The sequence below is a fragment of the Tenrec ecaudatus genome, chromosome 6, assembly GCF_050624435.1.
Source record: "Tenrec ecaudatus isolate mTenEca1 chromosome 6, mTenEca1.hap1, whole genome shotgun sequence".
Taxonomy (NCBI): domain Eukaryota; kingdom Metazoa; phylum Chordata; class Mammalia; order Afrosoricida; family Tenrecidae; genus Tenrec; species Tenrec ecaudatus.
In genome coordinates this window covers 73,820,498-73,872,167 of record NC_134535.1, presented here as the reverse complement: position 1 = coordinate 73,872,167, position 51,670 = coordinate 73,820,498, and the positions used below count along the sequence as shown (strand labels likewise).

At 47.3% G+C, this 51,670-nt stretch overlaps 1 protein-coding gene and 1 pseudogene across 4 annotated transcripts; one reads left to right on the top strand and one right to left on the bottom strand.

The window, feature by feature from the left end:
* Nucleotides 1-22,032: 22,032 nt before the first annotated feature.
* Nucleotides 22,033-23,234, bottom strand: LOC142450861 (microtubule-associated protein RP/EB family member 1 pseudogene; annotated as a pseudogene).
* A 798-nt stretch (nt 23,235-24,032) lies between these two features.
* On the top strand, nt 24,033-50,056 carry OS9 (OS9 endoplasmic reticulum lectin). Of its 4 annotated transcripts, none has more exons than XM_075551376.1 (15): nt 24,034-24,241; nt 24,672-24,848; nt 27,287-27,350; nt 27,484-27,560; nt 27,767-27,865; nt 44,332-44,542; nt 44,657-44,761; nt 44,972-45,072; nt 45,276-45,327; nt 45,986-46,074; nt 46,308-46,580; nt 47,475-47,664; nt 48,494-48,658; nt 48,813-48,925; nt 49,149-50,056. In XM_075551376.1, the coding sequence occupies exons 1-15, from the start codon at nt 24,080-24,082 to the stop codon at nt 49,272-49,274; spliced, it is 2,004 nt and encodes a 667-aa protein (XP_075407491.1). In that variant the 5' UTR covers nt 24,034-24,079; the 3' UTR covers nt 49,275-50,056. The 4 variants fall into 4 exon arrangements, with proteins under 4 accessions (XP_075407493.1, XP_075407491.1, XP_075407492.1 ...); XM_075551375.1 differs by having other exon boundaries at nt 24,035-24,241; nt 45,932-46,074; XM_075551378.1 differs by lacking the exon at nt 48,494-48,658 and having other exon boundaries at nt 24,033-24,241.
* Nucleotides 50,057-51,670: the final 1,614 nt, after the last annotated feature.

The window sequence follows — 51,670 nt, the reverse complement described above, 5'->3', positions numbered from 1 at the left end:
AGTAAATAAATAAAAATTGCGTGCACAAAACACCAACACATCTGGGGGGGGGGTGTTCATGTTTCCTTTCTCTTGTGCTAATTCAAGGAAGATAACTTCCCTTTAAAAAAAAAAGTAGTGTTCTTCCTATGAGATTCTCATATCCCACAGTTAACTTCCCCTTTTAGCTGTCTTCGACAAGAGCAGCCACACTCCACAAATAACCAATCCAAATCCAATCCTACTAATTTGTACCTCGCCATTTTCACAGAGCCCTTTAACCAAGAGAACCCATTTCCAGCAAAACTTCCTGGCTTCCCAGAGCACTAACAACCTTGCCGGTAAGCCTGCACAGTGCACTGGAAGCCACGTGGCTGTGTATTAATTTTAAATGATTTTTACATTGTAGACTAGATGGGGGTTTACATTTCAGACCATCAACAGCTAAATGGTATTTAACCCTTCAACCCTCTCATCAACACCCCGTCTCTGTACCCCATCCCATCCCACCCCCTCTCCTGATTTCTCTTCTCCCTCTGGCGGACCTCCATTCTCCTTTCACCCAACTCAACCGTTGTGGACCTTCTAGTCTTTCCCTTGCCATGCCCACCCCAACTTCCAAAGTCTGTTCCCTTTGGTAGACAAGTCATTGTCATGGTTTTTCTCCTTAGAACAGTGGCCTCAGTCAATATTTGCCCTTTTGTGATTGGCTGACTTCACTCAGCATCATGCTCTCCAGGTCCGTCGTGTCAGGAGGGGCTTCGTGGTTTCATCGTGGATTTACTGCTGCATAGGGGTCTGCTGTGTGTCTGTACCAGAGGTCCTTTCCCTCTTGCTGTTGTGAACTGGGAGTGCCTGAGCCTGTTTGTCATATGGCTCTTACTTTGGGGACTCTTCTTTCTTTATTGTATATGCTTAGCAGACGTGTTGCTCATGCCTATGGAATTCCCATTCCCAGTTGTTTCCTGTCAGTGTTCCCACCTTTCTGCACATGCTGAATAAAATTTTGTTTTCCTGATGATTATAACTTTGTGATCCTTTCCCCCGAGGGCAGGACTGAGAACCACAGACTGGAGTTCAAAGCCCCCGGTCGCTCTGTGGGAGAAAGGTGAGGCCTCTGCTCCTGTGGATATTCAGAGCCTTAGGAACCCTGGAGAAGGCCAGCTGGAATCACCATGCACGCAGCTCTGTCAGTTTGTCCTACTGTGGTGGCTTGCCTGTTGCTTGGATGCTGGAAGATGTGTCACCTGTCTTTCAAATGCCAGCAGGATCACCTATAGTGAACAGGTTTTAAAGGAGCTTCCTAAGAACAGACTACGAAGAAGGAACAGTCGATCCCCTTCAGAGGGATTAGCCATGGAAAACCTTATGAGTAGCAACTGAGCATTGTCAGATACAGTGCTGGAAGCTAAGCACTCAAAATACAACTGGGAGAGCCTAGTGGATGTAGAGCTGACTGAGTCCGAGATCGGCCACGTGAATCCAAGGCCTGCTGATGGCTTCTGACATTGGCAGGTGATACAACAGGAGGTTGAAGGACCAGACGCAGGATCAAAATTCAGCAGTAGAAGCGAACTTCTGCATTTTATCAGTCTATCCCAAGAGTAGGCCACACTCTGAATAAAACTCCCCTTAATTGTATCAGATTAGGGAAGTGAACAGATTAGGGAAGTGCTACTCCTGATTCCTCCCACAACTGCTGAGCTGCCGCATAGAAAAGCCCATCCTAGACTTGACCATGCTACGTTACAGCATATCATGGGAGAGTCCTGGTCCACCCAAGTTGGCATAAAATCCAACTATCACCCAGAGTCACTGTTGAAAATTTTAGTCCATGGCTGTTTTCTTCCGCAGGCAAAATAAACTGTCTTTCTTCTTTCTAACAAACCAACCAATAAAAACAAAAACACCTAACAACTACAATGTGGATTACAACAAACGATAGATAAAATGGCCCGGGCTGAGAATTCCGTAACAATTCATTGTGCTCGTGCAAGGATCAAGATGCAGCTGTTCAAACAAAACAAGGGGTTTCATTTGGTGTGTCGTAGTTCAAATTCAAGAAGAGGGCACATTGGCATTATGTCCTTTCAGCAGCGTCTCCTGAAAGTGAGGAAGACTTGAAGCACTTGCTGATGGAAATCAAAGACGGCAGCCTTCAGTGTGGATTGCAACTCATTGTAAAGATGACCCAGATCCTCACAACTGGACCAACATCATGATAACATCATGATACACAGAGAAAAGATTGAAGTTGTCAAGGATTTCATTTTACTTGGATTCATAATCAATGCTCATAGAAGCAGCAATCAAGAAATCAAATGACATATGATTGCATTGGACAAATCTACACAAGACCTCTTTTAAGTGTTGAAGAGCAAGGATGTTACTTTGAGGACTAAGGTGGGTCTGACCCAAGCCATGACATTTCAGTCACCCCTCATGCCTGGGAAAGCCAAACCAGGAAGACTGTAGAAGAATCAATGCACTTGAACTGTGATGCTGGCAAAGAATATTGAAAGTACCATGGGCTGCCAACAGAATAAACAAGTCTGTCTTAGAAGAAGTACAGCTAGAATGTTCCTTAGAAGGAAGGATGATGAAACTTTGCCTCAAGTACCTTGGAGAGACCAGTCTACAGAAAAGGCCATCATGCCACGTGCGTGTGTAAATATATTTATATATAAAGATAGGACAGGTTAAGTATTCATGTAGCAGATGGACATTGGGCCTCTACTCAATACTTTGTTCTAATAACCCGGCATTCTGTGATACTCAGCTTCCCAACATGATCATTGAAGACAAAATGGATGCATAAGCAAATGTGGTGAAGAAAGCTGATGGTGCCCGGCTATCAAAAGATAGTGCATCTGGGATCTTAAAGGCTTGAAAATAAACAAGCAGCCATCTAGCTAAGAAGCAGCAAAGTCCACATGGAAGAGGAAGCTCAGCCTGTGTGATCACGAGGTGTTGATAGGATCAGGTATCAGGCATCAAAGACCCAGAACAAAAAAACATATCAATATGATTGAGGGGGAGGGCAGAGTGGAGACCCAAAACCCATCTGTAAACAATTGGACATTCCCTTACAGAAGAGTCACAAGGAAGAATCAAGCCAGTCAAGGTATAGTATAGCACAGATGAAACATACAGCTTTCCTCTAGTTCTTTAATGCTTCCTCCCCACCCCTACCTTCCACTATCATGACCCCAATTCTGTCTAACAAATCTGCCTAGACCAGAGCATGTACACATGTATAGATAAGACCTCGGAACACGGGAATCCAGGACAGATAAACCCTCCAGGACCAATAATGAGAGTAGCGATACCAGGAGGGGAAGGAGAAGGTGAGGGGGAGAAGGGGGAACCAATCACAATGATCTACATATAACCCCCTCACAGGGGGACAAACAGAAAATTGAGTGAAGGGAGACATCGTCAGTGTAAGGCATGAAAAAAAAAAAGATAAATTATCAAGGGTTCGTGAAGGAGGGAGGGTGAAAAATGAGGAGCTGATACTGTTAGTGGGATAGGGAGGAGTCCCTCTCTGTGCCAAGGCACCCCTACAGGAGGTTGCTGCATAGAATCAGGCAAGCCCAGCCAGCCATAAAGGCTGGAGGGCTTGCTGACATTCAGGTCCCGTGCCAGGGGCGCCGTACACCTAGGTGGGTGGAACACTTGGATTGGTCTCATCTAGGCCAGGTGCGCTTAATTCAGCCAACGGAGTCAACCATTTCCGTTGACCACACCTCCCAATGGGGGACAGGGCCTGAAAAGCCAGGAACTTTGAGACCACCCTCTCTCCCAAATGGTGCAGCTCCTGGAGGCAGGGCTGCGACCTCTCCCTCTCCCTCTCCCTCCCCCTCCTCCCCCTCCCTCTCTCAGTTTACTGTAACGCCTGAAACTGCTTCTACCCTTTATAAAAAATCCCACTTGGATCACACACCAGGCATCAGTGTGAATTCTTTCTCTTGGGAAGTCAAGGGCGGAGGTCTTCCTTCCTTTCGTTTTTTTTTTTTAATGTTTTTTTACATTGATTTGGAGTGGCACTTATGCTCAGCTCACCGCCATTGAATGAATGCTGACCCATAGCAACCACCTTTGGGTTTCCGAGACTGTCACTGTCTCACACGGAGCTGCTGGTTGTTCTGAACTGCTGAGCATGTGATTTCATCCCAGTGCATAACCACTACACCACCAGATCTCCAGACCGAGGTATTTCTAACCCAAGAACCCTAATACCAAGGGCTCAAGTAGAAAGGAAATGTTTTAACAATGATGATGGCAACAAATGTATAAATGTGCTTGACACATGGATGGATGAATGGGTTGTGATAAGAGCTGTATGAGCCCCCAGTAAAATGATTTTGTTTTAAAGGACATCGTGTTTGGTAAAGTAGCCGGTGAGGGGCAGCCCTCAAGGAGGTGGGTTGCCACAATATCTACAAGGAACTCAAACCAAGAACAACTGTGAGCAGAGCCCAGGCCCGAGCACGTTTCACTCTGTCATCCGTAGCAGACAACCCACAGCACCTCAGAGCCAACACCAAAGCATGTTGAAATCAATAGTCAGTTGGGGGTTTGAGGAACTGATATTTTCCTCTAGGTTTGAAAATCCCAAATGGTCAGGAAGTCAGATTTCAGGAAACATCTTCCGGACTCCTTGCTCAGCATTTTACAATCAAGCCATTGTCTTTTTCTCTAAGACAGCGGTTAGAGATGGGATTGGGGGGCCTGCCTGACAGGGGCCCTCTTTGCGTTTGTTTCCAGGCCCCATTCTTCCTGGAGCCTGGAGCCATCACAGTAAACCCTGATTCCCACGCTGCACTGACACGAGGTGCCTTGATGTGGATCTTCCCCCACAGTCTTGGTGACGTCCACTCAGTGATGGGGTGGGAACAAGCAAGCAAAGCGTAGAGCACTCTAACTTGAGGATTAGTCAGTTTTGCCATTCCCCTGGCATAGAAGGGTCATTTCAGAAGCAGGAAAAGAGAACCTCCCCCGCCCCCCAACCATTAAAGAATGAAGCTCCACTTGGTGGAGGAAATGTGAAATCCCTGGGGGAAGTGGAGGTAGCAACAGAAGTAGCTGAGCCCACGCAGCCCTTGGACTGAGTCATTTACTACAGGCAGGAAGCTGGTTTGTTGAGGGGTTGGCCTTTGGGCGTTTATCAGTGCTAAGCAGTTTTGTAACACTTGCCTGCTGGGCAGAGACCCAGGGGCCTTGTGATTAAGAGCCGCAGAACAGAGAGAGCCATGCCTTCTAGCAAAGGGCCGTATTCTTTTTTTTTATAAATCATTTTATTAAAATGAGCAAAGCACCCCTATACATTCATTGCCCTCATCATTCTCAAAATTCATCTTCCACTTGGGTTCCTGGAATCAGCTCATTTTCCTTTTTTCCCTCCCCCTCCCTCCCCTGTCCCTCATGAACCCTTAATAATTTATAAATTATTATCTTATCTTATCTTACACTGCCCGGTGTCTCCCCTCACCCACTTTCCTGTTGCCCATCCCCCAGAGAGGAGGTTACATGTAGATCCCCAAGATTGGTTCCCCCTTTCTACACCCCTTCCCTCCTGGTGACAGCACTCTCACCGCTGGTCCTGAGGGGTTCGTCCGTCCTAGATTCCCTGTGTTTCCAGATCCCTACTGCATTGCTGTGCATCCTCTGGTCTAACCAGGTCCGCAAGGCAAAATTGGGATTATGATAATTGGAGGGGAGGAAGCGTTCAAGAACTAGAGGAAGGTTTTGAGTTTCATTGTTGCTACACTGAACCTTGAGTGATTCATCTCCTCCCCACTACCCCTCTGCAAGGGATGTCCAGCTGTCTACAGATGGGCATTGGGTCTCCATCATGCACTCCCCTCATTCACGATGATATAATTTTTCCCCCCTGCCTTTGTTATTTGAAACCTGGTCCCCTCGACCCTTCATGATCACACATGTTGGTGTGCTGCTTCCATGTGGGCTTTGTTGCTTCTGGGCTAGATGGCTGCTTGTTTACTTTCAAGCCTTCAAATCCCCAGACGCTATATCTCTCAATAGCTGGGCACCATCAGCCTTCTTCACCACACTTACTTATGCACACATTCATTCGTCTTCAATGTTTATGTGAGGAAGGTGATCACACAATGATGTTTTTTTTCTTTGGTGTCTGCTACCTGGTCCATTCAACACCTTGTATTCACTTAGGCTGTGTGCTTCTTCCCTGTGAACTTTGTTGCTTCCGAGATAGAAGGCCACTTGTTTGCCTTCAAGCCTTTAAGACCCCAGATGCTATATCTTTTTGATAGCTGGGCACTATCAGCTTTCTTCACCACGTTTGCTTATCCACACTTCTGTCTTCAGTGATCATGTCTGGAAGGTGGGTATCATGGAATGACTGTTTAGCTGAGCAAGGTGCTATTGTATTGAGGGAGTGTGTGTGAGGAGGCCCAATGTCCACCTGCTACCCTACTACTGAACCTATAAATATATGCACATAGGTCTATTTCCCCCATAATCATAAATATTTTTACATATGTACATGTTTGTATTTAGGCTTCTATGTTTGCCCTTTGCCTCCTACTCCTTTCCTCTATTTCTTTACGCTTTCCTCCTGTCCCACTACCATGTTCAGCCTTCATTCTGGTTTCAGTAATTCCTCTCAGTTACCTTGCCCTTGGTCACTCCCTACCAGTCCTCCCTTCCCCACCCAGTCACTGGTTTTGAACCACTCACTTTTCCCTTGTCCCTGTGTTGGCCGACACTTCCTCCCTTCCCCTACCTCCCATGCTCTCATGTCCCTCTGGGACCGTTGGTCCCATTATTTTCTTCTCACATTGTTTGTCCAGCTTATCTTATCTAGGTGGACCTGCAGATATAGTAATATGTGCATACAATTGTGGATGGCTTTGACAGCGCCCAAGTGGCACATAAGAACATGGCATTGACAGCAGCAACACCGACATGCTGTCAGATAAAAAAGCCACTGACATAGAAAATTTAAAAGAGAAGAAAAAGAAAAAACAAAACAAAATGACAGCCAAAAAAAAATTATGTTAGTAGTTCGAGGTCTGTTTGTTGGCCTTGAGAAGTGTTTTCCGGATGAGTCTGGTAGGGTGCCACGTCCTGGCCCCAAAGTCCATTCTTTATACTCCCTCGGGACCTCCTTGCTCTGCTTCCCCCAATGCTCCATTCCACGCCCCCAGTGTTTGCTTTAGTGTGGTGGGTCAGCTCAGTCGCACATCCCCCACTCTGTCTCAAGTGCTGTCCTGTGTGGGGCCATGGGTCGGTCCATCTCGCTGTGGGAGGGCTGTATTCTTAATGTTTTCTGATGTTAACTTTCCTAACAAATGCCCCATAATCTTGAGTATTGTCTGTGTGACCATTGCACTCGATTCACTGGTCAACACACATTTTGGTGCCTCAAATGTTAGACTTGTTTTGGGGTATATTTGACCTGCTGATGACAAAAAATAGTCCCCTATCCGCTCTAGTTTTTGAGTTACAGAACTTATGCCACTCTTCACTCTGCTCGCTCATAAAAAAAAACCACGGATATTGTAATATAATGTTAGCTAGTTTGAGATACATGAAGTGCAGGCTGGCTTTATTTAGTTTGTGTTGTACTAAATATTTAGGTCAAGTTATACTTCACATAGTTTCCTCTGATCTAAAGATATATTTGAATAGTGAAAATTACATGAAATTTCCCCACCCCCAAGTATCCCTTCACCTTTATTAGAAACTGAATAGCAAAGCAGTTTCAATCGATTGTTTGAAAAGGGGCTAGAAATAAGTTACTCTATCATTCTTCAAAAAATCAAACACCTCAGGGCATGGTGCCCCAATAGACTGGACTGGAAAACGCTCCTAAGGGCCAACAAACGATCCTTGAACTAACTACAAGCTCTTCTTTCATGATGCATTTTGTTTTGTTCTTTGTCAGTGGTTTGTTTTTGTTGTTTTGTTGTCTGGTTGTATACTGTTGCTTTGTTTTCCTCTGTCTTGTTTTCGTGCATGTTATTGTCTCCACAGGTCTGTCTGAATAGGACAGGCTGGATGAACTATCTGGAGGCAAAACAATGGGACCAACAGTTCCGAGGGGACTTGGGATAGGGGGAGGTGGGGGGGTAAGGAAGTGATGTTAACAAACACAGGGACAAGGGAACAACATGGGACCCAAGATGGTAGAGAGGGGGGAGTGGCAGGCCTGGTGGGGAATGATCAAGGGTAAGGTTGCATAGAGAAGAGGTGTAGCTGTAGCCCAGGTGGGGACAGAGCATGGTAGTAGGGCAGGAGGAAAGTCAAGGGAGATGGAGGAAAGAGCTAGGAGTCAAGGGGCATTGATGGAGGTCTAGACAAAGACATGTACATGCAAATATATATAGGATGATGGGGAAATAGATCTATGTGTCTATATTTATAGGTTTAGTATTAGGGTGGCGGAAGGACCTTGGGCCTCTACTCAAACACTCCCTCAATGCACGAATACTTTCTTTTATTAAATTGGAACTCTACGATGCTCACCCTCCCGACACAACTGCTACAGCCAAAGCGGGTGAACAAGTAAATGTGGTGAAGAAAGCTGATGGTGCCCGGCTATCAAAAGAGATAGTGACTGGGGTCTTAAAGGCTTGAAGATAAACAAGTGGCCATCTAGCTCAGAAGCAACAAAGCCCACATGGAAGAACACACCAGCCTGTGTGATCGCGTGGTCCCGAAGGGATCAGTTATCAGGCATCAAAGAACAAGAACACAAAATCATATCATTGGTCGCACACCTCCATGATACGATCGCCGAAGACAAACAGGTGCAAAAGCAAATGTGTCGAAGAAAGCTGATGGTGCCCAGTTATTGAAAGAGAAAGTGTCTGGGGTCTTAAAGGCTTGAAGGTAAACAAGCGGCCATCTAGCTCAGAAGCAATAAAGCCCACATGGAAGAAGCACACCAGCCTGTGCGATCACGAGGTGCTAAAGGGACCAGGTATAAGGCATAATGCAATATATATATATATATATATATATATATATATATATATATACACCATAGTGAATGAAGGGTGAAGTGCAGAGTGGAGACCCAAGGCCCATTTGTCGGCCACTGGAGATCCCTTCACAGAGAGGTTTAGGAGGGGTGATGGGTCAGTCAGGGTGCGATGTAGTACCGATGAAGAACACAGGTTTCCCCCATATCCTGGATGCTTCCTCCCCCCAACTACCATGATCCGAATTCTACCTTGCAGGACTGGATAGGGCAGAGGTTGTACACTGGTGCATATGTAAGCTGGAAGCACAGGGAATCCAGGGTGGACGATACCTTCAGGACCAGGGGTGTGAGGGGCGATTCTGGGAGAGTGGAGGGTGAGTGGGTTGGAAAGGGGGAACTGATTACAAGGATCCACATGTGACCTCCTCCCTGGGAGACGGACGGCAGAGAAGGGGGGAAGGGAGTCTCTGGATAGGGCAAGATATGACAAAATAACAATCTATAAATTATCAAGGGCTCATGAGGGAGGGGGGAGCAGGGAGGGAGGGGAAAAAAAAGAGGACCTGATGCAAAGGGCTTAAGTGGAGAGCAAATGCTTTGAAAATGATTAGGGCAAAAAAAAAAAAAAAAGAAAATGATTAGGGCAAAGAATGTATGGATGTTCTTTATACAATTGATGTATGTATATGTATGGATTGTGATAAGAGTTGTATGAGCCCCTAAAAAAATGTTTAAATAAATAAATAAATAGATAAAACACCAACCATGCATAAAAAAATTTTTTTAAGGAAAAAATTTACAACCTCAAAAACTAAGTTCCACTCTGGCCTGCAGGATCACTATGAGTCAGAATAGACTGTGGTGTTTTTGGTACAATAAGTAGAGTTGCAAATGCTCTGAAACCTAAAATGAATCTGTCAGTTTCAAACTCTGTTACTAAAATTAAAATGTTCCAGTTTTGGTATAAGATAGCACAGCTTCTCCGCCTGTGCACAGAAACTCTTATAAGTCAGAATTTTTCTTATGAAGAAACTTGGTGTCTGGACATGCCTTTACAAAAGAGTCTCAGGGAAGAGATGAGCCAGTCAGGGTGCAGGGTAGCAACGATGAAACATACAACTTTTCTCTAGCTCTTAAATGCTTCCTCCCCCTCCCACACTATCATGATCCCAATTCTACCTTACAAATCTGGCTAGACCAGAGGATGTACACTGGAACAGATAGGAACTGGAAACACAGGGAATCCAGGACAGATGATCCCTTCAGGACCAGTGGTGAGAGTGGTGATAATAGGAAGGTAGAGGGAGAGTCGGGTGGTAAGGAGGAACCGATTACAAGGATCTACATGTGACCTCCTCCCTGGGGGACGGACAACAGAAAAGTGAGTGAAGGGAGACATCGGACAGTGCAAGATATGACAAAATAATAATTTAGAAATTATTCATGAAGGAGGGGGTTGTGGGGAAAGAAGGGGGGAAATGAGGGGCTGATGCCAAGGTCTTAAGTGAAGAGCAAATGTTTTGAAAGTGATGAGGGCAACAAATGTACTTTACACAATTGATGAGTATGTGGATTTTGATAAGAATTGTACGAGCCCCAATGAAATGATTTTTTTTATCAGATTTCATTTTGCTTTAATTTGGAGAGTCCATAAATAATGTGCTGGATAAATACTTTAAAATGCACAAAACTGATGTATTTTGATCTTGTATAAGTCAGGTTTTTTTTTTTTTTTTTTTACATTTTATTAGGGGCTCATACAACTCTCATCACAATCCATACATATACATATACATACATCAATTGTATAAAGCACATCCGTACATTCTTTGCCCTAATCATTTTCTTTTTTTAAAAAATCTTTTTATTGGGGCTCATAAAGCTCTTATCACAATCTGTACATACATCAAATGAGCAAAGCACCCTTATACATTCGTTGCACTCGTCACTCTCATAATTCACCTTCCACTTGGGTTCGTGGAAAGAAATGATTTTTAAAAAAGAAAGAAGAAGGTGCTTGGTGTCAACCTCACCTCAAAGCATTTAACATGAGTCATCTCTCGACAGCTACCCATTAAAATGTGTTGACTTGTGGTCTGCATAATTTGAAAAGGAGAAGTCTAGGTCTTCAACATATTTGTGAAAGTGGCTCTGAAGGCGTCCATTGTCCACCCTCTACGTGGCCCTCACGCCTCCTCCTTTGGTGGACCTTCTCCATTTTCCCACTTAGGTTCCTCTCTTCTCCGTTTCTGACCATGTCCTGCCTCCTGTATCACGGCCATTTTGTCTGTCTGAAGCGAAGGGAGAATTTTCCTCTTTTAATTTAACAGGCAGACACCACCTGCAACATGTCATCAATTTCTGCATGTGCCCTTTAGTGACATTGATGACATTCTCAAGCTGTGCACCTCCTTGTCACTCTCTTTTTCCAAACTATCTAACCACCTTTAACATACATACAATGTATTCCAAGCAAAACCAACTGACCAACCGAGCACCCTTTCTCTCCTCTCCCTCCTGACTTATTCCTTCCTCCCTTCCTTTCTTTCCACTCTTGACGTCTATATATTTGCTTATTTCATATAAGTGATATGCAGAGTTTGTCCTTTTGTCTGACTTCCCTTGCGTGAAAGATTTTCCTTTAAATTCACTCCAAAATGAAAAGAAAAAAAAGATAAATTAATTCCATTGCCTTCGACAGGAAGGACCCTGTACCATGTGTCTACTTTGTATTCTTAAACATATAGTAAAACAAGACAAAACAAAAAGGAATTATAGTATACACACTTAATCATGTGAACATTTTCACATGACTCATATCTCTTGGAGGCCTTTAACCAGGACACCTGAAGGGGTGTCTCCCTTTTAAAATTTGACTGTGGGTAGCTAACCTCAATAGAAGTGGTTTTGAACCCCCAGCCATTCTGAGGGAGAAAGATTCGACTCTCTGCTCCCATAAGGATCCCTGGTGCTGTCATGGATTGTGTCTCGCGTTGCTAACTGGGAGGTAAATGGTTTGAAACCACCAGTCACTCTGTGGGAGAATGATGAAACTTTCTGCTTTCATACAAGTTTGTAGACTCGGAAGTAATAACAGTGGTATACAATTAATTAAGGATTCACAAGGGTGATAGGGTCGGGAGGGAGGGAATAAAGAGGAGCTGACATCAAAGGGATCAAGTAGAAAGAAAATGTTTTGTTTTTAAAATCATTTTATTGGGGACTCATACAGCTCTTACCACAATCCATACATACATCCATGTGCCAAGCACATTTGTACACTTGTTGCCATCATCATTCTCAAAACATTTACTATCTACTTGAGCCCTTGGTATCAGCTCTCATTTTCCCCCTCCCTCCCCTCTGCTCCCTCACTCATGAACCTTTGATAACTTATAAATTATTATTATTTTGTCATGTCTTACACTGTCTGACGCCTCCCTTCACCCACTTTTCTGTTGTCTGTCCCCCAGGGAGGGGGTAAGAAAATGATTTTTAAAAATATTTTGAAAATGATGATGGCAGCACCTGTACAAGTTTGCTTTGTATAATTGATTTATGGATTTTTATAATATCTGTAAGAGCCCCCAATGAAATGATTAATTAAAAAGATAAAGGAAAGAAAGAAAAGAAAAAAAAAGAGTTATGGACACAGAAAGTCACAGGGGCAGTTCTGCTCTGTCCTACGGGGTCACTACGAGTCAGCACCCACTCAGTGGCACTGATTTTAGAGTTTCATTTTTTCTTTTGAGATCTGCTCTTGAAGCGTCAGAGACCCTACATAAAAAAAAAAAAGGGTTGCTCCTGCCCCTCCCCCGAAAAGAATTTGTTCCAAAGGACAACATTGACTCTGCAGCTCCGGGAGATGGACATTTCTGATCAGAGCACATGGGAGCAGATGAAGGGGCAGGAGGAGAGAGTGGAGCACAGCCTGGCCCACCAGGCCGTGATGATGATGTTCCTGAGTAGAGCAGCCAGTCCACAGAGAGAACAACATGGCTGGCCCTACTATGAGAAATGATGCCAATCAGTGACTAAGGGCGATACAGGGGACTGCACCGGAGACACAGTGTGGGAATTGCACCTGACCTGATCCCACCACACCAAGGCAAATCACTGGGGGAGTGCAGCGGAACAGCAAGGGAATGGAGTGGCAAGGTCCCCAGGGAATGCTGAAAGTGGACTTTGGGGTCAGGGTGTGGTGCCCCAACAGACTGAACTGGAGGGCGCTCCTAAGGCCCAGCAAACGATCCCTGAACTAACTACAAGCTCTTCTTTCATGATGCGTTTTGTTTTGTTCTTTGTCAGTGGTTTCTTTTTGTTGTTTTGTTGTCTGGTTGTATACTGTTGCTTTGTTTTCCTCTGTCTTGTTTTCGTGCATGTTATTGTCTCCACAGGTCTGTCTGAATAGGACAGGCTGGATGAACTATCTGGAGGAAAAACAACGGGACCGACAGTTCCGGGGGGACTTGGGGTGGTGGGGGGTAGGGGGGGGTAAGGAAGTGGTGTTAACAAACACATTGACAAGGGAAAAACATGGGACCCCAAATAGTAGAGGGGAGGGGCAGGCCTGGTGGGGAATGATCAAGGGTAAGGTTGCATAGAGAAGAGGTATACTCTAGCCCAGGTGGCGACGAAGCATGGTAGTAGGACAGGAGGAAAGTCTAGGGAGATGGAGGAAAGAGCTAGGAGTCAAAGGGTATTTATGGAGGTCTAGACAAAGACATGTACATGCAAATATATATAGGAGGATGGGGAAATAGATCTATGTGTCTATATTTATAGGTTTAGTATTAGGGTGGCGGAAGGACCTTGGGCCTCTACTCAAACACTCCCTCAATGCACGAATACTTTCTTTTATTAAATTGGAACTCTACGATGCTCACCCTCCCGACACAACTGCTACAGCCAAAGCGGGTGAACAAGTAAATGTGGTGAAGAAAGCTGATGGTGCCCGGCTATCAAAAGAGATAGTGACTGGGGTCTTAAAGGCTTGAAGATAAACAAGTGGCCATCTAGCTCAGAAGCAACAAAGCCCACATGGAAGAACACACCAGCCTGTGTGATCGCGTGGTCCCGAAGGGATCAGTTACCAGGCATCAAAGAACAAAAAATCTTATCATTGACTGCACACCTCCATGATAGGATCGCTGAAGACAAATGGGTGCATAAGTAAATGTGGTGAAGAAAGCTGATGGTGCCCGGCTATCAAAAGAGAAAGTGTCTGGGGTCTTAAAGGCTTGAAGGTGAACAAGCGGCCATCTAGCTCAGAAGCAGAAAAGCCCACATGGAAGAAGCACACCGGCCAGTGTGATCACGAGGTGCCAAGGGACCAGGTATAAGGCATCATGCAAAAAAAAATAAAGATATATGCGTGTGTATGTATGTGTATATGTGTATATATATATATATATATATATAATATTAAATGAAGGGGGAAGTGCAGAGTGGAGACCCAAGGCCCAAGTGTCGGCCAATGGAGATCCCCTCATAGAGGGGTTTAGGAGAGGAGATGGGTTAATTAGGGTGCGAGGTAGTACCGATGAAGAACACAGCTTTCCCCCAGATCCTGGATGCTTCCTCCCCCCAACTACCATGATCCGAATTCTACCTTGCAGGGCTGGATAGGGCAGAGGCTGTACACTGGTACATATGAGGGCTGGAGGCACAGGGAATCCAGGATGGATGATACCTTCAGGACCAAGGGTGTGAGAGGCGATGCTGGGAGAGGGGAGGGTGAGTGGGTTGGAAAGGGGGAACTGATTACAAGGATCCACGTGTGACCTCTTCCCTGGGAGAGGGACGGCAGAGAAGGGGGGGAAGGGGGACTCCGGATAGGGCAAGATATGACAAAATAACGATGTATAGGTTACGAAGGGCACATGGGGGAGGGGGGAGAGGGGAGGGAGGGAAAAAAAAAAGAGGACCTGATGCGGGGGGCTTGGGTGGAGAGCAAATGCTTTGAGAATGATTGGGGCAGGGAGTGTATGGATGTGCTTTATACAATTGATGTATGTATATGTATGGATTGTGATAAGAGTTGTATGAGTCCCTAATAAAATGTAAAAAAAGAAAAGAGGAGAAAAAAATGATTAGGGCAAAGACTGTACAGATGTGCTTTATACAATTGATGTATGTATATGTATGAACTGTGATAAGAGTTGTATGAGCCCCTAATAAATTGTTAAAAAAATAAAATAAAATACAAGTAAAAAAAAAAAAGGGTTGCTCTGAGATGGAATCCACTTGATGGCAGTGGATTTTGTTGTTGTTGTTGTTGTCCATACACTATTTAAACAGTCCTGAGTGATTGACACCGTGCGTCCATCATTACTGCAAACAGTGCCACAATAAATATATGTGGTGAATGAATCTTTCTTACTTGAGTCACATGTCAGTTATTGTATTTGAGAGTACCCTTTATTTTAGGCTTTGGGATGACAGGAAAGAGCCAGTTCAAAAATGTTAATTGGGAAAGGTAGCCAAGAAAAATACAAAGCAATTATTGCTCGCCACGCACAGATTTATTAGCATCCAACAAGTTAAATAACCCACCACTCAATTAAGCAATGAGCACAGCAGAGAGGGGAAACCAATGGTGCTTTCGCCCCATAATTTGGTTTGCCTTTGTCTTTCTTTACCCACGCATGGCTCCCAGCTGGTGCCCCAACATTACCCTTGACCCAGCTGTGTTCTCTACCCAAAGCAGGGCAAGCAAGTCAAAGCAACTCCAAGGCAGTCTAGAGAGACTCAGGGAAACCAGGGATGTTGTGCCTTAATGTCTGGTTAATTTTCAAGATAAACATCATTTTCACGAGTAGTGATATTGTAATTGCTTTTAGTGTTATTGAGTTGCAATGTGTAGTACATCCATCTTTTGACTTCTGCTTTTCTACCCTGCTTGAAGTTTGTTAGGTCTCTTAGATCGGTTTTCCTCATCAGCTGCAAAATTCCCAACCATTATATTTGCGATATTTTCTCTCTTCTCCTTCCAGAACTCTCTTTTTCAAACTCCTCTCTTTGCTGGCCTGTGTTTCACTCTGAATCCTTCCTCTCGAACTTCATTAACCATATCTTCAATTAAATCTAAACCATTGTTAAAATTACTCATTTTTTTAATTTAAATGGAAAGTTTCAAACACAAAAGTAGAAAGCAAAGATTAATGAATCCCTCTGTATGTCTCATAAAGCTTCAAAAATAATAAAATATGGTTCATTCCATTTTATCGATGACCTTACCATTTCTTCCCAGATTCTCATAGACATACAATTTCATTGGGAAATACAAGAGTTTTTATCTCTAAGAGATAGGGACTATTTTAAATATAAACCTAACACTGCTCAACAAACACATTTCATTAAGATAATCTAATACCCACCTGGTACCCACTTCCCTAGCTAACTTATTAAATTATTATTTTGTAATGCTTTTTATTATGAATTGGGTGAAGTCTTATTGAGCAGATAAGTTTTTTTTGGTGGGGACCAGAGCTAAAAGGCTCTTTTATCCATTTGCCTGCGCATCATCAGCTTTTAAATTTTAACTCTTTATTGTGATTCGGATGATGATTTGCAAAACAGATCCCGAGTTTGTTTTTTTTTTAAACGTTTTATTAGGGGCTCATACAACTCTTATCACAGTCCATACATATACATACATCAATTGTATAAAGCACATCCATACATTCCTTGCCCTAATCATTTTCTTTTCTTTCTTTCTTTTTTTTTTCTTCCCTTTTCTTTTTTTACATTTTATTAGGGACTCATACAACTCTTATCACAATCCATACATATACATACATCAATTGTATAAAGCTCATCCATACATTCCCTGCCCCAATCATTCTCAAAGCATTTGCTCTCCACTTAAGCCCTTTGCATCAGGTCCTCTTTTTTTTCCCCTCCCTCCCCGCTCCCCCCTCCCTCCTGTGCCCTTTGTAATTTATACATCGTTATTTTGTCATATCTTGCTCTATCCCAGATCCCGAGTTTTACACGCAACAGTTTATACCCAGTTTGTTTTACTTCATTTGTGCTCCTCCCTTCAATGGACCATTGTGTCCCCCGTCCCTCTCAGGAGTTCCTGTTTCCATTCCTCTGCCTTCCCTAGTCCTCTGACCTTGGGCAAACGCTGCCCCTACCAGCTTACATGATTTGCGTGTTATTCTAAGCAGGGGTGAGTTCTTTCTAGACGTGAAGGGTGGCTATGGGCAGAGTCTTGGAGGGCCCCCAGTCTCAATCTGATGAAGACATCGGGTCTGTCTTGTGATTTTGAGTCCTGGGGCACATTTTCCTCCCACTCTACCCGGGCCTCCTACTGCGGTCCTTTTCGGAGTAGTTGGTAGTGGTCACCCGGTACCATCCTCTGGCCTCAGCATTCTGGAGACTGAGGTCTTTGTGGTCAGTTTCTCCGTTAAACTAATTGTTTCCGTGTGTCTTGATTTTCATCGCGCTTCTTGCCTCTGGACAGGCAGAGACCACTATTTGCCTCTCTGATGGCTGCTCACAAGTTTGAAGACACCAGTCACTATTTGCTAAAGGAGGGTGTGGAACATTATCTTTGTAACCTTTGTTGCCCCGTGTGACCTTGGAGTCCCATGAGTAGTAATCTATACTGCAGGCTATAATCCTTAATCTTCATCAGCAAGTGCTCCGGTTCCTCCTCACGTTCAGAGAGCAAGGTTGTGGCATTTGCATACACAGGTTGTTAATGAGCCTTCCTCTGATCCCGATGGTGCCCTCTTCATGTAATGCGGCTTGTCTGATAGTTGCTCAGCATACAGACTGAACAAGTCTGGTGAGTGAAGACACAGCCCTGGAGTGCGCCAATCAGGATAAGCATATCCTGTTCATATGTGTACAGATACCAACTGGTGACACCACTCTGGTTTCTCATATGACAAATTTCAAGTAGCAGGATTGCTGGGCTATATGATATTTGATTTGGATTTTTTACAGGACGTGTCATACCATTTCCCACAATGGCTGCACCATTTCACAGTATAACCAATAGCGGATAACCGGTCCAGTCTCTCCACTCTCTGCAGCAGTTGCTGTTTTCTGGTGTTTGAACTTTGCTCTTAGAACTGGAGTGAAATGATAGCTCACTGTTTGGACTTGCCTCATCCTCATGGTTAATGATCAAGAGCATTTCTTCAGATGCCAGATGACTGTCTGCATTCTCTTATTTGGTAATGTGTCTATTCATTTTCTGAATTGAATTATTTGTCTCCCAAAAGTACTTTCAAAGCTAGTTTGAGATCAGAAGCAACAAAGCCCATATGGAAGAACACACCAGCCTGTGTAATCACATGGTTCTGATGGAATCAGTTATCAGGCATCAAAGAACAAAAAAATCATATCATTGGGTGCACACCTCCATGATACGATCACTGAGGACAAATGGGTGCATAAGCAAATGTGGCAAAGAAAGCTGATGGTGCCCGGCTATCGAAAGAGATAGTGTCTGGGGTCTTAAAGGCTTGAAGGTAAACAAGTGGCCATCTAGCTCAGAAACAACAAAGCCCACATGGAAGAAGCACACCAGCCTGCGTGATCACGAGGTGTCAAAGGGATCAGGTATAAGGTATCATCAGAAAAAAAAATCTTACCATAGTGAATGAAGGGGGAAGTGCAGAGTAGAGACCCAAGGCCCATTTGTCGGCCACTGGAGATCCCTTGCAGAGGGGTCTAGGGGAGGAGATGAGTCAGTCAGGGTGCGATGTAGCACCAATGAAGAATACAGCTTTCCTCCAGTTCCTAAATGCTTCCTCCCCCCAACTACCATGATCCAAATTCTACCTTGCAAGTCTGGATAGAGCAGAGGATGTACACTGGTGCAGATAGGAGCTGGAGGCACAGGGAATCCACAGCGGATGATACCTTCAGGACCAGGAGTGTGAGTGGCGATACTGGGAGAGTAGAGGGTGAGTGGGTTGGAAAGAGGGAACCGATTACAAGGATCTACATGTGACCTCCTCCCTGGGGGACAGACAGCAGAAAAGTGGGTGAAGGGAGACGCAGGACAGGGCAAGATATGACAAAATAATAATTTATAAATTATCAAGGGCTCATGAGGGAGGGGGGAGCGGGGAGGGAGGGGAAAAAAAGAGGACCTGATGCAAAGGGCTTAAGTGGAGAACAAATGCTTTGAAAATGATTAGGGCAAAGAATGTACAGATGTGCGTTACACAATTGATGTATGTATATGGATTGTGGTAAGAGTTGTATGAGTCCCTAAAAATGTTTAAATAAAAATTTTTAAAGCTAGTTTGATTCTGGGAACAAGGTGTACACATTGCATTCGGTAGATATGGCTTACACCTCTTTTAATACAATCATTTCTTTTTTTTATATCTTGCTGTATTTGTTGAAGAGATTGGGGCATTCGTTCTGTTTTATTCCTTGTGATGTTAAGCATATTCTCTACTTCCCTGTAATTACATGTGAAGGAACAGTGCTTAGAGTCTGTGCAGTTGACACCTTCCTATCTTAATACTTCTTCTGGGGAAAGGCAGCCTCTCCTGTCTTGCTCAAAGGCAGTGTATGCAGTGTAAATATTTTTTGGGGGGGGCAGTGTAAATATTTTAAGGCCTTGAATATTTGAACTTGGTTTTTGTTCTGGCCTCGTAATTAAATTATAATTTGCCTGAACACGGACTTCCTCATTGGAAATCATTTATCTCAGAATTTTCAAGTTATTTCTTCATTGTCTTCTAGCCTCCAGAATTGATAGCTTCCCGAACTTCATGCTATTCAGATAACCTGATCCATGTATGGAACCTTTTCTTTCTCTCTGAAAGCTTTGAGAATTTTTCTGTGGTGCATAGGAACCCAAGTCATGATATTTTCAATAACAGGGCTTGCTACTCTCTAAGCAGTTACAGTCTCAGAAAACTCACCGGGGCAGTTCTACCCTGTCCTGTGGGGTCGCTGTGAGTCGGCCATCAACTCCACGACAGTGAACTTGTTTGTTTGGTTTGGGTTGGTTTACCGCTGTAGAGAAATCAACTTTCTCGTCTGCTCAGGCAGTTTTCCTTTCTCCATTTGCCATCTAGTGTACAGAATACTATTTTGGGGAAACGGAGGGCCTGGAAGAGAGTGTTGGTGACCTGCTCCTAGCACTGGTGACAACAGGCTTGGTGGGCCAGCCCTAGTGAGAGGCCCACTCCACCATTCCGAAATAAGGAAAATGCCAAATGGACATATTCCAGGAAGGACATTTCTCCACATCCACCCTCCACGAAATGATCATGTAAAGCTGGCTCTACAGATGCTCCATTACCCTGCTGGTATTGCTACTCCCATTTCTGTTCACGAGGGGTTTATCTGCCCTGGATTCTAAAAGCCATGAGCTCTTATCTGTACCCATGTACATGCTCCAGTCTAGCCAGAACTGATTGGCAGGACTGGGGTCATGATAGTCAGGGGGATGGGGTGTGTGAGGAAGCCTCAAGGAACCAGAGGAATATTGTGTACTTCACTGGTGCTACACTGCGCCCTGGTTGACTTACCCCTTCCTCCTGACCCTTCTGTGAGGGCATGTCCTCTTGTCTACAGATGGGTTTGGGGTATCTGCTCCAACCCCCCTCGTTCTCAACAAGTTTTTTTTTTGTTATTTTGGGTTTTCTGGTGCCTGTTACCTGATCCCGTTGACACCTCATGATCACACAGGCTAGTGGTGCTTCTTCCGTGTGGGCTTATTGTTTCTCTGCTAGATGGCTGCTTGTTTAACTTCAAGCCTTTAAGAACCCAGATGCTACATCTTTTGCTAGCTGGGCACCATCAGCTTTCTTCACCACATTTGCTTATGCACCCATTTTGTCTTCAGGGATTGTGTCAGGAGGGTGAGCATCACAGAGTGCCAGGTTTTTAGAACAAAGTGTTCTTGCATCGAGGGAGGGCTTGAGCAGAAGCCCAAAGTCTGTCCATTTCTTCAATGTATTGCCATATAAATATAGGTACATGGGTCAATACCTCTATTGTTATGGATTGATGTGTTTACATAGGTGCACACCTTGTTTATACCATTATCCATAGCTTTGCTTCCTAGCTATTTCGTTTCCTTTTACCTCCCTCCTGCCCCACCATCATGCTTGCCCTTCTTCTGCCAGTTAGTAATTCCTCTCAGCTAGATTGCTGTTGCTTCAGTACCACCAGAATCTATGTCCTCCTTGTTGTTGATTTTAATTCCCTAGTAGTTCCCCTGTCTATGGTGGTGTTTGCTCACCGCTCCTCCTCACAGGTCTCTCCAGAATGGTTAGTCCTGCTGCTTTCTCCTTGGGTTTGCTTCCAATGCCTATCGTTTACTGGTAGGCAAACCAACAATAACAGTGTCTCTTATTCTTAAGGAGCGGATTTGTCTCTTGCATGCCAGGTGCTCCCTTTGAAGTACTATTCCCCTGAAGGGCTACGGATATTCAGCATGAACACTCCCCCCACTGTATTGTGTATTAGCAAGAAGCTTGCTATAAAACCCTGTCGTTGAATAAACTCTAGACTCTTCTCCGGTTAAAGGAGAGGGGTCCCCTGCACTCTGCAGGCTATCTTCCTCACGTTTCACAACAGCGTACTTTGCTCGGTAGGACTGTCCGACTGTGGGGCTGGACCCAACGGTAAATGTTGCTTCCTTTTCTGGATGGCTGACACCAATTACCAGGTTGTTTGAAAAGTTGTGTCTGAAAAGAGGTGTGCCCTGTACAATACTGCCACCTGTCTGCCACCTGTGGTGGCTTGCTTGTCGCTCTGAGGCTGCAAGCTGTCTTCCGCATTTCAAATACCAGCAGGGTCAGTCATGGTGGGCTGGCTTCAGCAAAGCTTCTAGACTCAGACAAACTAGAAAAACAGGCCTGCAGATCTACTTCCAGGAAAGTAGCCAATAAAAACCCTTACAAATCACAACCAAATACTGTTCAATATCCCAGGAAGGGTTGCATGACAGAAATAATCAATGGCACTAAAAATACATGTAGACAGTATTGAGTTGGAGAATGCTTTGTTGGGTATATTTTTTGTCAAAGTTAAAAAAATTACACTAATAATGACCACAACGGAGTAAATGCTGAAATTGTTAAGGCATTACTAATTTATTAACTGTTCTCTGCCAAGATCTCACATTAGCTTACTTTGTAGTTCTCTACTGACACTGTCTCCAGCAAGCGCACAGTGAGCCCTGGGGAGAACCCCTTTGCTCTCTGGGTGAGCCAACTAGATGTTAATGTTGCTCTGCTACAAGGTAGAAAGCTCCTAACTCAAACGAATGGAAAAAGGGTTGAGACTTTTGCAAAGTGCATCTTAAGAAGAGATAATTTTTGCTTATGAAAAGAAACCAGTGAGTCCTCTAAGAATCATAAAAGGGAGTATTTTACAGTGAAGAATTCGGATGGTGCTCCGCTGGTCCAGGCTGTTAATACTCTTCTTGCTCCTCCTGCGCACCCCCTTCATCTGGTATCACAAAGCCTTCTTGTGTGGCATAGAGAACGTCCACAATCCTCTGCAGCACGGGGTCGTTGATCCCCTCGTTCTCCTGGCAGATCAGCTCGATGTTCCTCAGCTTCCCAAAGCAGAAATTTCTCTCCTTGGCCAGATCTTCGAAGGTAACCCTCAGCACGTTGACCTGCTGCATCAATTCGGCTGCTTCGTCATCCCGGTTGCCCACCCCCGGGTCCTTCCTCGCCACGCCCGGGCCGGCTTTAGCAGGTGCAGCGGTTCTCGGGGTTGCAGGGGGCCTCTGTGGGGCTGCACTACTGGTGCCCAGAGGTTTCTTCGGTTTATTCCGAGCCGGAGCAACAAGCGAAGGGCCCCCCGCCGTTTCCTGACCTTGTCCGGCAGCTACAGAGTCACAGTCTTTGCCATTGTAGTTGGCATCAAAAAACTTCTTGAACCACTGAACAAATTCGAAATTGTCCTGAAACTTCCCTTTTACTAATTTGTCCACGGGAATGATTTTGTCAACACCCATCCTCTTAAAACCTGCCTGTAGTATTTTGAAGTTCTGAATGTATTCGTGTTCCAGCTTGGCTTGGAATTTCACTTTCTTCAAGGCAATGGAGCCCGGGAACAGCATGTCCATAAATTGGCAATAAGCAGCCCCTGAACACAACTGTTCGATCTTTGTCAGATTCGACGGCAGGGACTCATTGATCCAAGCCAGCATGTCATGTCGACTCAGGTTATCGCTGGTGACTGACGTCAGGTAGACGTTCACTGCCATCTTCGGCTCTCAACTGAACCTCGTCCAGTGCCCGTACCCGGCTCCGGTTTGGTCTTCGTCTTGTTCAAACCGCCCTGCCCCACCCGCCGCCCGCCCGCCCGCCTGGCCCGCGCGGTGACTTCACACGCACCCCCTGTTACGCATCGACGCAAAAGCCATCGCTCAACAATGGGCCGTGGTGATGACTGTATTGCGGGATGACTCCATCCTCTGACTAAGCTGTCGGTGTGCGGGGGAAGAGCCGAGAGAACTTGGATATGCGTATAGCTGTATACTATATGCTTATATTGTATGGGTTGGAAGATGAGCCCCTCGATTGGGAAGCACTACGCTCATGAATAGACACAACCATGAACGCAAACGTTGATTTTCACGAAGATGCCGCAGGACTAGACACCGTTTTGTTCCGTTGCGCGTACATAGGTCGCCAGAGTCCGTACGGGTTGGACGGCAGGTAACAACCATTTCTCTACAGTAATTGTCCTGCAGCAGGTATTGAGCAACTGAAGGTACGTCGCGCCGACCCCCCCTTGAGCTGAAATCCTCGGTGCGGTGGAATAGGACGCCGGCGCCCAGAAGTCAGCAGTGAAAGTTGCCAGCTGGGGACGAGCCCAGGGAGCCGCTGAACGCGGCCTCCGGGGACCGCCCCGCCCCGCGGGCCGGGGGGGGCGGGTCCAACCCTGGCCGAGACCTCCCCGGCCGGCGGGCCAATCACGTGCAGCGAGCCATTGGCTCCCGGTCACGCGCGTTCCGCCCCCCCGTGGGTTTTAGAGCCACGTTTACAAATGAGAATAAGGTACGTAAGAGGGACAGGACGTTCAGCCAATGAGCAGCTGCATCGCTAATGAGCGAGGTGAAGCCGCTGCCAGGTTTAAGGCGGAAAGAGTTGCTCTAGGTAAGCCGGGGAGCGAAAGATGGCGGCCGAAACGCTGCTGTCCAGTCTAGTCCGGCTGCTGCTTCTGGGGCTCCTGTTACCTGCACATGTCACCGACGCTGTGGGGAGCTTGAACCTGGAGGAACTGAGTGAGATGCGTTACGGGATCGAGATCCTGCCTTTGCCGGTCCTGGGAGGGCAGGTGAGGCGGCGGAGGGAAGGGTGAGGGTCCGGGACCGAAGGCGAAAGGGGAAAAGGTAGAGAAGCAGGCAGCTGCAGGGCCGGGGGTAAAAGCCTCAGGGGGATCGAGAAGACCAGATCGGGGGTTGACGGTGACTTCGCAATCACAGTCCGAGCCCCAGTCTCTTGGGGCCGGGGGCTGGGAGGATGGCGCTTCCCGCCGTCCGCTTCCCAGCCCCAGTTCCTGTTCAATACCGAGACTCCGCCCCGTGGAGAAGTGGGCGTGTTCTGCCCCCACCCCGCACCCGGCGGACACAGCTGGGGCCCTTGTGGGTGCTGCCGTCCCCAGCTGTGCTCTTCCCCAGGGTCTGAAGAGGGATCTCGTTGTTCTCCCTGATCCCAGCCTCTTCTTGCCTCCCTGCTCCCCGACGCCCCCCCTTTTTCTCCCCCAGAGCCAGGCTTCCGACGTGGTGATTGTCTCCTCCAAGTACAAACAGCGCTATGAGTGTCGCCTGCCAGCCGGAGCCATTCACTTCCAGCGTGAAAGGGAGGAGGAGACACCTGCTTACCAAGGGCCTGGGATCCCTGAGTTGTTGAGCCCGATGAAAAATGCCCCTTGCCTGCTAAAGGTAAACGGGGCTGGAATGGAGGAGACAGGACTTGCAAAGTAGCGGAGCCCCTGAGACCCAGAGTGCTGGTGAACAAGCAGGATCTAGAGGACCTGTAGGAGTGAAGCAGGCCACGGAGGAGCCGCAGTGTGAGACAGACAGGAAAGGTGCAGAGAATCCAGCAGCCGCCCATGTGACTCTGCCCTGTGTAGAGCAGGGTTAACTTTAAAATATATAATTTCAATTGTTTTATTAGAGGATCATACAAGTCTTATCACAATCCATACATACAGCAATTGTGTATAGCACATCTGTACATTCATTACCCTCATAATTCTCAAAACATTTGCTCTCCACTTAAGCCCCTGGTATCAGCTCCTTATTTTTTCCCCTCCCTCCCCATACACCTTCCCTCATGAACCCTAGATAATTTATAAATTATTATTTTGTCATATCTTGCCCTGTCCAGTGTCTCCCTTTACCCACTTTTCTGTTGTCCGTCCCCAAGGAAGGAGGTCACATATAGATCCTTGTAATCGGTTCCCTCTTTCCAACCCACCCTACCTCTACCCTCCTAGTATCGCACTCACACCACTGGTCCTGAAGGGATCATCTATCCTGGAAACCTGTGTTTCCAGTTCCTGTCTGTACCAGTGTACATACTCTGGTCTAGCCAGACTTGCAAGGGAGAATTTGGATCATGATAGTGGGGGGGGGGAAGCATTTAGGAACTAGAGGAAAGTTGTATGTTTCATCATTGCTACATCACACCCTGACTGGCTCATCTCCTCCCCGAGACCCTTCTGTAAGGGGATGTCCAGTGGCCAACAAATGGGCTTTGGGTCTTCACTCTGCACCCACCCCTCCTCATTCACTATGGTAAAATTTTTTGTTCTGATGATGCCTGATACCTGATCCCTTCCACACCTCGTGATCGCACAGGCTGGTGTGCTTCTTCCATGAGGGCTTTGTTGCTTCTGAGCTAGATGGCCGCTTATTTATCTTCAAGCCTTTAAGACTCCAGACACTATATCTTTTGATAGCCGGGCATCATCTGTTTTCTTTGCCACATTTGCTTATGCACCCATTTGTCTTCAGCGATTGTATTGTGGAGGTGAGCACACAATGATATGATTTTTCTTTCTTTGATGCCTAATAATTGATCCCTTCAGCACCTCATGATCACACAGGCTGGGGTGCTTTTTCCATGTGGGCTTTGTTGTTTCTGAGCTAGATGGCCGCTTGTTTACCTTCAAGTCTTTAAGACCCCAGACGCTATATCTTTTGATAGCTGGCCACCATCAGCTTTCTTCACCACATTTGCTTATTCACCCGCTTTGTCTTCAGCCATTGTGTTGGGAAGGTGAGCATCATAGAAGGCCAATTTAATAGAAGAAAGTATTCTTGCATTGAGGGAGTACTTAAGTGGAGGCCCAATGCCACCTTAATACTAAACCTATAAATATATGCACATAAATCAATTTCCCCATCCTCATACATAATTATATTTGCATATGTACATGTCTTTATCTAGACCTCTATAAATGCCCTTTGCGTCCCAGTTCTTTCCTCTATTTCCCTTGACCTTCCTCCTGTCCCACTATTATGCTCAGTCCCCACCAGGGTTTCAGCAATTCCTCTTGGTTACATTACCCTTGATCATGCTCTACCAGGACTCCCACACCCTCCTCACTACCAATTTGGATCACTTGTTGTTCCCTTGTCCCTGGGTTTGTTAACACCACTTCATTTCCCCCGCCTCCCCCTGTCCATGTCCCCCTGGAACTGTCAGTCCCGTTGTTTTCTCCTCCAGATTGTTCATCCAGCCTATCTTTTTTAGACAGACCGAGCAGGGTTAACTTTATCCCTCGGAGTAAGGGATAAGCAGAGACGGAGGTGCGGGAGGAAATGTGCGATAGAAAGGACACTTCCTTCTAAAAGCCTCTGGGTGAACTCTGGCAAAATCACTGCCTGCCCCTGGCACTTGCTGTCCCATGAATCTATTTTATTTTCATCCTAGCACTTTCCCTCCACCCTTTTGTTTCTGAAATCATCCTGTTACCTGGATCGCCCGTTTTGCTCTTTATTTTTGGTCTGATCACCTGCACTAGAATATACGTGCGTTTCATGAATTCCAGGGAATTCATCTTGGTCACAGCTGTAGTTACCCCCCCATGTCTTGATCAGTACTCGGAATGTTGTAGATGCCTACTTTACTGTGCGAGGTTGGGGTCTCCCGTGTTTTCCTGGTCTGAGTGCTTCAAGGAGGAGCAGAAAGATCACAGAGGTGTCACCCCAAGTTATAGAAGGAAACAATACTCTCTCTGGATTGAGCCAGGAGAACCGAGCGGCCATGGGAAAGAGATGAGAGGTGTGTCTCAGGAGAGATGCTGGTCCCTGGGAGACACATCCCTTTTCCATCCCTCATTGCCCTTTCTTTGTTTTGTTTCAATGGCAAGACCAAGGACTGGTGGACATATGAATTCTGCTATGGGCGCCACATCCAGCAGTACCACATGGAAGGTGACTCCCCCCTAATTCTCCCTAAGCCCTCAGCTAAGGTCAGGCATGGGAAGTGACCTGACTCCCCGGCCTACTTCCCTCCCGGTTCTCTCAGGAGAAAGGAATGGTGCTCAACTTGTGCTTCCTCTTGCAGATTCCGAGATCAAAGGTGAAGTCCTCTACCTTGGTTACTACCAATCGGCCTTCGACTGGGATGATGAAACAGCCAAGGTTGTAGCTGTGGGGGGTGGGAGGGGAGGGGTCTTGGGTGCAGCCTAACTGTCCTGGGTTAGGGTTATAATTGGCTGGCATGGTTTCTGGGTGAAGGCAAAGGACGCTGAGCTTGGATTCCCAAAGTCTCTTAAGGCCCCGGTGGGGACTCCGTGCCATCCTTCCTCCTTGCTCTCATCTCCCTTTCTCCTGTGCTGCCCTCACAGGCCTCTAAGCAACACCGCCTGAAGCGCTACCACAGCCAGACCTATGGGAACGGCTCCAGGTGTGACCTCAACGGCAGGCCCCGGGAGGCTGAGGTTCGGGTGAGTTTGGAGGGCAGAAGGTTGGCATTCCCTCAGGGACTATTCAAAGTCTAATGGAAGAGAGCAGGGTCTCTCCCAGAGAGACATTTCCAGCTGTCCACTGGCTGTCGCTGCGGGGATGCCCAAAGGAGCTTCAAGTCAGCATTTTTCTCTGGCCCGGCCTTCCCTCGGCATCCCTAACACCACACACTCTTTCCTCCACGCTTCTTCTGTGGGCCCTCTTTGACACCCCTGTGTGTCACCTGTGGGCCCTCTTTGACGCTCCTTTCTCCTTCATGTTGCCCTCCCTGGCTTCACTTGGTGACTCTTCTGTGAGCTCTTCCTGGGTATAAATCCTGGCCGTGGCTCTGGGCACACTGGAGAGCAAGCGGAGGCCCCTGCTCTCATGCTATCTAGAGGGGAAGTCAGGTGTTAGCTTTTGCTAAGCTCAGAACTGAGTATGGTTTTAAAGTGTAAATAATATGAAAGAGTCTAGGTTCCTGAGAGTAAGTAACGAAGCCCTTGCATGTCACCTCCTCCTTTCTTCTCCCCTCCCCGGCCCCGTGGTTGGTCCTCTCATTTCCCACTTGCATCATTGCCAACATCCTCCTAACAAATGGCCCGATCCCCCATCCCTGAGTTGGGTGGGAGGCAGGTGTCTGTTGATTCGAGTTGTTCAGATGGCCCTAACGTGTGTTCACAACCCACCCACACCTTTAGAGAACCATGTGCCACCTGCCTGAGGTATTTTGCTGGCAATTGGTTGTTACATACCCAGGTTGCTATGGAAGAAAACCCTTGAGTTTTTTGTGTTTGCCAGTCTCTGTGGTGGAAACGAGGAGCCCTAGGGCAGAGGGGTTCTGTGTTGGGCTTCTAACTGTAGAGCCCGCAGTTCGAAACCACCAGCTGCCCTGTGGAAGAAAGATGGGCTTTTTTCTGCAGTAAGCAGTTACAGTCTCAGAAACTCACAGGGGCAGTTCTACCCTGTCCTACAGGATCTCTATAAGTTGGAATTGACTTGATGGCAGGGAGGTGGGCTTTTTTGGTTTCCTGGCAGAAATACCCCCACCCCCCATGGCCAGTTTCAAGTGATAAGTGTGACGTCAACCGGCTAGCACAACTTCTGAAAATGTTCACGTCAAGCTCCAGAGAGGTGGTGTGAGCTGGCTCCTGAAGCACTTGTCAGTCCCGTTGTTTTCTCCTCCAGATTGTTCATCCAGCCTATCTTTTTTAGAGAGACCGAGCAGGGTTAACTTTATCCCTTGGAGTAAGGGATAAGCAGAGATGGAGGTGCGGGAGGAAATGTGAGATAAAAAGGACACTTCCTTCTAAAAGCCTCTTGGTCAACTCTGCCTGGTCCTGGAGCACCTCCAGCCCTTGCGCCTTCTTCCCAAGTGCCCCAGCACACACCAGGGTGACGCCGGGGAAGCGGTGAAAAGAGGGTGTTCTGCATATGTGAAAGCCCGCCTGGCATGGCGGCGATTTTGACTCATAGCAAATGTTCATGGAAAGATTCCATTGTCTTTCCATTCCGTTTCTCTATGGACTTTCGGAAGCCCGTTCATGTAGGTTTCCCCCACTATCCAAACGTAGCAGCGCCTTGCGGTGGCACCTTCTGGAAGCTGAATGACTCAAGAAAAGAAGCAAGGGCTCTTCCTTTGTATGGGATTCTTTTTTTCAGTACTCTCAGAACACTCCCCCCCTTCTAAATTTCCATATCAGAACTCCTAAAAGCTAAAAGCACAGAAGCAGTGTTCGCAGACACGGCTCAGAGCTATGGCAACTGGATGCTGCTCAGAACGAGCGCTGCCTCCTTACTGGCGGGTGCGAAACAAATGTTGAATGTGAGTTTTGCTTTGTGCCTTCTTTTTTTTTTTTTTTAGTAAAGGCAACAGTCCTCTTCAGATTTCTCTTGATTTGTGAAAATGGCTACTAATGTAAGTTTTTGGTGGAATAAGGGAAACTTTCCGAAAGCGGGGGAAGAGTGTTGTTAGGGTAGAGCCAGTAGGATTTGTTGAAAGATTGGCTGTGGCGTGCGTGGGTCATAAGTCAGCTATGGTGATGGACAAAAACCATAGACATGGTAGAGTTAACGGTTTTTCACTTGAGCCCCTGGAAGGATGGAATTGGCATTTTCCAAAGTGGGGAGTGGGTTTGCTTTTGTTGGGTGTCTGTGAGTGGGCTTCCACCCGCTATACAACAGAATGAAACACCGCCCTGCCCTGGGCCCTCCTCACAACCAGTGTCCTGCTTTGGCCCATTTTCACAGCCATTGTGTCGATTCATCTTGTTGAGCATCTTCCTCCTTTTCCCTCACCCTCGACTCGAGGTCCTTCTCCAGGGACTTGCCTCTCCTGGTCGCGTGCCCAAAGTTCCTGAGCCCAGGCCTCCCCGCCCTCTGTTCCTAAGAGCATCCCGACTGTACTGGCGCTGAGATGATCTGTTTGCTACTCTGCTTCTTTACCAACACCATCATTTATTTAAATGTGAAGACTGTTTTATGGGGATATAATCCACCTAGCCTACAATTCAATAGCTCAGTCATCCATCTCAAGAAGACTTGCGCAGTCAGTGTTAGAACATTTGCCTCTTTCTTGTACTCTCTGTAATTAACACCCCCCCCCCCCACCCGCCGCCCTCCTGGACAACCTCCCCTGTCACACCGCACCATAACGTAGATGCTTCCCTTCTTCGGGCGTCCGTACATTGTCCAACTGTCCCATCGACGTGAGGCGGTTGAAATGCCATCAAGGGCTCAGGCGCCACCATGTCCCGGCCGCATGTTCTTTGCTCCCTTTGTAAAGAGCTCTCAGGCGGCAGACTTGCTCAGTGCACTATATCATTTCGTTTCTCGACCGCCGTTCCTGTGAGCATTGTTTGTGGATACAAGTAGACGGCAAGCCTGGCCTTTAAACTTTCCTCCACTCATCATGATGTTGTGTCCTCGTTCAGACAGGAGGGTTTTATTTTTCTTCGCATGGAGTTGTGATCCACCCTGGACGCTGTCGTCTTTGATTTCATCAGCAAATGCTTCACGTTCTCTTCGCTTAAGCAAGCACATTCTTCCTTGCATGGGACATTATGGTATTTGGGGACAGTTTGTTTCCACAGCCGGTTGGGTCACCTTTCTGTGGAAAGGGCATGCCTATGGGGCTCTCGCAGGCAGTTGGCCAGGTAGCTCGCCGCCCAGTGTTCCAGGGCTGCATTAGTTTGTTGGCACATTTCAGATGGGTGCAGCTGATTCCTGGAGCCGTGTTTGCCTAATGCCTATAGAGTCTTGGACTTCTTCCTTCAGCGCCACTGGTTCATGATGACTGTCAACCAATGTTTTTGGACAATGACTCTGTGTGTTCCTTCCAGAGTCTATTGACACTTCTTTTGAAATTCGCATCAGTCAGTATTTTGTCCATAGACTCTTTCAGTGTTAACAACTTTAGGCGTGAATTTTTCTTTGGTTCTTTCAGTAACATGCTGTGTGTTCTTCACTCTTGGATTTCCAATTCCAGGTTTGTGCCTATTTCATTATAACACTTTGTCTTCTTCAGCGATGTGGTCGACTGGGTTGGCTAGAGAAAGAAATCCAGTGACACTTATATATGTGTAAGAAAGAGCTTTCTACCAAGAAGCAATTATATATCAAGAAAGCCTCCCAGCCTAGTCTAACTCAAGTCCATAAGTCCCATTCTAGTCTCTAAGTCCCTCTTCAGACTCACGCAGCCACATGCAGTGATGCAGAAGGCAGGAAGATCCCAGGCTGATGGGTGCGGCTTTGTGTGGATCCCAGGTCAGTGCATGGCAGTGTCCCTTGAGGCAAGGCATGGAGGGAACATGACAGTGTGTCCCTTTGGTATGCACGTCTTTGTCTCGCTTCCTATCCTTAGAGAAGTGTGTCAGAACACAGCAGGGCAGGGCTCCAGCTACTCTTGCGGCCAGTGGCAGACTTGAGAGGGTGGGTGAGGCAGGGGAGAGTGGGAGGGAAGGTGAAGCCAAGGTCGGCAGGTGTTGAGTTTGGGGATGGGGTGGGTAGAAGTCCACAAGAAGGGAAAGAGAAATTTGGGATGGAGGGTGGGGTAGGACACTGGGTGGGGGTGTGATGAGTGCTTTGAACTGTTGACTAAAGTGCTTGTCTGAAATGTAAACCCTCACCTGATTCTCAGTGAGAGACTCGTGGGAAAGGAGAGTGTGCGTGGTGAGGCTAGGCAGTTGGTAGGAGACGAGTCTTGGGCTCTGTAGCTGTGTGGAGGGGCTTGGACATCCTCAGAGACAGGGGGAAGCCACTGAAGTAGTTTAACCAGAATGATGATATCATTTAATTTTTAAAATTTGTTATTTAATATAATAATTTTATCAGCATATACTTCACTTGTCATCCAATTTATTTGTTTACTCATATTAAGAATTGTGGACTCATCACTAGAATCAATTTCAGAAGTTTCTTCTCATACTCGTCAGCCCCCCATTTCCCCCATCTCCCCTGCTATGCCCCTGTCCAGTATTTTCCTCTATAGATGTAGCTGTCCTGCATTTCGTATACAGAAAGTCATACAAACAAAAACAATTATACAAAATCATACCGAGCAAGCAAAAACACAAAAAAGCCCAGCATCAATGAGTAGACATAACGTAGAAAACCCCCAATTAAAGAGAAAGCAGAAATATTGAAAACCAAAACGACTTTGAAATAGGTCAAAAGGGAGATAAAATGATGGGATGTGAATATGTTCACGGCTCTGCCTCTGCCGTAATGGACTTTACAATGCTCTCTATTCCATAGCAAGGGCACTCCCACCCCTTGACTGGGCACAGGGGAGTCGCCGGAAACTTACTCCATGTGGCCCTGCAAATGGATTTTGGACTTCCACGGTCACCCACAGCCTTTGGAATGCCACGTTCACAATGTAAACTCTGAAACCATTCCCTCCTTTAGAGATGGATTATATTATTCACAATCCTTGGATCATACAGGTTGATCTGCTTCTTCCATGAGGATAGTTGATGCCTCCCTTGGATGGCTGTTTTTCTGAAGACAAGGCTTTAAGATCCCAGACACTATTCTTTCTGATAGCCGGACACCATCTGGTTTCTTTACCAAACTTTGCTCAAGCACCCACGTCCTCAGCGATCTCTTCGTGAGGGTGAGCATCGAGCAGGGCCGTGTTGCAGGAACTAATAGTTCTTAGAGTGGGGTTAGAATTAAGTGTGAGCCCAAATCCACTCATATATCTAGATTTATCTATGTCTCTGATTTATTTCAGAGGCATCATTATTCCCATTTTATGGTAGAGAACATTATAAATAATTCCCCTGGGGTATAAGGTAATTAATTTTTCTTTTCTTTTTTAAATAGCCACTCAGACCATTATTTAGATTTGAGGGATAAGGAATCTGGAGGAATTTTTATTTTTGGTTTTGGTTTTCAAAGACACAGACTGTATATATTTACACAGCCCATCTTAAGAAGTGAAATCAACAACAGTATCCTGTTAAACCCTCGATATATGTGGTTCTCTTTCTCCCCCCCAGGCCCTATCCTCCCCCTCTCTCCTCAGTATCCTATCCCTCCCCTCTACCTGTCCTCCCCCCCCACCCACCCCCACCCCCGTCCCCAGCCTCCTTGTGGTCATCAGAGTGTTGTCTTTTGGTGTGTAAGCCACATTGCCTTTTCTTTTCCTTATAATGATAGTGTTAAGTATTAATAATTTATAAATTATCAAGGCCTCAGGGAGGGAGGAGCGGGGAGGGAGGGAAAAAATGAGGACCTGATGCCAGGGGCTTGGGTGGAGAGCAAATGTTTTGAGGATGATGAGGGCAATGAATGTACAAATGTGCTTTACACAATTGATGTATGTATGGATTGTGGTAAGAGTTGTTTGAGCCCCTAATAAAATGATTTAAAATAAGTATTTATCTTTATAAGATTGATTAAGTTTGCTAGGCATAATGCTCCCCAGCTTTGTCCCTGTCACTCAATGTTTAAAAGAGTTATTGTTATTTTGTTGATGCCTAATACTCCACAGCATGCATGCACCGGAGCTTGTCTCTCCATCCCCTAGAACTGGGGTTTGAGGCTGCTTCTGTCCTATGTTGTTGCTGCAATAAAACACAGGTGTGCATGTGTCTGTTCTTGCTGTGTTCTTGATCACTGTAGGTTACATACCCAGAACAGAGAGTGCTGGTCCATCAGCACTTGTGCTTGCAGTGAGTGGAGGCAGGCCCTTACGGATTGCCATCGTGGTCATCCAGTTGTCCAGCCCCACGATGTAAAAGTGTCCCTACCCCTCTGCATTTCCTCCTGCATTGATTATTTTCTGTTTCACTGAGTTTTGCTGGAGTGTTGGTGTGAAGTGGTATCTCATTGTTGTTTTGATTTGTTACTTCTCTTATTGCTATTAAACGGAAACATTTCTTCATATAGTTGTTGGTCGCCTGGATGTCCTCTTTGGTCCATTATCTGTCCATGTCTTATGTCCATTTTTAATTGGGTTATTAGTATTTTTCTTGTTAAGATAGTGTGGTTTTCTATAGATTTTGGAGATTAGCCCTTTATCTGATGTATTGTTATTGAGTATTTTTTTCCCCTCTGTGGATTCTCTGTTTATGCTTTTGATGAAGGTTTTTGATGTGCATAAATGCCTAGTGTTTCGTACATCCTAGTTCTTTATTTTGTCTTCTTTTTTTTTCATTTTCTCTTTAAAAAATTAATTTAATTAAATCAATTAATTAATTTTAATTGTTTTATTAGGAGCTCATACAACTCTTATCACAATGCATACATACATCAATTGTGTAAAGCACATTTGTACATTCATTGCCCTCATCATTCTCAAAACATTTGCTTTCCACTTAAGCCCCTGGCATCAGCTTCTCATTTTTTCCCCTCCCTATCCACTCCCCGCTCCCTCATGAGCCCTTGATAATTTATAAGTTATTATTATTTTGTCATATCTTACACTGTCTGATGTCTCCTTTCACCCACTTTTCTGTTGTCCGTCCCCCAGGGAGGAGGTTATATATAGATCCTTGTAATTGGTTCCCCCTTTCCAACCCACCTTCCCTCCACCCGCCCAGTATCACCACTCACACCACTGGTCCTGAAGGGATCATCCGCTCTGGATTCCCTGTGTTTCCAGTTCCCATCTGTACCAGTGTGCATCCTCTGGTCTAGCCAGATTTGTAAGGTAGAATTGGGATGATGATAGTGGGGGAGGAGGAAGCATTTAGGAACTAGAGCAAAGTTGTATGTTTCATCGTTGCTACATCACACCCTGACTGGCTCGTCTCTTCCCTGAGACCCTTCTTTAAGGAGATGTCTTGTGGCCTACAAATGGGCTTTGGGTCTCCACTCCACACTCCTCCTCTCATTTACAATGATATGATTTTTTTTTCTTTGATGCCTGTTAACTGATCCCTTCGGCACCTCGTGATCACACAGGCTGGTGTGTTCTTCCATGTGGGCTTTGTTGCTTCTGAACTAGATGGCCGCTTGTTTACCTTCAAGCCTTTAAGACCCCAGATGCTATATCTTTTGATAGCCGGGCACCATCAGCTTTCTTCACCACATTTGCTTATGCACACGCTTTGTCTTCAGCAATTGTGACAGGAAGCTGAGCATCATAGAATGCCAGTTTAATAGAAGAAAGTATTCTTGCATTGAAGGAGTACTTGAGTGGAGGCCCAATGTCCTTCTGCTACCTTAATACTAAACCTATAAATATATGCACATAGATGTATTTCCCCATCCTCACATATAAATATATTTACATATGTATATGCCTTTTTTTGGACCTCTATAAATGCCCTTTTTCTCCCTGCTCTTTCCTCTATTTCCTTTGACTTTCCCCTTGTCCCACTATCATGCTCAGTCTTCATTTGGGTTTCAGTAATTCCTCTTGGTTACATTACCCTTGATCATGCCCGAACAGGTCTCCTGCACCTCCTCACCACTTATTTGGATTGCTTGTTGTTCCCATGTCCCTGGGTTTGTTAACACCACTACCTTTCTTCCCACTTCCCCCTCTCCTATGTACCCCCTGAACTGTTGGTCCTGTTGTTTTCTTCTCCAGATTGTTCATCCAGCCTTATTTAGACAGACCTGCGAAGATAATAACATGCACAAAAACAAGACAGAGCAAAACCAAGCAACAATATACAACAAACAACAATAACAAACCAATGGCAACAAAACAAAACCCAACCAGAAAGAAAAGCTTGTAGTTAGTTCAAGGATTGTTTGTTGGCCTTTAGGAGTGTTTTCCAGTCCAGTCTGTTGGGGCACCATGCCCTGGCCCCAAAGTCCACTTTTGGCATTCCCTGGGGACCTCACAGCTCCGTTCCCTTGCTGTTCTGTTGTACCCCCTTAGTGTTTTGCCTCTGTGTGGCAGGATATCAGGTGCAATTCCCACACTGTGTCTCGGATGTTGTTCCCTGTAGGGTTATGGGTCAGTGAGGGACATCATGTCCCATAGTGGGGCTGGCCATGTGGTCCTCTCTGTGGACTGGCTGCTCTAATTGGGAACATCATCCTCAAGGCCTGGTGGGCCAGGATATGCTCCACTCTCTCCTCCTCCCCCTTCATCTGCTCCCATGTGCTCCAATCAGATATGTCCCTCTCCCAGAGCTGCAGATTCAGTGCCATCCTTTGAAATTAATTCTTCTGGGGGGAGGGGCAGGTGTCTACCTAGTAGTTGGGATTGGGGCCGGCCCCTCACACCTCTCCGCTGGTTCCCTACTCCACGCTGGCATGTTGCATTCACATCTTGGAGCACTAGGTTGAAGTCTGGTCCCTCTTTCCCTGTGGAGAGATAAAGAATAGCCTCCCCTTGGGTGGGTTAATACTCTGTGGCCCACTACCCATTTCTTTTTATTATTATTATTTTCCTTTCCCCACCTCCTTTTTAGTTGGCTACCATGTGTATATCTGGATTTGGTCTGGTCCCTGCCATCCTACCTATTTTGTCTTCTGTAGTTTGAATATTTTTGTTATGTTCAGGAATGTGTTTATGCCTTATATTAGGACCCTTAAGTTTGTCCGTAATATAAGGGACAAACTTGTATTTGTTGAAAATTGTGTGGTTTATATTTAGGTCTTTAATCCATCTTGAGTTCGTTTTTGTACATGGTGAGCGGTAAGGGGCCCTGTTTCATCCTTTTGCAGGTGAAGATCCAGTTTGTCCAGCACCATTTGTTGCAAAGGTTATCTCTTCCCATTTAATGTGTCAGTAGTCCTTTACCAAAGATTAGGTGTCTAGGGGCACAAGGTAATTCTTCTGATAATGTCATTAATGTAGCCAATGGTGTAGAATTTGAAACACTGTTGAGAAAAGAACTTACACAAATGTAGACCAGCTTCAGCCAGCAATACGTGAATTGTTGACTTACACAGATTAGACTCTTAAGTCACTGGACACAACAGTGGGGGTTGGTGATAGGGCACAGCTGTTAATAACACTCATTCACAAAAGCAGAGCCATACCTTACAGACTAATGCGTATCATAAGAAAGCAAGGAGAATATTAAAATAATAAATTCCTGGTAGTCATGGGCCACCATTCTTTGGGTACCTTCAAAGCAAGGGATCTGAACCAAAGTCCAGTGACCACCAGTTCCATAACCTTGGGGTAGCAGTCATCTGCTGCTCTCCCACTGGGGCATTTCAGCACCTTCTTGTATCGCAGCAACTGCATGGACTTCTCCCTCTCCCGCCATCCGGAAAACCGGACCCCAACTGAGATAAGTCTCCTCTGACAAAGTGTAGGATGTACATATAAAGGGGGTGACTTGTGGTTGGTGGACTCTGGACAGGCTCTCTCCCTCAGTGCGTGGGAGACTGGGTGGATTTACACGGCCTGCGAGCAGAAGCCTGCCTTCTTGGTGTTTATCCTGATAGTGGACTCATATAATCTTTATCCTTTCAGGATTGACTAACTTCACTCAGCACAATGGTTCCAGGTCCATCCATGTCATGAGGAGTTTCACAGGGGTTTTTCGTGGATGCATAGCATTCCATGGTGTGTATGTACCAGAGTGTCTTCATCCATTCTCCTACTGATGGGCATTTGGGCTGTGTCCAGCTTCTTGCTGTTGTGAACTGTGCCGCAACAAACACGGGAAAGCACACGTCTATTTGTGTCTGTCTCTTGTTTCTGTGGCGTTTATACGCCCAGCAAAGGTATTGCTGGATTGTATGGTATTCCTATTCCCAGTGGTTTTAGGTAGCAGCCCATCCCTTCTCACAATAGTTGTACATGTTGACAAGCCTCCAGCAGTGGCTGAGAATTCCAGCCTCCCCACGCCCTCCCTCTCCAGCATTTGTCCTTCTCTGTTCTCATTGGGCTTTGGTTGTGAGTGAAAGATGACACCTTGTTTTGATTTGCATCTTCCAGATGGCCAGTGATCTTGAGCTGTTCAGGTGTCATCCTTTGTGAATTACCTGCTCATGTCCTTTGCCCACCTTTTAATTGGCTTATTTGTGTTTTTCTTAGTGAGGTGTTGCAAAATTCTAGAGATTTTAGTAATTAGTTCTTTGTCCATGGTGGCTTTCCTAAAGATTTTCCCCAAATTTGTGGATTTTGTTTTACTCTTTAGATGCAATCTTTTGATACATATAAGTATCTTATTTTAAGTAGGTCTCAATCATCTATTTTGTCTTCTTTTTTAAAAAATCATTTTATTGGGGGCTCGTATAGTTGTTTTCACAATCCATACATAGAACCATTGTGTCAAGCACATATGTACATTTTGGGTTTGTTTTTTTTAATCGTTGTCATCTGTGTGTGCTTCCTTTATTATTTTTGGTAGTCTGTGGACATACTTACCTTTTTTATCATTTTATTGGGGGCTCATAAAATTCTTATCAAAATCCATACATACATCCATTGTCAAGCACATTTGTACATTTGTTGCCATCATCATTCTCAAAGCATTTGCTTTCAACTTGATTCCTTGTATCAGCTCCTCATTTTCCCCTTCCTTTCCCCTACCCTCCCTCTCTCACAAACCCTTGATAATTTATAAATTATTATCATTTTTTTCATGTCTTACACTGTCCGATGTCTCCCTTTACCTACTTTTCTGTTGTCCATCCCCCAGGGAGGAGGTTAGATGTAGATCATTCTGATCAGGTCACCCTTTCTCCCCCACCTTTCCCTTCCCCTCTTGATATTGCTACTCTCTTTATTGGTCCTGAGGGGTTTTTCTGCCCTGGATTCCCTGTGTTTCCCGCTCTTACCTGTACCAGTGCACATGCTCTGGCCTAGCCGGATTTGTAAGGTAGAATTGGGATCATGGTAGTGGGGGGAGGGAGGATTAAAGAACTAGAGGAAAGTTGTGTTTTGTTGGTGCTCTACTGCACCCTGACTGGCTCCTCTCCTCCCTGTGACCCTTCTGTAGACCTCTGTAAATAGACATACTTAACATTTGGGTGTCAATGCTCGCCCTGGCCTGGGGCAGTGAGTAAGCACACTCAGTGCTGGAGGGAGGGAGGAGTCAAGAATGAATCCCCAGGGTCTGGTTCATTTCTGCTACTGAGGTAGCTGTTTGGGAAGAGGAGTGAATTTCATGAAGGAGTACTGGGTTTGGTTTTCAATATGATTTTAGTGGCTGCAGGACATTTCTCAGGAGGCTTTGCATCAGCTCTGGTGACCTGAATTGAACCGGAGGGCTGGAAGCCATCATGGCACTGGCTATAATGGAAGCCATTAGGACCTCTCTCAAGGAAATGGCACAAAGTGAGGGAGTGCCGAGACCACTTTGAGGAAGCCTTCCTTGAAGGGAAGGCATGGGCATAAGCAGGGGATTTGCTAAGGGGCCAGAGAAGAGGCAACATCTTTCAAGGAGAGTCTGGTCCAGGGCTGCACCTGAGCCAACCAGGAAGAAGAGGGACTCTAAGCAGGGTCACGGAAATGAAAATTTAGAGAGTAATGTTAATTTTCTATTCCTAGGATAATTCCAATTTAGTCATTATGTATTATTACCTTTGACTATCCTTTTATACATTACTAAAAAAATTGGGGGACACACACACACACACATACACTGCATATACTCGAGTATAAACCGACCCAAATATCAGCTGAGGGACCTAATTTTACCATAAAAATATGCTTAAAAACTTGGCTTATACCCCCGTATATACAGTGTGTGTGTGTGTGTGTGTGTGTATGTGTGTGTGTGAGAGAGAGAGAGAGAGAGAGAGAGATATTGGCCTGTAATTTTCTTTTTTACTATGTCCTTGTCATGTTTTGCTATTAAGATGTTAGCCTCAGAAAGTAAGCTAAAAAATCCTACTTTTTCTACAGTGTGAGGCATAAGATTGGAGTTGGTTTGTTTGTTTTTTTAATACGTTTTCTTTAGTTTTAGGAACATTCACAGTTTTCTACTTCTGCTTAGGTCAGTTTTAATGAGTTACATTTAGGAATGTGTCTATCTTGTCTGATTTTGGCACAGAGTGTTCATAATAAACTAGTATCTCTGTAATCTTTGCATCAGCTGTCGTTTTCGCCTCTCTTTTTTGTTACTGGGAAGGCTGACCCGAGGTTAGTCAATTTTATTAGTCTTTTCACGGACCCAGCTGACTCTGTTAACCTTCTCTATTGTATTTATTTTCCATTTTATTAATCTCCACTCATTCTTATTTTTTCTTTCCGCTATTTTTTGCTGTTATTTTTACCACTCCTTGAAATGAATGCTTAGGAAATTAATTTTCAACTTTCCTCATTTTCAATATGTTTTATAAATTTTCTCCATCTCACGTGCTTTTTTTTTTGCTCTTTTAAATGTCATTCTCTCATTTCCTTTGGGCACCAGCTCTAGGGGAGGCTCTCTCTCTGCTGGTGCTCTGTGTAGGAGGGAAGTCCTTGGCTCCTTTGAGAAGCTGCAGGCCTGGCATCCCTTGGAGATTTCTGTGCATCTTAGCATCCGTCTTCCACTGGGTCTAGAAGGCTCCCAACACAAGGACTGTGGGGCCAAAGAACGTGTCCCACTCCCAGCTCTCCTGTCTTGGTGAGAGTGGGTCCTCTCTCCCTCTGCTCACTCCATTCTCTACGTAGATCCTATTTTCCCATGATTCAAAGCCCAGGAACTATGAAAAGGTGTACAGTGCACAATTGTCCTTCTTCCTTTCAAACGTGTCTCTAATCTGCTCACACAGGGAACCCAGCTCTTCCGGTTTCACGTGCCCCCTTCCAGCCTTCCTTTGTGTTTATAAGTAATTCTAGCAGAAACCGCTATTTCCTTTCCATTTATACACAGAAATAGTATCTTGTATGCACTCTTCTAAATCCTGTTTTAGGCCCCTTCATGATCACCATTAGGGGTCTTTCTATGGATGTACCCACAGAGTGTCCTCCTGTGTTTTACCAGCAGCCCAGTATTCTAGTGTACCTTGTACTAGTCTCTGTCACTGTGATTGTATTGCGAGAAACTGTTTACGAAAGATGATGACATTGCCCGTACTGCCATATGTAAATAGATCCATTATAGAAACTCCTGCAAGCATAATGACTAAAGAATATGTGTAAAGATTATCTTATGTTTTTTAAACCTTTTATTATGAAAACACTAAAAGCATGTAAAATGGGAGCGAGTAATATCACCTACCTCCAACAATTCTAGCCAGTTTCATTTCACGGACCCCCTGCCCACCTCCCAGTAGTACCTCTACTCCTAGGTGCTTTGAGCAGTTCCGAACATCATCTCATCTGTAAATAGTTCTATACATATCTATTCATTTAGATCTATAAGATAAGAGCTCTTTAAACATGCAATCACAAGCCATACCATGCTAAAAAGCAGCAGTTATTCCTTAATGTGATCAAATGTTCAATATTTTCAAATTTTGGTAATGACCTCCCTCTCTATAATCGACCCATTTGAAACAGAATCTAAATAAAGCTTATGTGCTACATTTGGTGATTATGGTTTGTAAGTGCCCCTTAATCTATAGATGGCATGTCTGTTAAAAAATTTAAAGACAAAAAATATTTTTCTTAACAGTTATAAAGGTCTTTTTATTTAAAGTTGGTAAAGGTATGCACCAAGGTTGTATCCATTTTCACATATGCTGAATAAATAACCCAAGAAGCTGAACGACAAGAGGGAGAACCTGGCAGCAGGATTGGAGGAAGGCTCCTTAACAACCTGGTGTGCAAGCGATACCGTGTTTCTGGATGATGATGAGGAGGAGGACTTGTAGCACCTACTGATGAAGAGCCAAGAGGAAGGTGTTCAGCATGGCTGACACCCCAGCACCCAGGAAATATAGTCCTTACAATCAGACTGATAAGATTTGCTAAGGATTTCCATTTTCTTGGATGCACAAGCAACAGCCACGGCAGCAGGAGTTGAGAAATCAAAGGGTGTGTTGCACTGGGCAAATCTGCTGCAAAAGACGTCTTTAAAGTTGTTTGGTTTTTGTTGTTGTTGTTTTTAAAATAATTTTATTGGGGGCTCGTACAACTCTTTGCACAATCCACCCATTGTGTGTCAAGCACATTTGTACATTTGTTGCCATCATCAGTCTCAAAACATTTGCTTTCTACTTGAGCCCTTGGTATCAGCTCATTCCCTGCCCCCCCCCCCCGCCCTCGCTTGTAAAGTTTTTGTTTTGTTTTTTTTTTCCAAAAAAGCAAAGACATCACTTCGAGGACTAAAATGTGCTTGGCCCAAGCTGTGGTAGTTTTGGTTAACCTCGTTGGCATGTGGAAGCCGGCCAGTGAATAAGAAAGACTCAGTGCCTTGCAGTTATGGTGTGGGATGTGCTGTGGACTGCCCAAACAGCAAACAAATCGGAAACAGTCGAGTGCGTGCTCCTGAAAGGGAAGGTAGCGAGACTTCACCTGGATTCCTTTGGACATGTCATCTGGAGGGGCCAGTCCTTGGAGAAAGACACCATGCTTGGTCAAGGTGAGGGTCAGCCTAAAGAAGAAGACCTTCCATGAGATAGATGCTCAGTGGCTGTTACAGTGGACTTAAACATCGCAATGATTGTGACCATGGCACAGGGCCAGGCAGCCTTTGCCTCTGTGTACATAGAATTGCAATGAATTGGAACAGACCCAACAGCTCCTAACAACAAGAACATGGTTGTTTTGCTGGGCAGTGGCTTGGCAGTTTCCTTCCATCGCCTTTTCAGAAATGGAAACTCTCTTTTACTTAAAACAGTGGCTTCAGTGGTGTATGCTTAGCAAAGGCCAGCACGCATCCATGTCTTTCTTCTCTTCCTGAATCATACCAGGCCCTCAGAACCTTTCTTAAACATATGCATGGATTTTAAAACAACACACAGATCTACAAAGAATACATATTTATAAAGCAAGTAAACAACACTTTGCACTGGAAAAATCTTCATGAGACCTCTTTAAAGTGTTGAAGGGCGTGGATGTCAGTTGGGCCTGACACAAACCTTGGTATTTTCAGTCGCCTCCTACACACATGAAAGTTGGACAATGAATGAAGAATCGATGCACTTGGATTATGGTGTTCGCGGGAAATATTGGAAGTGCCACTAGCCTGCCAGAAGAACCAACATCTGTCTTGGAAAAGCACAGCCAGAAGGCTCCTTAGAAGCGAGGATGTCGAGACTTCTCGAGTTCTTTGGACGTGTTGTCCGGAGAGACCAGTCCCTGGAGAAGGACATCCTGCTCTGCAAAGTAGCGAGAGAGCGGAAAGGAAAAAGAGGAAGCCCTTCAGCAGAATGATGGGCACGGTGCCTGTAACGGGGCTTAACCCTAACCATTCTGAGCATAGCGAGCGACCAGACAGTGCTTCATTCTGTTGTACAGAGGGCCACCGAGTCAGAATGAATAAAAACAGAGAGCAAGTACATGTGTGCGTACCTGCATAGAGAATGCGGGTATGTGTGTGAGGATGTATGTATGTATGTATGTATGGTCTTCAAAACATGCATGGACATTTTTCATCCTTTCCATGAACGTTTTGAAATATATGTATCTGCAACAGGAGCCCTGGTAGTGTCCTGGGTTGCTAAGTTGCTAAACTAGCTTAGCAAAGTTAGGTTGCTAAGTTCGAAGTTAGCAATTTGAAACTTTCTACTCCTGTAGAGTTCTGGTATCATTGTTCTTTGTGCCACAGGGTCACTGTGAGTCAGAATTGACTCGATGGCAGGAAAAGTGAGATTATAAATATGTGTGTGTGTATTCAAAAGTGATATGTGTATATTATGTAGATGGTGATATACCAGTATATACATTGCCTACCTAGAGTCAGACTGCTTGGGTTTAATTACTATTTTTACAACTTAACTGATCAGCCTGCATGCAACTTACGTTTCTTTAACCTCCAAAGCTGAGATTGTGACATCTCACTCCCCAGGATTTTGTGATAATTGAAGGAGCTGCTATATAAAAGGCCAAGCAGCGGCGCAGAGTCTGAAACACTGTCAGGGCTGAATGGAAGGTAGCTCGCTGCTCTACAGAGCAAATCCTGGTTCTCAGTGGCACTTAGTGTCTATTGACCCTCTCTGCCCGCAGTTCCTGTGCGAGGAGGGTGCTGGTATTTCTGGGGACTACATTGACCGGGTGGATGAGCCTCTGTCCTGCTCTTACGTGCTGACCATTCGGACCCCTCGCCTCTGCCCCCATCCTCTCCTGCGACCGCCCCCAAGTGCCGCTCCCCAGGCCATCCTCTGCCACCCAGCCCTGCAGCCCGAGGAGTATCTGGCCTACATGCAGCAGCAAGCTGGTGAGTGGCTGGAACATGGAGGGGATGAAGGAAGAAGCTGTCTGAGGGGGTGGGGTGGGGACGGGGAAGCGGAAGCGGATGTATCCACCCCCACGCCCCTCTTCCATGTCTCAGACACCAAGCCGTATGGTGGTAACATCGCAGAGGAGCTGCAAGACCTTGACTCCCAAGTGTGGAGTGAGACCAAGTCTGAGCATGTGGCGCCCCCAGAAAGAGAAGGTAGGAGCCCTCGTGTCATAAAGAGAAGGCAGGGCCTCATTTCATTTGTTCCAGGCAGCATGCCCCCATTTCCTCCTGTTGCTGCCCAGTGCTGCCTGCCCTTTGGGTGGAGCTGGAGGGAGAGAGCACGTACTCTTGTGGAGGAATGTGCCAGTACTCCATCCTGTGCACTCCCCTCCTCTCAGGCTCCTGCCTGCCCTTGACCCCCAGGTGCAAGCCCAACCAAGGAAGAGAGTAAGGAATCCAATTTCTGGAAGATGATTCATGAGCAGGAAGACCAGGCCCCAGCTGGGGAAGAGGCGCTGGCTGAGGTGAGAGAGCCGGCTCGCACTCCGTGGAAGGAGCTGGACCTGGGTTTGGGATGGGGAGGGCTGTCCAAGCTGAGGTCACAGGGGGTGGTGACCCACATCTGTCTAGGACTGGAAGGATATTCCCAGAACCCCGGCCTTCAGGGTGTGGCAGGCACACAGGGGCTGGTGCACCTTACTGCCCACTTCCTCCTCCTCCTCCTCAGGAGCAGGACCCTCAGGGGGAGGCAGCAGATGCAGCTCCGAGGCGCCCTGATGGTGAGTGCACCCCCACCCCCATCACTTTCACTATTTGGACAACGGGTCTTAGGGTACACAGGGCAGAAATGAGAATGGGGTGGAACTTCGACTCTGGGAAATAGATTGGGCTGCCAGGTGGGCAGTTAAGTCCATTTGCCGGAGCGTGAGTGCGCCTGGCCATGTCACGTTGCCCTGCTGCTGTTTGGGCGAGGTCAGAGCGCACGGTGTCGCCCTGGGTGACTTCACATCAACCCCATGCTGTCGGCCTGTAGAATGTGGAGGACAACCCACCCCTACCAGCACGGGCTCCGTGGGATTAAGCGAGGATGAGTGTGCAGTTCCTTAGAGCGTGCCTGGAACTGGGTAGCCTGCCAACGATTCATACTTCACCCAAGGGGAGCGAGGAGCCCAGGGAAAGCAGCTCTGCACCCGTCCTGCAGTGCATCAAACAGGAGCCTGCAGAGTGACAGAGTGTGTGTGTAAGGGGGGCTTCCCACGCGCTCCTGTCCCACCTGCAACCCACTTCTGTCTCTAGGGCGTACTGTGGCCCCTCTGGCTGATGGGTAGATAGCTCCTTGGCCCAGGGGCCTTGACCCTCCTTGATCTCCCCACCTTTCCCCAGAAACTAATGCAGAGCCCAGAACACAGCGGACCGATGCCTACTCTCCCGTCTCAGATTTTCAGAGCAATGTGCAGGTCAAAGTCATCCGGAACCCCGCAGACTTGATTCGCTTGATAGAAGAGCTCAAAGGTGGCACCAAAAAGGTATGGGGTTCCACTAGGGGAGGGCTGACCCTGGCCTGCCATCCGTCCAGCTGGGAGTGTTCAGAAAGCCAGCCCCATACTGGGCCTGAACCAGGCCCCCATAGAGTTAGCCTCCTTCCTCTGGTCCCATGAGCTCAGCGACCATGCCCCACTGCTGTTCGTCTGCCCCTGACCACGTGTCTCTCCTGAGCCCTAGCTGCCCGCCTCCTTTCTCCTTCACCCCGACCCACTAGGGGAAGCCAAATTCGGTCCAGGAGCAGCCTGTGGAGGCTCCAGAAGAAGCCCCTCGCAGGGACCCCGAGGAGAAGGGCAAGGGTGAGGACGAGGACACGCAGGGCGTGGTGGAGGAGGAGGAGGAGGAGGAGGATGAAGAGGAGGAGGAACAGCAGCTCCTCGGAGAGTTCGAGAAGGAACTGGAAGGGATGCTGCTCCCGTCAGACCGAGACCGGCTCCGCGCCGAGGTGAAGGCTGGCATGGAGCGGGAGCTGGAGACCATCATCCAGGAGGTGAGCGAGGGAGTGGGCTCTGGGGCAGCCACCTCCACAGGTGACGGAGGGGTGATGGAAAGCAAACAGTGCCTAGGCGGCCAGCACAGCACCGGGGCAGGGCAGAATCCTGGTGGCTTCCTTGATGGAAAGGGGACCCTAGGGAAGTGAGCCGGCGAGGGGCGCAGAGTTGATTTGGGATTCTGAGCAGAGCATGTAGGGAGCCCCCAGGGCATAGTGGTGGCGCAAGGCCGGCAGTTGGAACTCCTCCCCCCCACACACACACTCCTTGAGAGAAACGGGAAGCTCTGTTCGTCTGTAACAGCTTACAATTTTGGAAACTTCCAGGGGCAGGTCAACCCTGTCCCATGGGGCCATAGGAGTCAGAATTGACTCCCTGGCGCTGAGGTTGGCTTTTTGGTTCGGTAGAGTATGAAGGAGCCCCGGCGTAGTGGTTTGGTGCTCAGCCTCTAACTGAAAGGGTGGCAGTTTAATTTGAACCTACCGGTGCTCGGGAAGACTGCCACTGCAGGTGCCCACAGCCTTGGAATCCCACAGGGGCCTTCTAGACCCTGTCCCCTAGGGCCGCCAGGAGTCAGAATCGCCTCGGCAGCAGTGGGGTTCGAAGCTGAAGGTCCCAGGTGGCACAAGTTGGTTGCTTTCACTGCTAAAGGTTGGTGGTTCCAACCTAACTCTGGCACCACAGCAGCAAGGCCTGGCAATCTGCTGCTGTCAAGACTGTGGTCCAGGAAGCCCCAGGGAACAGCTGTGCTCCAGGACTTGAGGTTGCCACCCGCCAGACTCCACTCACCAGAGGGGGCTGCTTGGGCTGGCCTTCTGCAGGCTGAGCCGCTGGCCTTGTCTGCTCCCCTCCTGGGACCCTTGACGCTCTCCATACCCCCTTGGGCTTCACAGACCGAGAAGGAACTTGACCCAGAGGGGCTGAAGAAGGAGTCGGAGCGTGACCGGGCAATGCTGGCCCTGACATCCACTCTCAACAAGCTCATCAGAAGGCTGGAGGAAAAACAGAGTCCCCAGCTGGGGAAGAGGCACCGGAAAAGGAGGGTTGTCCCCCCAAAGCCTACCCCGACCCCAAAGCCCACAGGTGAGAGAAAGCTGTAGGCCAGGCGGCTGCCTTTCTCTCTCCATGGGGCGCCCCCTCTGGATGGCTCTTTCTCTGTCTGGAACACTGTTCCCCATTGCCTCTTCCCACTGCCACCCCCACCACTCGCCCACCGCCCCTCCAAGGGGCAGCCTCCTAGTCTTCTCTGGGGAAACAGCAACTAGAGCCTGCCTGTCCGTTTCCCGGTTTGCCCCTGGACTCCTGTGCCTAGCACCTTGCCTGGCACAGGCTGGGCGAGCAGTAAAGACAAACTGGGTGGCTCTGAGCCCATGTGCTGGAACCCACACATCCGGGAAGGGTGCAACCAATCCACAATTAGAACATTGTCCCAGCTGCCAGATCATGAATGGGCCAGCCCAGCTGTATGCCAGCCATTTGGCCAGGACAGGCTTGAAGATGGCCCCTTCTCACAGCCCCCCACCCCCTTCCGTGCCCCAGAGTCGTGTGTGAGAGAAAGTCACCCCGCAGGGTTCTGGAACAGGTCCAGGTTCAAACCTTGCGTCCCACTATGTCTATAAACATAGTTCTCCAAGCCTTGCTCCTCCAAACCAAACCGCAGTCGGCCCAGGCAGCCTGAGGTCTGCCCTCCTGGAGGCACTGGGCAGAGTTAGGGGGCAGAGAGGAAAGAAGGGGCACTGGTGGAGGGAGCTCTGCAAGCTAGAACTGGGGGTACAGATGCTTGGCACCTCGGTTCCGTAGGCATTTGGGGCAGAGAGCCGCCCAGCCCATGGTGAGGCCATGGCCCCAGCGCCTGTTCCCGGAAGTCATGGCTCTGCTTTGTGTCTCCCTGTGTGTCCCCTCCCCCCCTAAGAGGAGGATCCTGAACACAGAGTCCGGGTCCGGGTCACCAAGCTCCATCACGGAGGCCCCAATCAGGATCTGACTGTCCTCGAGATGAAACGGGAAAACCCACAGCTGAAACAAATCGAGGGGCTGGTGAAAGACCTGCTGGAGAGGGAGGGACTCACAGCCGAAGGTGGGCCCTGGAGGGCGGGCTGCACCCTGAGCTGAGCCTTCTGTCGCCAGGGGCTTGCAGCTGGACCTGGAGGGGCTGGGGGGCCGGGCGCCTGGGGGCCTATGCTGCAGGTCCCAGCCTGCTCTACTCACCGCCTGCCCATCCTCATTCCCAGGTAAAATTGAGATCAAAATTGTCCGACCGGGAGCTGAAGGGGCTGAGGAGGACGCTCGCTGGCTGACGGACGAGGACACAAAACACCTCAGAGAGATCTTCTTCAATATCTTGGTGAGAGGCTCTGAGCCCTGGGCCCAGGCCCTTCAGTCTCCCCGGCCTCCAGCAGCTATGTGCTGGTGTCCAGGGCCCAGTCTCATCAGTTTTGCCACTGCACCTGGAGGCCAGTCGCTGTGGTGGCTGAGTATCCTCGCCCCCCCCCCTGCCCCCAAAGCACTCCTTGTGTCTCCGGGTTCCCTCAGCAAGGCCAGCTCACCCAGACTGTCCCTTCCCCCAGGTGCAGGGAGCTGAGGAGGCGCAGAAAGAGCGGAGACGGCAGAAGGAGCTAGAGAGCAATTATCGGCGGGTGTGGGGCTCCCAGGACGGGGAGGGCACCGGGGACCTGGATGAGTTCGACTTCTGAGACCCACACCACAGATGGCCTTCCAAGGGGACCAGAACTTTCCTGCCTGCCTCGCTCCCCTCCCCCATCCCACTGGGACCCCTGCAGGCCAAACAGCAAGGCGGTGCTGAGCTGTGGGCTGGGGGTAGGCTGGCTGGGCACTGCTGCTGCTGCTAAGAGCCACTCTGGAGGCCTCGGCAGGCCTGCGATTGGCATTCTCCTGGGATTCACCTCACTTTCCTCTCCTCCTCAGCCCTTCCCAGGATCCTCGGCAGCTGGTTGGTTCTCCTCCCTGCCCCCACCCTAGGGACACTGAAAAGGCTTCAGGTGGGGTGGGGTAACAGGAAGAGTAGGGTCTATGAAGGCAAATGCCCCCCCACCTGTTTGGTGAGCTGAATGCCTACCCTTGAACTGGCCCTACCCACTTCAAACCCCAGCTAGTCGCTCTACAGGACAGGTGTGGCAGTCTGCTCCTGTGCACTGGACAGCCTCGGGAACCCCACGGGGTGGTCCTGCTCTGCCCTACAGGGTCGCTGTGTGTCAGAGTCCGCCCCTGACAGTGGTAGACCTTGCTTGGGGGCCCCCCCACCCCTTCTCAATGGCTTTGGAATGCCCTCCCTTTCCCTGTCCACATTGTCCCCAACGGCCTGTGCTTCGGAGTTGAGTCCTCCCTTCTATTGACAAGATGGGGAGTGTTGCCCGCCGCCTCTGACACAATCCCTGTGAAAAAGGGGGTGTAGGATTCCCCCCCCCCACATTCTTGAACAATCAGGTTTCTAAATAAAGAACTGGACCATCAATAACTCCTTAATCCCTTTTCTTTGGGTGGCGGGGACAGTGGGTGGGGGCTCACACCAGTTTGAAGCCTGGTGTTCTTAGCGCACCTTCTCTGATCCAGCTCCTTGCCCCAAGTCTCCAAGCCGCTGTCAGCCGGAGCGAGGAGTGCGGAGCGCCTGGGGCAGGTGGACAAAGTCTGAAGACTGGCCTGGACTGGACTGGAACCTTTGCAGAACCATCAGCCCTTGTCCTCATCTGCCCGGATCTGTTCCTTCCCTTCTTCGACACCAGTTCTTCTCCTAACCTCTCCCCTTGTGCACCCTTCACACCCCAATGCACACCACAGTTACCCTGCTGCCACCACCACCCTGGGCTCTCCCTTCTGAGGAACACTCTCCTGGCCTGTAGGCATTCACACACCTACAGCCCACCTTCACCTGGCTGTACCACTGCAGCATTTCCCGGGAAGGACCTCCTCCTCTGGCCACATCTCAAGGGAGGGCTGCTGCTGCCAGTGTCCTAGTGTGCTGCGGGCAGGACTCCCTCCCATCAGGTTATCTCTTCCTCACTGCCAAGGGCAGGTGTGGCCTCTCTCTTCCCTCCCTCCCTCCCGGGTCATCCAAATGCAGAGGCTCTAAGAGCAGCGGTTCTCAACCTTCCTCATGCCGTGACCCTTTCATACAGTCCCTCATGTGGTGGTGACCCCCAACCATAACATGATTTTCTTTCCTACTTAACTGTAATTTTGCTACTGTTATGAATCAGGTGACCTCTGTAAAAGGGTTGTTCAAGCCCCAAAAGGGTTGAGACCCACAGGTTGAGAACCACTGCTCTAGAGGCAGAGACCAGTAGCGCCTCCCTCTGGTGCCCAGCTCTGAGCTGTGCGGCCTTGCTGCAGAAGACTCCACTGATACGGTGAGAAAGGAATCGAGGACAAAAGACAAAGCCCACTGCGGTTGAGTTGATGCAACTCATAGCCACCCACCTGTCTCTCCAGAGGGTTTTCAGTGGCTTGAATCTTAGGTCTTACTTAGGTACTGCTGAGTGGATGCACACCAACTTCTCGGTAGCCTAGAACAAACTATGTCACCCAGGGAGCCATGAGAAGGGGAGAGAGGGAAACTGAGGGAGCCCATTGTTGCGGGGAGTGGCCTGAGACTGCCCTGTTTTTCCTGCATGTGGACTAGTGCTTATTGTGCCAATACCCACTACTCTCTCGGGGAATAAGTCGTCTTATGAAAATCAGTATTACGCACCACTGGAGGATGATTACATCACTGCATAACTGTCGAATTACTTAATTGCCAAATTTCATCACTGCCCAACTGCCAAGCCACTGAAAATCACGGCCCAGCCAACTTGACATAAAACCTTAACTTTCACACAGTGTTACTCTCTCCTTGCACTGCTGCACACGTTACTGCCAGGCATACATTGTTAATGTGCAAAGTAGACGATTTACCATTGTAAATGTGGAATGTCAGACAAGATAGTCCTCAAGTAAGGAGTAGGTGTATGCTTATGTGGCCATATCCTAAAGTGTTAATAGACTTACAAAACCCTGCTTCCTCAGATCTATTTCTATCACAATGGGAGAGTTGCTTTACCAGTGCAAGATCTTACAAACTGCTTCCAGTGCA

Excerpts from the sequence above, each read along its gene's own strand:
- OS9 (XM_075551375.1), top strand. The coding sequence starts at position 24,080 with ATGGCGGCCGAAACGCTGCTGTCCAGTCTAGTCCGGCTGCTGCTTCTG. Across the intron at positions 45,073-45,275 it reads GGGAAGAGGCGCTGGCTGAG|GAGCAGGACCCTCAGGGGGA; the intron begins GTGAGAGAGCCG and ends CCTCCTCCTCAG. Across the intron at positions 45,328-45,931 it reads AGCTCCGAGGCGCCCTGATG|AAACTAATGCAGAGCCCAGA; the intron begins GTGAGTGCACCC and ends ACCTTTCCCCAG.